This window comes from Labrus mixtus, chromosome 11 (assembly GCF_963584025.1).
Source record: "Labrus mixtus chromosome 11, fLabMix1.1, whole genome shotgun sequence".
Taxonomy (NCBI): domain Eukaryota; kingdom Metazoa; phylum Chordata; class Actinopteri; order Labriformes; family Labridae; genus Labrus; species Labrus mixtus.
The window spans coordinates 3,453,982-3,515,870 of record NC_083622.1 but is presented as its reverse complement, the minus strand read 5'-3'; the positions used below and the strand labels follow the sequence as shown (position 1 = coordinate 3,515,870).

At 41.4% G+C, this 61,889-nt stretch overlaps 2 protein-coding genes across 3 annotated transcripts; one reads left to right on the top strand and one right to left on the bottom strand.

The window, feature by feature from the left end:
- Positions 1 to 8,560: 8,560 nt before the first annotated feature.
- abhd5a (abhydrolase domain containing 5a) lies at positions 8,561 to 20,367 on the bottom strand. Its single transcript, XM_061049604.1, has 9 exons — positions 20,230 to 20,367; positions 19,561 to 19,641; positions 18,361 to 18,446; positions 16,585 to 16,960; positions 12,321 to 12,475; positions 11,883 to 11,994; positions 11,542 to 11,728; positions 9,492 to 9,660; positions 8,561 to 9,454 (listed from the first exon to the last, which is right to left on the bottom strand). Exons 1-8 carry the CDS (start codon positions 20,259 to 20,261, stop codon positions 9,571 to 9,573), a joined length of 1,119 nt encoding a protein of 372 aa, XP_060905587.1. The 5' UTR covers positions 20,262 to 20,367; the 3' UTR covers positions 8,561 to 9,454; positions 9,492 to 9,570.
- Positions 20,368 to 22,626: 2,259 nt separating this feature from the next.
- ano10a (anoctamin 10a) lies at positions 22,627 to 58,247 on the top strand. 2 transcript variants are annotated; one of them, XM_061049596.1, is made up of 15 exons: positions 22,627 to 22,774; positions 23,387 to 23,528; positions 23,606 to 23,800; positions 24,276 to 24,410; positions 26,549 to 26,668; positions 27,152 to 27,336; positions 27,784 to 28,168; positions 31,848 to 31,903; positions 32,020 to 32,094; positions 33,239 to 33,427; positions 33,570 to 33,761; positions 34,830 to 34,958; positions 49,136 to 49,252; positions 51,927 to 51,943; positions 57,310 to 58,247. In XM_061049596.1, the coding sequence occupies exons 2-15, from the start codon at positions 23,393 to 23,395 to the stop codon at positions 57,371 to 57,373; spliced, it is 1,995 nt and encodes a 664-aa protein (XP_060905579.1). In that variant the 5' UTR covers positions 22,627 to 22,774; positions 23,387 to 23,392; the 3' UTR covers positions 57,374 to 58,247. The 2 variants fall into 2 exon arrangements, with proteins under 2 accessions (XP_060905579.1, XP_060905580.1); XM_061049597.1 differs by lacking the exons at positions 22,627 to 22,774; positions 51,927 to 51,943 and having other exon boundaries at positions 23,352 to 23,528.
- Positions 58,248 to 61,889: the final 3,642 nt, after the last annotated feature.

Below are 61,889 nucleotides of genomic sequence, written 5' to 3'. Positions count from 1 at the left end.
AGAAGCGGATTCATGTACTGAGGTATAAAAAGTGCAGCAGATTCACAGCACACGTACACAAACTGTGTGTTAGCATTTCAAATAGCCATATATTACTCACTGTTATCATTTAAAACACAACTTGTAATTTGAACACACACCAATATTTATGCTTAGATTTTATGCTGTCCTGATATGTAATGTGAAAGATCAAGCTTTGTTCATAGGCAGCATGAAACATGGACGTAGTGTTAGTGACACCAGGGGCGTGTCCAGACTTTTTGGACTGGTCGGGGCACTGACTTGTGCAGGGGTGGCCTGAAGGGCATTTATTTACCCCTTTATGTCTGCACTAATCACGTCGACTTTTAAGTTACACAGGATTATGGCAACATATACAGTACATATTCTCAACTTAATTCTTCAAGGGAAAAAAATGTACGTCCAATGTACAGATTTAAAAAAACAAAAACAAACGACTGCACAATTAAAACTATGAGCAGACTTAGTGGTGGATTTCAATGTAAGGGCCACATCTGGCAAGGCAGATGGCCAATCATAGCTAAGAAATCTGGGGTGTGCACCTTGGGTGGCCTATAATATTTCAAGGGGGTCCATGCCACCCCTGGCCACCCCTCTGAAAACGGCCCTGAGTGACATCACCCAAGAGGTGATCTGAAGCTACACGATGGCGGTCACCAAATTGGAACCGCTGCCTTTAACTATCTTTCGATTAGTCTAGTAAGAGACAAAGAGATGGCCTCGCGCATTCTGGCAAAAAAAGCTTCAATGCACACACCCGGCAGTCATATCAGTCTGCCTCTAATTATGCAAAACTCTTACACCTTAATAAAATCAAAATGGACGAGTGTAGAAATTAAGACAGAATGGACAAGTCATGAAAAAAACTCTTCTCTCTGCGGTACACACAAAGTAAGAAATGAGCTTTTCAGAACCTAACTGTTTTAGTACCAGGCTGTAAAAATGTTTATTGATGCTGTAAAAATTGACGTTGTAACATGGGTGTCAATGAGACTTTTTGGCTTTTCGAGTCGAACTACAAGTGCACTTTTTTTGCCCTGCTATGTTGATTTTCTTTTTTTTTTTAACATCGGTTGCTGATCGGCTGTGTTCCTGTGGTTCTCTTCTCAATGCTAAACCTCCTGACTCCATCTCCTGTGCAGTCAAAAATGTTGCCTTGATTCTTACTCTTTCAGGACATCACACCTTTTTTTTTTTTGAGCCAATCATGGTCTAGTTTGCAACAAACACAAGCAAGTGTGTCGGACACATAGTATACGTTTTAAAATTATTCGCTTTTATTGTGTCAAATCTGTCTCTCAACCCAGTGCAATTTCCAGAGCGCCGTGCTGTGCCCGAAAGCGTCGAACGTGCTCATATATATTTGGTGAACGGTGAATTGAACGAGTACATTTACAACTCATAAACAAGAACGGGATTGTAGTTCATTCTGGAGACAGTGAACGACTGCTCACGGCCCAAAGTGCTGATAGTTGCCGATCACTGTGAGAAGAAGTCCGATATGCGGCACCCAGCATACGATCGGCATGGCTCCGTTATGCTTTTCAAAGTAAAAGCCCAATCTGTTTTTTAATGACGAGACCATCCCCGTTTCACTCAATGCTTTTATTCAGAACCTTTTTTTGCGGGACAGTTACTTCGTGATCTAGTCACTTGCCGGTGATTAAACTCTCTCCTTGGGTCACTGCAGAAAGTTTGTATTTTGCCATGAAGTTTTGTCCTTATATATTTTTGTGGAGAGCTTCTTGACAGTAGGGTCGAAGCCACATAATTACTGTGTGAGACAGCTTTGAGACAGAGGCCTGGGATTTTTATAGTAGCACTAATAACTGGAGGATGAATTTAGTTTAGTGGGAAAAGTGCTTTGACTGCAGTCGTCCTCTCCACTAAACTCTTTGATTTGATTATATCATCGGAAACTGCACTTGTGTGCACACGTAAAGAGGTTAAAATGCATCAGAATGCAGGAATAGACATCGACTCTGTCAATCATTTATTTAGGGGACCTCCCACTTTTTGTTATACTTTTGATGCCCATGTACACAAGGACATACCTCTCGTACATCTTAAAGACAGGTGAGAGAGAAAACAAATAATTAAATAATACAAAAATAAATACATTTAGTTAAAATTCATCAAGTTCGACTTAAAGGCCACATTTGATGCTCAAACACGTCACCATGTTTTTCTAACACTAACATGTGTCACTAGCCGGTCTAAAATACCCCCCAATGATGAGATTGTCTTGCCTGCTCCACTTTTCAGAAAATGTGTGCTCAAAGAGGCCGTTTGGAGATTTTCCCTTCATGACATCACAAAGGGCAGTAACCCCTCCCACAGACAGGGGACACTCCCACAGATAGGTGAGTTTGCCTTCTCACCAGAAACTATTGTGCATGGTGTAAGAAAGCCCGAACCACCGAAGCCCTTCCAGAGAGGGGGCGTGGTCAGACACCGCTCATTTACATATTTAAAGGTACAGACACAGAAACAGCCTGTTCTGAGCAGGGCTGAAATAGAGGGGTTTATAGGCATGATCAAATACAGGATCAGAGGGGATTTAGAACAAGACACTTCACAGATATGTTAAGAGGAGCTCTGAGACTTATTGAAACTAGTTGAAAAGGAGGATAATGTGTCATCTTTGATTCTCAAAATCAAACTTTGTTTTAAAACTTTGCTCTTCACATTTGACCTTAAAGATGCTGTTCTTTTTCTTCAGCACGGCCCTTATAATTTAGATTCACTTAAGTTTCTGATAATAATAATAATACATTCATTTTATTTAGCGCTTTTCTAAATACTCAAAAACGCTTTACAGTTGAGTTCATACTTTATTTAGCTTTTCTTAACAAGTAAAAGTTACAGCACTATATAGTTTGAGTATGTTTCCATTTTTAGAGACATGCTCGTTGCTACTTTACAAAGACTCAAGACACAAGACAGGATGAACAGGAGATCTTTTGCAGCTTCTGTGAGACTATAGCCGTTGGCTGATTTTAGAATATTATGCTGCTGGTGGAAAAAAAGGATAGAGCTGCATTTATGTCCATATCAGCTCTGTGTTCCCCTGTGGGAGCTCATGTGAGCAGTGAACCTGCACAGTTGCAGTGAGTAAGAGCACAGCGGGGCAGGCGGAGGCTCGGATGAGAGGGTTAAAGGAGCTGTTTAAAGCCGTCTGCTGGAGAAGCTTCAAAGAATGACGCAGCAAAATAGACAATTTCCAAATGACTGAAAGTGCTACGGCTCTTTTCTCTGCAATGCAAAAAAAAAAGTATTTAAATATATCTGCTGCTCACAGTGGTGCTGCATTATCTGCCCGCTTTTTACCTCAGATACTCCAATTACCTGAGACTGAGGCATCTCCATGTGGAGTCATAAGAGTGCCATAAAAGGATAAATCATTAAGGAATAGATAAGACTTGTTGTTTATAAGTATTAAATACAACTACAGGAATGTAAAAATAAGGGTATCACTTTAAATTAAGGTCACAATATTCACTCTTAACTAGTTGCTTATTAGCATGCTAGTTGATTATTAGTCATTATTAAGTGCTTATTGTGTTCTACATGACCATAGTCTATAGTTTATAGGTCATTAACAAGAGTTTGCCCCCAATACCCTTCTCAGTACTTGATAGTAAGTTACAGAGCATGGGAGATGAAATAAGTATAATATGGGATCATCGAAGACTAAAACATTCCTATTTTAGTCTTTAAACGTTGTTTCCTTTTATGGCGCCACCATCCATCCTGTTCCATACTGTGACAGGATGAGTGTTTGAAAACTCCAGTGTTAAATGCTGTGAATCATCAGTGGGATACTTTCCATCAGTGGACTGACTCACAGGGCCCACCCTGCCATGTTGTGTTTAATGGTGTCATATCAGAGGAAAGATGGCTTTACTGTAGCTTTAAAACATTTACCCTGAGGTGGGCTTCCAGTTAATTGCTTGATATCCAACGAAATCCACTGATGGCTCCAGTGTTGCAGCCTTAGTGGCTGGGGAAGCTTTTTCCAGATAATGTGACCTTGTACAGAGAAATATTCCTGTAAAACGTGCACACTTCCTATAAGGTTTCTGAATAAAGTGAATAAGGTAATTACTGTTTCCAAGGCTAATCAACAGCTAACTGCACCTTCATCAGACCCATATCAATCATTCTCCTAACAGCTGAGTTGGACAAAATGTCCCCACGGGTTCCGTATGACTCGGAAATACTTTCACATGAGTTTGCATATTTCCGCTGTATCGATCTGAGAGCGGGTGGAATAAAAACAGATAGGATGTCTTTGACGATCGATATCCGTGTTAATGTTGAGGCCTAATCTAAGGATGGCAACATCCTAAATCAATCTAACTCGGATTCTTCCCGAGCAGTGAACTTCTTCCCTCGCTGTCCTCAGATACCCTGATGATAAAAGGGAATCATATTTTCATGCAGCATGTTAGAGCCAGACCGCTTTCTCTGCAAATTGCATAAAAAATAATGGAAAAAAAGAAAGAAAATCAGTGCTAGACGAGAGGAGGACATTTCCACAAAGCCTGCCCATTTACATCTGAGTGCCCTCTAGTGGCAGAGGAGGAGAACTACACACACACAAAAGCACACAGGAATCATTTATCTCAGTGGGGCTGACAGCTCTGAAATGATAAGAAGGAGAGCTGGAGGAAAAATATTGATTCATCTGGCAGTATTCAAATGAAAAAGCAAAATAAGGGGAGAGGTTGAATCACGGCAGATTAGACATACGATGCAAACACGTTCCGCCTGCTTTACTCATGTGTGGTGAAGGGCGGGGACGAGAATAAACCATAATCAATCTGTTCAAAGATTTATTTGTATTTGTATTATTTAAAATAAGGAGGGATGCGACATCGGGGGAACATTCTGAGGGAGAAACACTTTTGTTTTGTGCGCGTCTACAACTAATTCAAAGAAATCGACAGAATTACAAAGACAAACAGTTTTTTCCCTGGGACAACTCAGATCCAACATTAATGCGTCTGTGCAGGCACGGCGCTTAGAGCACTCAAACAATTCAGTCATGCATCAAAGTGACTTTCATCCTACAACCTGTTTAAAGTCCCTCCTTTCATATAAAAAAGGCACAGATTTTTACCAGAGCGTTAAAAGTCGGGGAATAAAATATGGAAAAGGGAACAGGCTCAACATATGTATATAATAAAATGGCACTATACGAGTTAGAGAGGGATGAGATTGCATTGATCCTATAGAGGCTTAACAGCTTCCACCAGTTTTTCTTAATAGGTAGATTATTTTTTAATTACATTGAAAAACCCCGGCTACCGACTTTAAGGCACAGGCGGATTATGACACAGTGAGCCCACAGACACGAAACGTTAAAGCTCCCCCCAGCCCGGTGAAAAGATGACAGTGTGTTCAAAACATTTGGTGTCTTTGCTCATCTTTGTGGTGCTTTTGCATTTCTTTGTTGATGATTTGTGTCCTCTGGATTGAGTCTGTTATCTCTCTGGAGCTGTTCGTGCTCTCTGATCATCTTTAGTTTTGCCCTCTATTTGTAGTCGTGTATGATTTTCCCACATGATGGTTTGACAGTCAGATTAAGCCAAAGCTTTGGTAGGGTGGCTGCAAACACAAAATACTTTTAAAAGACCCAAACGAAGAAATATTTATACATTTAGGCACCACATTGCCTTCAGTTCTTTTAGGTTTTCATGTGGGATTCAAAAGGTTTGAGTGCAATTGTTGCAAGTTGAAAAAAAAAAGGTTTTCGCATATCTTGCAAGTCATCTCATTAACATTGTTTCCCCCATCTAACTATTCCCTGTATTTTTCATCTTCAAACCATATCCCCTTGGATGTATTTCCCCTATCTTCTTCCTTTTCTCTCTTCTGTTTGTAGAATGTGTATATAATACCAGCGCCCTAAATGCTTCTGCGATTGTGAATTGTCACATAAAAGAAGCAAATTCACAAAGTTCATCGACACTTTAAAATACTCTTACTCGATATGTCTCTCTCTGTAAATCTGCTGTCTAAAATGTAGAAGCTCCCACTCGTAATGATGAGAATCTAATTACTTTTGAAGGATCTGCAGGGACGCCGTCTGGTCCAGGACTCCTCTGCGCCCTTGTCCTGAACCAGGTCGGCTCTTAAAGTAATCCATTCATGTTTTAATGGACACACAGTGATGTAGAATCATCTAATCTAAAGTTAAAGTACTTACAGGTGACGTATTTACAAAGACATGTTAAGAAACAAAGTGTTGAACAAGCTTCAGAATCATCCTCACTTCTTTATATGCAGCTCGGTTGTGTGTTTCACAAACATGCAATTCATTTCTGTTGTACATTTGCAGAAAAAAAGGATAAAGGTGGATATGTTCAGAGTTCAGTAAGCTGCCCCACAGCTACTGGTACCAGAGAAAAAACAAATAAAACCCATTTTTAAAAACACAGTTTTCTTACATCCAGCCTTAAAACATTTCTCTGCTCAACTGAGGGCTAGTTAGAAAAGGTTTTGCGTGCGTGTGCTTCACTAAAAAACAAAATAGAACAGAAAAAAGGTTTTGTCTGCATCGCTCTGATTTCTTTTTAAAAATGTTCCTGTAAAACGTTTTGGGGAAAATTGTTTTGCAAGGCTCATTTAGATCTCAGGACATGAAAAAATAAATGAAAACGAACGATGATTCATCATTTCAATTGCTCACCTTTCAGCCCCCCTTGCATTAAAGTGCATTAGTGATAAGCACAGGTGCAAAAACATTTTAGACCAGTGAGAAAAACAGAATGAATACTTGCTTTCCATTATTCAAGGCTTTAGTACTTTTGCTGGACAGGGGACACAAATCTTGACATGTAGATGAACAAAGTCTTATATTATGGAAATGCTCATTGTTACAATAATACTGCACTGATTAGAAAATCTACGACACCACATAGTGCTGACACACTGTCACACAAGAACACAGTCTATTGTATTTGAGTCAAACAAAGACTGTTAAAAAAGCAACTATAAATATAGATGTCAGGCCTCTACAAAGAATGAACTCATTAGTTTATATGCTTTTGATATTGACAACAGTTTGACTCTCGCACATGCACAAAACTCCTGAAATGGTCAGGGTGAGCTGCATTTTGACGCCTGAACATCCACTGTGAAGGAGGGCATGGGTGATGATGTTTATATCACACAACCATCGCATGACAGGTGTGATTGTCAAACATGTAATAAATCTGCTTCATACTCTTCTCTGCAAGCGTGTTTTTTTTTTTTTCAATCATATATTGATACTTTCAATGTCCAAACCAGAGGTGCTGCTTGGCAACAGTCAAGCAGACAACTGCTTTGGGGCGCCTGGCCAATAGAGGGCCCCGCCATGAGCAGTGGCATGAGCAGCGTTCCAATATTCCTGTGAAACTTAAAGTCGCTGGTGTCAGGTTATTATTTATCATAATGTTGATGAATGCTGGTTGGAGGGCACAGAGTGAATTTTGCTTGTTAGGGTCCCAACAGACTCGTTGGTCCAAACGCTCGTATAGGTATAAACTGTCTTTATAGAGTCAGCAGTTTTTTTTTTTTTTTTACAACATGGCTTGCCTCCTAGACCCCGACACTGACACACACTCCGGTCTGAGAGGGGAAACTTTCGCTTTGAAGGACAAACTCAGGAAGGTTTCAGGAAATCTTCAGGAGAGCATGTGTGGAAAAACAATCTAAGTTAAAATAGAAACTACAAATAAATATGGATGCAAGGCTCTACAAAGAATTAAGTCATGCATCCATACGCTTGAAGATGTTTTTTTTTTGACAGCAACTGGTGGATTGAAATTCTTTCTTTAACTAGAGCTGATGTTGGGAGTATTTTCAAAATGAATGCATCTGAAATCTTTTTAGTAAAAAATAAAACAGAAAAATACCAACAAGCACAGAGGACAGCCTGTAAAAGAGATGATTGCTGCAGATCAATTTAAAACCGCCTCGTGGTGCTGATTCAGTGATGTCCTAAAGAGTACACGTCCTGTCTGTATCAGAAACCAAATAAAAAACCACAGAAGAGCATAGCACAGGAAATGCTCAACACATGACACTGTAACCAAACCTTCTGACTGCAGCCACACCGACTCTGTTACAGTATGATACTAAGACTAAATATGATAGCAATATCGCATGTCTAAAAATACAACCCTGATTCCAGAAAATGTTGGGACGTCGAATAAAATGTGAAAAAAGAAACAGAGTGTGAGGATTTGCAAAACTTTGAAGTCTAATACTTGACTGAAAATAGCACAAAAACATGTCACAACTGAGAAAATGTAACGCTTTAGGAAAAATCCATTTTCAATTTGATTGAAAATGTCATATGTTGCCTATTTGCTGATTTCAATCAAATGTTGGGTTTTAATCTATACTTCAGGCCCACCTGATGTTTTTACCGGGCTCTTGCTGTGCCTTTCGGGAGCGCTTGCATTAAGCGTTTTGCGCGCTGAGAAGAAAAGCGCTGCACGTCTGTCCTGTTGCTGTATGACCGAGCTGCATGTTTTTTTAAAAATTTTTATTTAGATCATCAGACATAGGAGCGAGGAGGATTTGGGTACAATGCCACGATCTGCAGATGGCAAAACTAAAGGGAACATGATACATTTGGAAAAGTGCGCCGCACAAGTAAACAGAGCCATTCTGAAATTTTTTTTTTTATTTGAGCGCTCGGAGCGGCTGCAGAAAAAAAAAAGGCAGAGCGCTCGGGGGGGGGGGGTGAAAGACGCTGGGTGCTGCGCTTTTACTCCAGGCGACCGCTTTCTGCTGCAACTGTTCTCTCCTCATTGAAAACAAATTTAAAAAGACGCTGATGTTGCAGAAAAATAACACTAGGTGGACACGGGGCCTTACTCAACGTCCCAACTGTTTAGGAATTTGGGTTGTCCTCTAGTGAGTCTAAACACAAAGAGCAAACATGATTAGCAAAAAAACACACGTTTGTTGCTTATTTGGAGCTACTGTAACTCAGGCTGCATATGAACGATGTTGTGCTTTCACTGAACACTGAGGCTTTGTGGTTGTGTGTTCTGCAGAGTATCTGAACTCCTCTTTTCTTGACTGCATTTGAGAGAGGCGATTGTGAGAAAAGCCAGTATAACGAATGCTTCAATCAAGTGTTGAAGAGGCTGCAGTACCATCGACTCTATGTGTGCGCTGCAGCTGTAATGCAAAAGGAGCGTGTGACGCAGGCCCACAGGCACTATTTGATCAAGTTAGAATGAATCACTCAATAGCGTTAAAAAGGGGGCTTATTGATGTCGTCAGCCCAGAGCCCTTATTCTCCGAGTTACACGGAAAATCACTGACTCTGCGGTGACATAACATGTGAACATCAGCGTGTCAGGATGAGCCACGATCACATAATTCTGCTTCTTTCAAAAGTCTTTATGTGCAAATACTTCTCATTCTTGCATGAGGAAGAAGTGGGATCCGGGGGTTTCCACGCTGGCTGCTGCTAAAGTGATGTCTGTAAGTCCTGCTCCCCTTTTTTTTCCTCCTGAGTTCAGCACCCCGGACTCGGGTTCAGTCCAACTTTTGGCACACTTGCAAAACTCTGCGGTTGAAGTCGTCGGGCTGGTCGGCGTACACATAGTGTCCGGCTCCACGGATCGTCTGCAGAACAGGAGACGGAGAAACAGGAAGGGAAGTGGGTGATTAAACCAGGAGGCAATAGACAAAGAGAGGCCATAAAGAGAGAGTATAGATTTTCTCCTGTCTCCTTTCTTTACTGCTTTTTTTTTTTTTTTTTAAAACAAAGTTGGAGAGAAAAGTTTCATTTGAATAAATCTCTTCAACTATTGTGCTATCATAGATCAGGCTGGAGCACGTCTCCAATATGAACTGAATCCTGCAGCTGCTAGAGGATCGTGTTAGTATAATACTTTTTTTTTTTAAATCACTGTTTCCCCTAGAAATTCATCGTTAAGGTGGCTGGCTGAACAACATGCACCCTCCACTTTAACAACAGTCGTAGAAGAAAAACCTGAACGTAACTGCGTCTCTATGTCCAACCGCTCTGTTCAGACTAACCCCCAGTGATCAACAGGTTCAATCACTGTAAAAAGGAAGTGAATTCAATCTTTTAAAATGTATGTTTACTGGAGGGCACCGGTAGCCGAGTGGTTAGTGTGTGCGCCCCATGTACGAATGTATGAATGCTAAAGTCCTACAAGCCGGTAACCCGGGTTTGAACAAGACCTGTTGCTCGTTTTCGCATGTCATTCCCCCACTCTCTCTCTGCCCTGATTTCTGACTCTATCCGTTGTCCTATCTCTCAAATCAAGGCATAAAAAGCCCCAAAATACAATTTTACGCAAGTTTTTTTTTGTAGGCTTTTTACACAAACACAAAACTTGTAGTAAGAAATACTTTATTAATGCTGCGAGGGGAAATTGAATTTTACACTGTGTTTTTGAACACGCTACACACACAAGCTGAAATACACAGACATGCACAAACAGGATCCTGTGGACGTGCGCCAATGGAGAGATACCCACAGCTCCGGTGCAGATACAGGTATCACAAATGTCTCTACTACAGCCTCAAATGTGAAACGAGTACAGGCAAGTTTGCCAGGTTCTGTAAGTCATTAGCACCCCATAGGGCCTCTGTACATACGGCCTGTGTGGGACCGAACCACGAGGCCAACTGGCACCCAAAGCTGGGCATATATTTTGACGTGAAAGTTAAAAAAAAGATCAAGCTAGAATAAAATATGGTGTATAAGATAACGCCTGAAATGTATGCAACAGTTACCTACTACACTACCCGCCATGTTGAATGTATTGAGGGCTGCTGCCGCCAACACGACTTTAAGAGCGTTGAAGAACTGATTCCAGGGGGGGGGGGGGATAAAATGAAGGGAGATTATCAGGTTTGCCAGGTGTTTCGAGCCTAAAGTCAGAGTTTTCTGTTTCACGGTTGGAATTAAAATGTTAAGTTTGTAATGCCACAGAGAGAAGCCTTGCAGTCACAGTAATACAAACGAAGCAGCCCATGTAAACCATTCCCACACCCCAGACTCAAGTCTTTTTTACACTGCCGGTTTTATGACATAAAACACTGAGAATAACACAGATCTGTCATAGGTATTTATCAAATAAAAGAATCATATTGAAACATGAATTTGACTTCGATATGACCAAATACTAAAGTCATTACCACGTATTTTTCATTAAGTAGTACCAGTGTCCAAAAATGGTTCCTTCTTGCGCTGAAGAAGCGTCAAACGACCCGCTCGATGCCCCCCTTTTCTGTGAACGAGCTCAGACGTGAGGCAGAAAGCTTGAGTTAAAGCGACAACCGGTGACTTTTCCACCCAAAACTGTCCTTTCAAAGTCTGATTTAAAAGCACAACTTGGGCTGTCATTAAAAGATCAGTCCACTGCGTTGAATGTGTGGAAAACATGTGTCTTACAGGCACAAGTGACGGACAGGTAAAGAAGCGTTTTAGGGTTAGATTCAGCCCTAAGAAATACAAAATACAGAACCTACTATGATCTCCACTTGGGAGCTGGGCCTCATCTCTTTGATGGTGCTGCCTGAGTTGCTGTCTATGCTGGAGCGCGAGCCGTAGATGATGGCGAGGGGGATGTCTGGATGAAGCTTGTCCATCCTCTGCAGCATCGGCCTTTTGGCCCAGCCGTAGGGGACGCACATATTCTTAAAAGCTGTTTCCCCACTGTAACAGAGGAACAACAAGGTCAAAGAAGAAGACAATTCAGGGGACAGTTTGACCTCTCAAATAACAGCCATGAATGTAATCAACTAAATCATTATAACAAATATGAACCCAATCAGCAGTCAGGAAGCTGGACAGGGAATCAGAGACTGACCTGGGGGTTTGCACGTTCAGGTGGTAGATGTACTCAGATACAGTGTTATCAGTGAACATGGAGGCGAACTTCTTCTTGAAGTCGGGTCTCAGAGTCTGAACCAGGGTGGGACCTGCAGAGAGGAGAGATGCTCTGATGTCAACGCCAAGACTGGAGCCATAAACGTCAAGGTCAAGGTCAAGGTTTCTTTATTCGTCTCCCTAGGAAGAAATTTGTCTAGGATGCTGGGAAATTGCTGCATGGACAATACATCGAAGACAACATAAAAACAGTAATTACAAATGTGCAAAAAAACATCTAACTTCATGTTGTCACCCAGGAGAAGGAGAATGATGATAATTTGCCTTAACATAGAAAATGTGAATGGGCCGAGGTCGAGGGGCACAAAAGGAATCACCAGTAATCATTCTCAATGCAGAGTGATAGGCGGAGTCTTACCGAGCGGTCCGACCAATCTCAGGCCAGCCAGGGGGTTGAAGGGACTGAACATGGCCCCCAGGGCTTTGATCCACACGGGGATGGGACGGTCGGCCTCTTCTGTGTCGGGTCGCTGAGGGAATCCCCAGGGCTCCACCAGCAGTATGAGCTTAACTCTGTGAAGCCAGAAACAAATCAAAAATAAATCAATAAATACAAATTCACCTCCTATCTGATTTATTCAAGTGAAACGGAATACACTGACACACAAACATGACTCAACATTATTACTTTAAATGCGTTTTGCCTTGAAACACTTTTTATGGTTGAGAAAAAAACATTCATCTTAAAAAAAAACAGAGAGAAATGACATGTTGTTTGACACAGTGTTATGTTTGCCACTTTTTCTCTCTAGAGGACTGAATTTCCATCAGATGTTTGTGGTTTTTAAGGACACAGCAGCACATGCTGACGGCCTGCCAGAACAACAAGAACAACAAGTAAGGTGTTTTACCTGCTTTTTGTAACATAGCAATGAGTAAGGTGTTTTTACCTGCTTCTTGTAAAGTGTCTCGAGATAACACTTGTTATGAGTTGACGCTATACAAATAAAAATTGATTGATTGATTGATTGATGCTCCACAGGCACGACTGTCACAGTCGCCGTCTTCACATGTCCTTCTGAGAATTTCTCTAAACTTCAGGAGTTGCTGGTTCACACACGCACCTCAGAGCTGGACACTTTCCCTGTCGGATGGGAGGGGGGCGGAGCCTCCATGATGTAAAAAGAACGACACAGAAATGGTGGACAGAGCAACAGAGTCCGATGCTATAATGACAATTTCTGACTCTATATCAATGCTGCGTGTAGTTTGACAAATATTCATGCGTTCAGAGGAACGTACTGGTAAACAGAAATCATGATGAAGCCCGCCTGCTCGCTCATGGCTTATTTTCCTGAACAGAACTTGTACATTTCCTGCTGTGTTCTCACATAGACTCCATAGACGTTATGCAGGTAAATAACCAGGTAAAGTCAGGTTCAAATATGTGGCTATCAGTGTTCACACCTGCAGCTCAACCCGATTATTTCAGGAAGCTTTGGAGAGTTTTGTGTGTCTGTGAAAGTACCGTTTTCTCTTTCACAGAGACGAATGTGTCCCACATGAAACTGTTACGTGCCGTAGTTTTGTGTGTTTGTTCTCTCTCTCTCCTGTGTGTGTGTGCTCCCCAGGTGTTGCTCCTCAGCCTCAGAGTGCCCAGCCACACCTGTGGCTAATTACTAATCAGGGGCAAACTATAAAGAGCAGGAGAGAGGCGGCTGCCAGTTGCCAGTGGGTCGTTGGGCAGAGTGTGTCTTTGACTAGAAATTTAGTGTGATCCTTCTGTGTAAGCTCTGTGTTCTGATTAAGACCTTATTGTTCATATCTTTAGTGTTAGTTTTGAATTGGCTTCTCTTTTGTTTTGTGTCTTTTAGAAGAAGCTTATTTTGTGTTGCACATTTTGATTTAGTGTGTTAATAAATCATTTTAAACTTTGCTTATATGTAGTTCCTATTTCTTTTCCCTGAGTTTTAATTTATTGTTACTCCCCTCATCCCCTAGCCATCTTGGGGAACGTAACAGAAACCAATATACAAACCATATATACAATATACATCTGATTCACATCATTCATTCATTGACCATATTCAGTAGTTTGCTGCAATTTGTTTTTCCAAGGGTGGTGAAGGGATGACCCTCCCTGCTCCCTACTCTTGTCTGTAATTGGCTAATACACATTCACTAAATATGCACATGTTGTCTTAAATGTCCCTGTTAATATCAGATGTTTTTTATCCTCTGCTGGACAGAACACTTAAAAACAAAAATTTGGGGGGAACAAATAAGAGTATACCCACTTCTTTAGGCAGCACTACACAACTGATTCCTACCATCATTATTTCAGCCAAAGACTGCTTTTGGAGTGTAAACGTCCCCAAACTGGAACCATGGCACAACATGAAGCAGAATTTGGATAGATAGATGCAAAACCAGTAAATTCACATTTTCTATGTTGAGGCAAATTATCGTCATTCTCCTTCTCCTGGGTGACAACATGAAACAGTCCACACGCTGTGCTGACTGCATCACACTGGCTGATATTAAACACAGAACCCAATGATTTTCACCCCCAGAATTATGTAATCTGCCATGCTGAATAATAAACGTTCCCCTCTGGCCACAACATGAACAACGAGCACGGCTCAGCTAAAAGACGGACACACAGTATGTCTCTGATTAACAGCATGCCGTGTTTAAACTTAAAGGCCCGTTGGAACAATGAGATAACAATAATGGGACAAGAGTTTTTTTTTTTAGAATTAGTGATGAAGGAGGCCGATAAGGTATTGAGGACATTTTATCGGACGTCCTTTGGCGAGAGTTGGGCGCCCGCTGGAAGCTCAAAGCTGGAGACGCAGCAGCAGGAGATGTTTGAGGAGAGATAGCGTGGTGGGAGGTGGGAGGAGAGAGGCTTTGAGGACACAGCTGTTATCACACGCTGCCTGCACCTTACAGGCACACTGCTGCAGCTGCATCCTGCACACACGCTGGCATAAAATCATTTTGACATAAAGTCATGCTAACACTTACAGGGGACAATCATTATTCAAAACACCATGACACAAAGAGAGTTCTTTTGTTTTTTTGAGTAACGGCTAAAGAATAACTCCGGCTCATTACAACTCTTTACAAAACAATCTCCATTCATGGTTCACTTACTCTCAGTGCAAGATTTGCACCTTACTGAATGTTCTTCCTCAGCACATTAAGCCTGCAGTCATGTAGTTTTTGCCACATGGGGGATGCAGAAACCGGTTTTTAACACAATATTGACATATTGTCATTTAAATTTTGAAGCTGTTTGCAAACGTATGCTCATTAATGCAAAGTTTTTTTTTCTGTCCAACGGATGAATTAAAGCTGTATCTGGCTCTCTTTTATTTTCTCTTTAAAAATGTGTTTTTGTTTGCCTTATTTGGACAGGACAGCGGAGTAGGAAACCAAAGAAAGAGATTGGAGAATGACATGCGGGTAAGGACTCAAAACTAGGCCACCTACTTGGAGAACCACATCCTTCATACACGGGGTGCGACCTAACCGCCAGGCCATCTGCGCCCGAGTGTTGACTCTTTGTTTGCTCTTTTGTTATGGACACCACCAACCTGTGGCGGACACATTTGTTTCTTCTTCTTCTTCTTCTTCTTTCTTTGTTTGCTCAGGAATTATGTTTTAAACATGTACATGATTGCCACCAACTTGAATCTGAACTGATATATTCTAATTTGAATTCTTTAAAAAAAACGAACTGCCATCATGTATGACCACTACATCTCTTTTAAACATGCTCTGCACTCCTGAAATGAAACCAAATGATCTGGCTGAGATGCATGTTTGAATGCAAACCTACACGACTTTTTCCTGTCTGCAAGACGTTGTGGTGAGCCGACGTATGAACGCAGCTGATATTATTCACGGAAATTCCTGAAAAGTCACAGGGGGGAGGATGTTTATATTCTGTTTTATTTGGTTTTACATTTTGTTGAGTTGTCTGATTTTTTAAATTTGCTTTCATTTATGTTTTATGGTGATTTTGTCCTTGTGTTTCTTGTCTTCTTTGTGCTCCTGCTGCAATGCAAATCTCCCCCTGTGGGTCAATAAAGAATCTGAATCTGGAAGCAGCGACCGGTGGACCTGCATTACATTCTCTTTTCTTCTTCAAGCTTCATTCTCTTTTCGTCCGGACTGCATGTTCTTTTCTGCACGTTTGTTGGTACTTGCGTTACAATACTGCACTGATATAAAGGCAAACATCGGCGTCATCGCGTCGTACTCTGTTGATTCGTCGGCCAACTTGAATATGTTGTAAACGTGACGCTGAAGCTGCGTCTCAATTCAGGGGCTGCATATTTCAAAGGGCACATTTGCAGCATGTTGAGGCCTGCTCAATTCAAAGGCTCCTTCAAATGTGTCCGACACTTTTCCTGTTCAGGATCTAGCTGGTACATTCTCCGTCACCCAACATACCCTGAGATTCATTGTGAGCCGGCTCAAATGAAATGGGGGACTTTCAAGTGGCTGGTGATTACACCTTTCCAATGTAAGTAACTGGCTAGCGGTAAAAACATTCCTTTGCAGCCGTTTGGCGCTTGGTACAACAGCTCCACGATCAGCACCTAACAATAATAAAAACCCATCACATCCATAAACTGTAAGGAAAGACAAAGTGCATAATGTGCACATACCTGTGTGGATATTTGATAGAGTACGACACGGCCAGGTATCCGCCCAGGTTGTGCCCCAGCAGTATCATGGACCCCAGACCCGTTTTAGCCCGCCACTGCTCTATAGACTCCACAAACTGCTCCTCTGCCTCCTGGCTGTCTGTCGAGAACTGAGGCCTGCTGCTCTGTCCGAAGCCCAGCAGGTCCAGGGCGTAGACGGGTCCGCGCTGGGAGAGAGCGTCCAGGTTGTGAGCCCAAAGACCAACGCCCCCTCCAAACCCATGCAGCAGAACTATGGGGGTTCTGTGTTTGACATGGTCACTGCCTACAGTCAGGGTCCACAGCCGGTTAGTGTTTGAGACGGGGACAAACTGTTTGGAGAACGTGCCGTCGACATCTGAACAAAAAAAAGAGAAAGACAAGAAAATGGAGGAATGGAAAGTTCAATAAAGGAATGTCATCACAGTTTTGTGAAAGTCATTTTAGTTCTGTGATTAATTTTTTTTAATTTTTTTTATTTAACCTTTATTTAACCAGGAAAAAGTCTCATTGAGATTAAAAAAATCTCTTTTACAAGAGCGTCCTGGCCAAGACAGGCAGCAGCACAATTACAGGGTTTCAGACATAAAACACTTAACAACAATGAACATAAATACAGGAATCACAAAAACAACCAGTTCATCAGAATCTGTCGTCAGTCATGAGCAACAAAGCGATCAAAAAGGACAATACGAGTTAGCTAAAACATCTACAGTCAGATACTTCTGCCTCCAGATCATTTGTCATCAATCAATCATCAATTTGAGAGCTGAATGGAAAAAAATAATATATTTCAGCTTAGGGCCGAGGTTCGATTCCGAACCCACTGTCACAGCAACGAGGACTATAGCCTCCATACACGGCCGCGGGACATAACCCAATCTGGCACCCCTTGTTTAAGTTATTCCTAAATGTTCCATTTTAGTGTTTCCCTTTGGGCTGCATAGTAGTGCAATTAGCGCTGTGAGGAGGTCCGAATCCCAGTGGGACAGGAGCCTCTCTGTGCGGAGAATAGCCTTTTATAAATAAACTTGACTTGACTCAAAACCTCTCGTGTATTAGGAATTGTCTTGCAGATTTAAAAAAAAATAAATGGATGTGTTCAAAAAACCTGAACCTTTGATTATTAGTCAGGACAAATTGTTTCGTTTAAGTCAGTCATCTCTTTCTTCACGTCAGAGGCCTGAGAAACCTCATGATACTTTCTCTCTATGAGCTACAAAAGCAAACAAGACCATCAGGAAAAGAATTGATCATTTCTATTTAGTTGTTTTTCCTCTCTGAGACCGGTGCAGCGGGCAGCATGCCGCACAGACAGACTTTGTTTACAATTTTAAAAGCAAAGATTCACAGTGAGTGGGAAGCTTGAAGCAGGAGGACATTATCTAACCAAGAAAAGATGAACACATACGTACATTTATTATGACCTTACACTGGCTTTTACTTACTTGATTCCATGCCGTGTGAGTCTACGATTGCTATTTCTAATACAAATGTTTGAGACATATACACTCCTGAAAATGTGCACAGATTTGGGGCAGGCTGTCCCTGAAATCCTCCTGAGATGGTTGTTTACACGTACACCTCACAGCAGGAGGCTACTTCCTACTGCACTAATAAGAAATTAATATTTACCTACATCTATCTGTTGAACTCAGTGTTTGTTCTTATTATGGATCTTTATTTTTTTTTTAAAAAAGCTCCCACTTCCTGAACGTCACATGAGGAAAGTCAAAGTAATGGAAAGCTGATGCTTACATCGCAGCATCTTTATCTCTGCAGTCTGTAGCTGAATCTGAGAGGTGGGGCACCATGACGGCAGCCAGTTAGGGATCCAGCACCACCTGCACGGACAGACGAACCCGACATGAGCGTACTAAAATACAGAAAAGACATGGTGAGGCTGCAGATAGCTAGTATACCTCAGGGAGACATAAACAGAGTAATAAACCTGCATATGTTTCAAGTAAAAAGCTAATTAAACACTATCGTTTGGAGTGCTATGAGAGCATGGGATGACCTTTACATCAGCCTGATTCCTGATTGCAGAGACAGGCTTTGTTCATGCGGCGGGGTGTAGGGCAGTGGTTCCCCCTATTTTACCTTTGTATAAAACTGACGACCCCTGCCGACCCCCCTCCACATACAATTACAAAAAAGATGGAAAGGTAGTCTACTCCTTTTGAAATATCTTTATGTATATAACATTTTATTACGAATATATATATATATAACGAAATATAGGGTAAGAAAATATGCTTTATTTTAATGAATTTTATGTTGCGTTAAAATGAGGTTTTATGTTCTTCCACTTATTTCTCCTCACACAGTCTGTCCCTCTTCAACCAGCTCCGTCTCTCTCCCTCTCTGAGCAAACCTCACAAACCTCCTGAATCACAACAACAACAACAACACAGCTGCATGTATATTTCATTTTATTTAATTGAAAGGTAAGGTGCACATGTTGACCTTGTGCAGCTGGCTCTTAATAACAGTGACTGTGTGACATTTGGCTCATGTGGATTTGACTTTTTTTTTTGTTATTTGTTTACAGATAAAAAAAAATATTGAGATATATATCATGTATCGCCATTCAGCTAAAAAAAAAAAAAAAAAAAAAAGGCTTATATGATTTTTTTGGTTCATATCGCCCAGAGCCCACAGTAGCTCTGTGGTTCCCGACCTTTTTTTGGTTTGACCTCACAAAATTCTGGCGACCCCAAACATCCAAAATCACAAACAGCTTTCTGCTCAAATTATTTTGTGTTTCAATCATGTAATAGTTTTTTTTTTACTATGTTGCTTGTAAACATTAATTTAGGCTTGGATGACATTTCTGCACAATGGATGACGGACAGAGACTCTGCAAGTTCCTTGTTTTGTCATTGTCATAGTAGCCTGTTCAATATATGTTACAATGTATATTTGTACGTGAGGATGGTGAGAAACCAGACTTACTTTATTGTGGTGTCCACGTAGCCCCACACACTGCTGACCACACTGTCAGCACCAACAACAGACAGCAATCTCTGCACCGCCCTGCGCACAAATCAAACCGAAACACAAAAGAGAAGGTGGAAGAAGTTAAAGGGGGGCGAATGACTTTGACAGACAGAAACAAACACTGCTCTGTATTCCAGCTGTCAGTAGGCGGCACATGGAGCACATTGCTTTATAACATTTAGTAGTTTCTAACAGCAACAACATATCGGCACTAAACCATATCTTATCTGGACAATTATCTATGGAAGAAACTAGTTTAACCTTTCGAGTGTAATTTGACAAAAAAAAAAGTTATATTCCTGTGGAAGTATTTCGGTACAGAAAGTCTTTATGACAGCACATTTCTCTCACAGTGTCATGTAGAAAGGCGACATGGAAAGTACTTTATTTATCTAACTTCAGTGTAGTGTGCCTACTTCTTGGAAACTTGTCTACCGGTAACTTGTCTAATGTTTGACAACAACAATGCGCCTCTGTCATGCGGAGTTATCGACTCCTGAATCACACACGCTGACGTTATCATCATGACAATTGCTTTCTGACATTAATAGTCGCTTCCTTAATTGGACACACTTGTATCAAAAAAAAAAAAGGCGAGTGAGGTAGGATAGAGGATTTACTCACCCTCTGTTCCCCGTCGCCGCTTGCTCGGCCATACTGCAACGACACCTTTCAGAAACTACTCCAGTCACGTGGACTGACGGACTCTGACGTCATCGAAGGGGGCACTTCTGTTTTTTTGTTTTTTTTTATTTCAGTGTAGCTCAGTTGAGCGGTGCATCCATGAAGTTTCAGTCCCCGCCTGTCGCATCTAGTCTGAAACTCAAAAACAAGCGCACCCAGCTCCAGGACGAGATGAAATGCGGAAGTGGCTTTTTCTGTTAGGTATCTAAACATTGCTGCTCCCCAGTAGAGGAGAGAGCTTTGGTAAGTAGCCAATTAACAAGACTGCTATCTTTTTACAAATATATTGTGTGTAGCACCAGAAGACACAGGGTTATTTGGTTTGCGCTGACAGTTTCCGGTGTGCACTATAATGTTACATTGTAAACAAAACACCAGTACGAGAGTCATTACCAATGAGTCATTACCAATGTAACAAAACTCAAAATGTTTGCTTAAAAGAATCAAAGTGACTTCATTTATAACATTAAGATGAAAGACATAGTTAACTGTCGACGTTTGTATTTCATATTGTGTGACTTACTATTATTGCTAAGGTAAGTTTAGGAGCACATTTCAGCAGGAAGGTAATTCAAAGTAGCCTACTTCATGTCAATATGAAGAAAGAAACACAATATAAGAGAGCTTTAAAAAAATATATTAAAACAAGCCATTTAAAAAAAAAAAATCAGTAGGCCTATTGAAAATATTTCAAATTAAGATAGTCTTTTTAATATTTAATGTAACATATGTTGACCAATCAGACCAAATTTGCCCTTTTACAGCAGCAAAATGTGATTTGCAGAATGAAAAGCAACAAATCAGGGCTTATTCCTGTCACCGTCTGTTAAAATGAGGAAGTGCCAAACTAATAAGTCTTATCACTTAGTTCAGCTTTTCACTGTAGGCTACTGTAGCCTTCCTGAATTTAGCTATTTACTCTCAAACTAACAGACCCATGTCATCGCTTCCACAGTTCTCAAAAATACTGGAAAAAATATTTTACACAAGACTGGATGAATTCATCACTAAACATAATATAGTGTATGAGCAACAATATGGTTTTAGGGCAAAGAGAACTACTTCATTTGCAATAATAGAATTTATAGAAAAAGTTACTAAGGCAATAGAAAACAAAGAATATGCGGTAGGGATATTTCTGGACTTAAAAAAAAGCTTTCGACACTAAATCATGAGCTATTAATTAAAAAACTACAAAGATATGGTATTAGAGGCATCGCACATGGCATGATGGTTATCCAGCTACCTACAGAACAGGAAACAATATGTCGAAATACAAAAGTATAACTCACAACTGCTGCAGGTTACATGTGGGGTGCCCCAGGGCTCAGTTTTGGGGGCCATTACTATTCATTCTGTATATCAATAATATATGTGAAGTGTCACAAACGGTCAAAACCATTCTTTTCACTGATGACACAAATTTGCTCTGCTGTGGTGACAACTTGGAACAGCTTCTGGATACAACGGAAAAGGAATCGAACAGGATGAAGATCTGGTTTGATGAAAATAAGCTAACATTGAATTTAAGCAAAACAAAATTTATTATTCTTATAAGCTATTTTTTTTTTTGCAGATTCAACAAAAAATATCGTCTTGATCGTCGTATATTAAAGGGGTTCACAAAGTTTTCAGCACATAACCCCCAAAAATGGGCGCTAGAGACTGGGGACCCCCACTATCCCTGGAGGTGGTTAAAACATTTGCTGTTGCGTACAGCCAGGCACACTTATAAGTCTATTCAAACACTGGGATTAGAACAACACTAAAGAACACAACAGCCTCAACACTGTAACAGTATTCTATGTAAGTAATTCATTGTAAGAAATGCTAGATGTAGAACATAAGTCATCTCTTTTTTGTATATATTTTTTTACAATAATGGTTAAAATATGTAAATTTAGGTAGTTTTTCATTTTAATATGTTTTGGAACAATTCTCGCGACCCCTTTCTCAGAGTCTTGCGACCCCCCATGGGGCCCTGACCTGCACTTTGGGAACCACTGGTCTTAGCATATCGTTTAATTTTTTTGTGATTATTATTATTATTATTTTTAATCATTGCACTAATGCGGAAAATTCAACTTTGTTCGAGAGATTTCGGATTATTTGGCTCAATAGACATAAAAAACTTTTTTTTTTTAACGCATAATTTGCATTTATTCTGTACCGCGTCGATCGCTATTTTTACTACTTACAGAAAAAAAAATGTTGTCGGAAGTTTAAGTCAATGAGGGCACGAGTAGGTACTGGTTCATGACGTCCAAGTAGGACTGTCGGTAACGTTGGTGGGTGTGACAGATGAAGTTCACTGCGCCGCTTCGTGACGTGTAACTGAACTAAAGTTCGCCGCTGTGCAGCTCCTGTCAGGCTGCGCAGACATGTCGGTAATTTATCTGATCTGACTGTTCTCAGATCAGCTCCCGCCCCCCCCCTCCACCGGCTGCAGCAGAGACACACGGACACAGATCTGGGTGAGTACCGGGTACACAGAAACCTTCCTCACCCTCAGTTCTGCAGATTAGTTACGGCGATACTTTTCAACTCAAGCCTCTGTTAGTTGTTCGTGTCCCTCCTTTCAAAAGGCCCCTCCCTCTCTCTATGTGTGTGTGTGTGTGTGAGTTGGCTCTGATGGTCGATCAGCTGTTTCTGTCAGTAGACTCTCTGTTCTCCAGGCTGCTTCGCCTACAGTTCGTAGATGTGGAACAGAGTCATCCACCTCGTGCATGAGATCGTTTGAGTAATAAAACATGTACAATCAGCCTGTTGCTGGGTGTACTATGCATACTGTGGTCGAGCAGCTCGTGTAAGCCTATCAGAGCGTTATACTGCGGATTAACTTTTCCCTGATGGCAAAGCCAGACATACAGTAATGTGCAACATTCTTACTCAAAGACAACTAATCATTTTGAAAACCATGCATCCTGCTCGGTCTCTTCATTAAGATTACAACCAAAGAAAACAGGAAATATAAAAAAAGTGCTACGTAAACATAAAAATATCAGCTGTTGAATAAAACCCTGTCTTTCCCTCTGAGGACATTTTCTCTGGCTTTTATTTCTCCCTTCTTGTTTCGGCACAGGAGCCCCCGTGAGAGGAGACGATGCTGCAGGAATCATCAGTCGACGGAAGTGGCTCCGGGTTCACTCCTCTGGTGGTGGTGGAGCTGGCCTCTGACACCAACCAGGAGACCGTTGCATGGCTGCTGAGCAGGATACGAGACAGACAACAGAATGGAGGTGTATGAAAATCAAAGCAGGTTCCTCTTCTCTCTAGCATCATGTTTTGTGTTATTTATCCAAATGCTTTCCGCCAGGTGCTGAGCTGCTGGTGGAGCAGATGGGCCTTGGAGTGGCCGAGGAGAAAGAAAACCCCAACATGTTCCTGATCGGGGCTTCGTGGCAGAGGCTGCTCGCTGGCGCTGAGGAAATCGGACTCTTCAGGGAGTACAAGGACGGATCCATGAGAGGCTTCACCTGCGCCAACAAAGACAACTTCAAAGACTTTGAAGGTAGAGAGTTCAGGATGGGGGGGGTGGGGGGCTGCATGAAGCTGCATTCAAGTGAACATACCCACTTTAGTAAAAAGTCTCATTTAAAGCAGCGAGGAGTGTCTGCCCATCCTGTCCTGGATGTTTTGTTCAACTAATGTACCGCTCACTTTGAAACTTTGCATGTTTAAATGTAGAAAAAGAGCCTTTTCACACATGGCTGCCTGCTCACATGGAAGGGGTCTGGGGTCTTTGTATGCCTTTTACATTTTTTAGAGATAGGAAAGTGGATACCTCTTAAGGATTAAGCCTCAGTACATGGGGCGAGGCTAACGACAACCCCCACTATGCAAGTTTTTACCTTCATATGAATGCCAAATATCTTTAAGAAGTAGACATATTGAGCTGATAAAATGTTATCCAACACACCTTTTTTATTATGAAAATCACGGCGTCTGTGTTTGACGTTTGTGTCCGATGCTCTCTGTCTCTCCAGGGGACGGCGACAGCTTCCTCAGTATGGCCGAGTGTCAGCACATCATCAAGCACGAGCTGGACACTTTGAGAGCCAAAGATGAGACGCACGTACCGGGACACGACTCGGCCAAGCTCTATCCCGGGAAATCTATCGGTGAGACTTTACCCGCCTCTCACTCAGACATTTAGAAATAAAAACAGGCCAATAAATGTAATGACTCAAAGATAAATGGAGCTTTTTACACCTACTACATTATTGTAAAACATTCCACAGAACTGTCCTTCAGACGGGCCACGATTTTCTGCTCTTTTTTTATATATTAAACGTCTTTCGGTTTTGGTCATTTTTTTTGAAAAGCAATTTAAAGATACTGATTTGTAATAGCTATTTTTTCACATTTCCTGGACATACTATAGAACAAACTATACATTGTCAGTTTAGAAAAGAACTAAAAGATTAATTGAGAATGAAAATAGTTGTTGAATCCTGCTCTGAATGAATCATTTTAATATCTGACCCCAGAGCTAATGTTGCAGAGTGAATAGGCACCAATTACTCATGCTAATTATTGGAAGCATTATACAAATGGTAACCAATTAACAAGAACAATAGCTAATCAGGAGTACATTTAACCGGAGGTTAAAATTAATTAATGCAAAAGTCCCTCTCTCGGTTGCAGATGATTTTTTTCTTCATTTTAAGATTGTCAGAAAGTTTGAATATTTCAGGAGATATTTTAACACATTTGGTTGTTTACCTCCAAAGGTATTATTTTTTATTTTACAGTAGGTAAATTCTGAAGTTGCAAGACAGTAACGCAGCACGACTCTTCCTCCCCCTCTCTTTGGGAGCAGCCTGAACACAGCATGTCTCCCCCACCGCTGCCTCTCTACCTCCATCTCTCTCTCTCTCTCTCTCTCTCTCTCTGTGGCTTCAGTATGGAAACAATCAATATGCAAATGCAGAGAAATATTCCCAATGTAAGATAAGGAAGAAATGAAGTCGCAGTCGGAGATAGTGTGCTTCTATTCAGCGCTTGTGTTTGAAAAACCGTGTTAAAGCAGAATGTAATCATTATGGACAAATGATGCACTCAAAAAGAAAAACTGCAGATGAAATGATAGAGCTTTCATGTGATTGTATTTAGTCATTCCGTATTAGACAATAGGGATTATTGCTATAGAAATTGTCCTGAACACAATGGCTGGCTCCCAGCTATTGTTTGCCTGTCCTTGTCTTTAAAAAATGAAGCTGCATGTTTACTCGGTTGGGACTGTTCAGACGAACAACAGTAAGGGATGAAAATGCAGCGAGGATGTTTTCATGTCACTCAAAACTAAGTGAGACATCTTGCAAATAATTCAGACCTCAAGCAGTAAAAGCTTCACCCAGCTCCCTACTGGATCAATATTTTCATTCATCATGGATGGTATGAATATCTCTATGAGAGCGGACATGCAGCCATGGAGTATCTTAGTTTGCATAATCCTGTACAAATTGATCTTAAATATAGCTTAAAATATATAATCTTCTGTCTTTTTGAAGATGAACGCTAAGACTTCCATCTTGTGCTTCATCATGTTGAACCTATATTGATGATGTCATCATATTGTGGTAGGAGCTGTATGATTTTGGATGAGAACCAAGCTGGGCTAAAAATTATACCAATGTTGATGTGCAAAAAAATCTGCAGTTCTTCGACTGTCCACTTGAGGCTGCCTATCCTGGAAGTCCGTTTAACACCCATGTTTAAATGCCCATTTTGATCACCTAATTAAAATATATTTACAGCCTAGTTTAAGAAAACAAAAAGTTGTATCTGTTTGACAGGAAACTAAAGGCCTGCCTCAGCTCCACCTTCTTGCACGTGTCTAGGTTGAAGTCAGTTTTAGACAAATATTTTAATATGGCGACGGCCATTGTCGGGGCCTCAAAGACCTTGAAGTGGATGAACGGCCTCAGGGCCTTCAGGAACGGCTTCTTTGGAAACATCTCAGGAGAGAGCTTCGTACTTGGAGGGGTCTGCGTCATTGGTCAAGGACAGCAGGGAATACTCTGCTTCAGCAATCAATGAGTGATGTCACTATGATTACGTCCATGTTTCATACTGTATACTATACTTCACATGGGAGATTTTTGTGTGCCACACTTTTTAGTTTTGGGCTTTAAAAAAAGGATTATAACGGCAGACCATCATGCGACGTTCTGAAGGTTAACGCTCGGCTGAACTTTAAATTAAGTTTATTAATGGCAGAAAAAAACGTAAGTCAAAATGTTCTGTTACGTTCTAGTCCGCAGACTGCAGTCCAAAGGGATCCTGATCCAAATTTTCCCTCTCCATGAGATGGAGGAACTCAAGAGACTTTCGTTCTCCTGGTACAAAAGGGTGAAGTTGTCCCTGCAGCCGCTAGGTAAGTAGAAGAAGTACTAATTAAGTCTGTGAACTATCGCAAACATGCACTCTTTCATTTTGATTTACCACACTTAACTTTGTTATAGAAAAGTGAACCAAGCACAAGAACTTGCTAATATCATGCAGGCCTAGTATGTACATAAAAAAACTTCTCTGGTTTGGATTTTTGTATCTTTCATCTCGCAATATATGTCGCAGACAGAAAAGATATCCTAATGTCAGTTTTCTTGTTCAAATATCGTGCAGCCCTGTTACCCATGCCTCGTGCACTAATGCACCCGCTAGTCGCTAGGGTTTTCTGTCTTTTTCTGTTGGTCATGTTGTCTTTGTGCTAATTCAAATTAAATGTGGGGTTACAATGTTTGAATCACATTCTGTTTTCATTAACATCTTAAACACTGTCCCAACTTTTTTGGAAATGGTGTTGTGTAATAAAGTTTTCATGTATGCATCATCTACCCACTACTTCCTTCTCCACCAGATGAAATCCGACACTACTACGGGGAGGGTCAGGCCCTCTACTTTGGCTTCCTGGAGTACTTCACCTTCGCCCTGATGCCTATGGCTCTCATCGGAGTGCCTTACTACCTGTTCGACTGGGAGGACTACGATAAATATGTCATCTTCGCTGCGTTCAACTTGGTGTGGTGCACTGTTATCCTGGAGGTATGAACGGTTTCTCGACCTGCTTCCAATTCTTACAAAACACGAGTAAAAAAAAAAGTTTGACCCATGACCCATTATGAAGAATTTATCTGCAGAGGCCTCTGGGTTTTATATCAATATCAAGAATATCTTGTACATGAACATCTGTCTGGCACTGACAAGTAGCTCTAGAAGCTTTACACTCTATGCTTTCCTAAGAACAGACTGCTCATATATTGAGTGGAGGGAGATGTTTTCAGTCCTCCAAATAATCGTCATGGCGATCTGCACTGAACGAGCAAATGATTTCAGATTTTGTTTAACGACGCTGTGTTTTTAGACCATCATAAGTTATGGAGTGTAATCAGTTTCTAACAAATAGTGCAGCAAAGGAGTATGATATATGGTAGCTCCAGTCATACCAAAATAAAAACTCTATTTGAGTACTTGAATCTTTTCCTTCCCCAGTTTTGGAAGCGTTGCAGCGCCTCACTAGCCTACCGATGGGGCACGCTGAGCAGGAAGAAGGCCTTTGAAGAGCCCCGGCCCGGTTTCCACGGCGTCCTGGGGTTCAATCCTGTGACGGGCCGCGAGGAGCCGGTCTACCCAAACGTCAAGAGGCAGCTGAGAGTCTACCTTGTGTCGGTGCCCTTCGTCCTGCTCTGCCTCTACGCCTCCCTCTACATCATGATGATCTACTTTCTGATGGAAGGGTGGGCGCTGTCGGTCCACGCTGAGGAGCCCACATTCTGGACCGAAGTTCTCTTGTATATCCCCAGCATCATCTACGCCGTGGTCATCGAGATTCTGAACCTCATCTACAGATACGCTGCTGAGTTCCTCACCGAGTGGGGTGAGTAGCAGTGATTGTTATATCATAAGAACCTATGCATGAAGACAATCAGAAACATATAACAATCAGCTTAAAGCTTAAAAAAAAAAAGCAGCTTTGGAATTTAACTTCAAGGAATTCAAATGTTATCAAGTGATGGAATTTCTTCATCATAAAGTTTAGTTTTTTTTTGGTGGGATTGCTGCTGTATCATCTGAAATGGAATGTATGTGAAACGACTTTACAGTCATCACAGAGATACCAGACAATTAGACGTTCAACATAGCCTACATGAAAAAAAGGACAATATAAACATATTTAATCATTTAATATGTTTACTCACGTTGTCAACAAAGAAATAAAGTACACATTTAAGGCAGTAAAGCAAGTCAACTGGGACTAATGTACATATGAATTATGGTGGTGGAAGATTGGCGATTCTGGAGTAAAATACAGTATGAGTGGTACATGGCGCTGGCCCCCTGCTGGCAGTGCTGATGCCGCTTAATTTATTGTGCCATGTGTCTCTGTCGCACTGGTCTAGTTTTCTTCTAGAACCCCCTTTACCAAAAAAAAGTTGGGATGATGGGTTAAAATTAAAATGAAAAAAGAACGTGATGAAAGCCCACATATCGGAGTGAAAATAGCACAAAGACAACAAATCATATCCAAAGCTGAAACGGAGACATTTTTTCTGTTTTTGGAAATTGTGTGCTCATTTTGAATTTGAACATGTTTCGCAGAAAGTTGGGACAGGCTCATGTTTACCCCTTCTGTTGCATCACTTCGTCTTCTAACAACACTCTGTAAGCGTGATGATGAGAGTGGAATGTTCTAAAAATCCTTGCTTCATGTAGAATTTCATGTTTCATTTTACCCAACATCCCAACTTTGTTTTTGGTTAAGAGGATTTTAGAAGAAAACTATTTGGACATGTCACCCTTAAGCCCTTGATTTTGATTGTCATGCCTTTAATTGCTAGATGTGAAAGTTTAAGATAACAATGATAATTATCAATGATTTGTTTAAAATGATGAAAACGACGTTAAGTTGCAGACCAGCATCAGTGCAATATTTGAACTAAATGAGAGGGTCAAAGGTGGAGATGTTTGAATGAATGCCGAGCAATCAGCCCTCACCGACGGCGGTCGTGGTCTAGCTGTTTGTCAGGAGGCTTACAACTCGCCTTATCTCCAGCTCTTTGCCTGTAGTTAGGTTGACTCAAAGTTAGGTTGAGACAGCACTGCAAGCATGGCAACCCCCATCGTCGGGCTTCCTAAGCCCCCTGCAGTAATCAACGGGTGACGTCGCTCAGGCTTCGACCACTACTACTTACAGTCTGTGGTAAATTCTAGCTTTTAATTACCAAAGATTTCAGGCAAAATACGCCACACTGACCACATTTGGAAAGGTTGCCAATGTAGTTGTGCAATTTTTATTTTTTTAGCCTGTGGCAGCTTTGGTATAAAACATTTTTTAAAGCAGTATTAGTATTAACCCTAAGTAGTAGTTCAGCACTTTCTGATACTATCGATAAATATATTAACAGAGATTGTATCCTTTTTAAACAAGCGGTACCAAAAAGAGAATAAAGAATAAAGCGACCTCTCCCCAACAGACACTGTGCTAGTCACAGTTTTTTATATCGATATCGAATGTGGCAATCAGACTTAGTGGGAATGGGAATGATTGCTTTCCAATGACATATATATTTTGAAGTCATTCGACTTTTTTCCAGGTCAATGTGTGCATACACGGTCTGTCCTTGACTGATGTATCCTGGATTATCTTGTAAATTATGTAAATTTCGTTGTACCTGTTTGGCGGAGACAACTCTAAATATTTGAATTCACATCTGGTGACTTTTTAAGCCTCCAGCTCAAACTACCCTCAAACTGTGAAGTGCTCTACTAAATGTAAAAACCTGCTTTACAGGACCTTTAGAGTAAACCTTCATCCTCTTAATGCCATCTACAGTGAGCTTCAGGGTGCGAATGCAAAGTAAACCTGGATTTGACTAAAGCTATGTGGTGACTGTGACTGTAGTAATGAGTCCAATCACCTGTCAAAAGAAAAACATACCTTCAGTGACGTAACTTGATTGTAGTGTTGTAGTCAAGACCACACTAACGGAGACCAAGACATAAGACCAGAGTGCTCCGAGACAGAGACAAGACCAAGACATTTAGAGATAGAGACTGAGTTGAGACCAAGACAGGGAAAGACCGAGACAAGACCAAGACCATAAATATCACTGATAAACCATCATGTTGTGTTCAGGAAGTGTGTCACCGTAACACCGGGAAGGTTGTGGTCGTAACCGGGGGATAAAAATCCAACTACAAACCAATTGAAGTTATTCATTCTTTTAGAAAAGGGCATTTTAATTGAATCACAGTAATGACTTGGAAAGTAGCCTATCAGTGGTTGTCTTCGGGGTCTGCCCAGTCTGAGAACGAGACAAAGCCGGTTGAAAATGCTTTAGATTCCGAGACCTTCAAAAAGTGGTCTCGAGACCGGTCTTGAAACCAATACCGATTTCGAGTACTAACACACTACTTGAAAGTTTCAGCCCATAGAGCAAGTGTTTGTCATTTATACATCTCAGTCATTTTACCAGTCACGATGAGAACTGCTCTTCCTGTGAAAACAAGTCTGAGAAAACATCTAACTTTAAGACACCGCGGGGGTCTCAGAGGTACTATACTTCTACAACAGAACTGTGCTACACACTGGATGAGTGGGGATTAAAAGACGTGGCTGTTCAACAGTGAGCTGAAAGAAACGATTGTAAAACAGAAAAGTTGGACCTGTTATCTTTATATATATATATAGGGAATACATTTGTTTTATTCATGTGACGAGCAGATGAGTGCTTATCAGTGAGCACTAAAGAAGCTGGAGCTGTTTATGTGAGTCAGCATGAATCTGTTTATAGAGACTGTAGTCAGCAGTGTTGTTCACACACTTCACACTGATGAACTGACTTACATTAGGACCAACCAGCAAGTGATGTTTTTGTTTCTCCACCCCTATGCGTAAGCTCCCTCTCGCTCGTCTGCATTACCTCTCTCCCGTCTCTCTCTCAGAAGATTTTTTAAAAAGTTTACAATAGAATGATCAACTAAAACTCTTAATGCTAAGGAAACACAGTTTGCTGTTCTGTCTGACAGGATTGTTATGGACTTGAGCTTGTTTAGCGTTTTTCTAGTCTTCTGACTACTCAAAGCACTTTTACAAGTGTCCATTAGAAGTAACTTATGCCATTCATGAACACTCATACTCCACCGACGAAGCAGCGGGAACAATTCGGGGTTAAGTGACTTGCCCAGGGACACGTGGCTTCAGGAGATGGGGATTGAACCCACAACCTTCCTGATGAGAGACAACCGACTCTGCCAACTGAGACACAGCCACCCCTAAACATCTTCAATGACTTTGATTGTGTCAAAACCTCTCTAAAACACTTTGCTCAAGTCTTGATGAAAAAAGGCAACTGGACTTGGTTAGGGGCCTTGAGGACTGCCTTGAGGAGTCAGAATTTTACATGAATGAACTACATGAATACAGAGTTGAATGCAGTTTGCTTGTGTTGGACTGTAGACTTGAATGTATTTTACAAAATGTGGTTAGAATGGAAAACGCTGCAGCTACATTGGTAATATCCTCCTCATCTGTTCTCTCCTCTGTGTTTTTTTAGAGAATCACAGGCTGGAGTCGTCATATCAGAATCACTTGGTCCTAAAAGTTTTAGTAGTGAGTATAAATGTCATTTAAATGTTTCTGTTACAGCAACAATCTCTCCCTTCAATGATCAGAGGGAAGCGTTTCAAGTCATGTGTCATTACTTGTCTCTATTTTTTTACCCACAGTTCAACTTCTTCAACTGTTTCGCCTCGCTGTTCTACATCGCCTTTGTCATGCATGACATGGCGTTGCTCAGACAGGTAGGCCCGTTTGATTTCCCACACTTATTTAAAAAAAGGCAGAATTTATGTATTTTATTAAAGTCTTTGATCCCAAATAAACACTGCAAAAACTCATATCTTAGCAAGTGGATTTGTCCAATTCCAAGTTGAAAATATCTGATTCCACTGAATAGAAGCGACATCCTGTAGACCTGACAAGTCTAGATAAACATCCTGTTTCAAGACAATACGAGCAAAAAAAAAGGCCTTTGAAGGTAGGATTATTATGTCATTTCAAGAAGCTTAAAAAAATGTAACAAGTACTTTTTGCTTGCTGCATTGGCAACATTTCAAAAAAACTCAACACAAGCAATTCAGACCTTTTTCTTTGCTTTTAATGTCTTGAAAAAAAAAAAGTTTTTCTGGACTTTTCAGGTGCATGGGGCTTAATTTAGGTATACTCACATTTGATTCACATTTTACAAATCACTTTGCTAAGATATGGAGTTTTGTAATACATAAACCTTATTGGTCCAAATATAAGACGACCCTGATTATACAGCAACCCCCCCTGCAGTGCGTGGTGTGTGGTCAATAATAAATAATATGCATATCAGGAATAAAATGGCCTCCTGTGTAAACTGTATATGTAGATAAATAGCCCTACAGTACGCTACTGTATTTCAATGTTGGCCATAATGGTTGTATTTAGAGAGTACAAATATTTGATGTGGTAGTACTCATTGTGAAATGTTTGAGAACCACTGGCCTAGTGGTCAAGTCACGCCCCCTATATGGAGGCTATATTATTTCCAAAGTACTTAAGGGAAAACAACCCCTTCTTATAGTTGGACCAATACAAGATATTTTTTAAACCTATTTTTAGGTTAAAAATATTTTGGAATAGTTTCTGTATATTGCTTTAGCCTGCACCCACATGATTGGCCATTCAAACTTTCTTGTGAAGACACACACACACATGTTGTGAGGTAATTTATGAAAAAACAATATTAGGGGGTCAGTGAAAAGTACCTGAATTATTCTATCACCCCTCTTCCTCCATTCCTACCTATCTTTCTTTGTGGATTTTTTTTCTTTCTCTTCTCTTATTCACTGTCATTTTCCATTTAACCAACCTTCTCCCTTGCTTTATTTTTCATCTCTCGTTCCATCCTTTGTCCAGAGTCTGGCCACTCTGTTGATCACCAGTCAGATCTTGAATCAGTTCATGGAGGCCTTCCTGCCCTACTGGCTCCAGAGGAGGCGCAACAAGAAGATGACCCGCAAAGCCCAGAAGAGAAACACTCTGGACGAGAAACAGCTGCCTCTGATCGAGCAGGTCCGACTGGAGGCCGACATGAGCACATACCTGGTGGGTGCTGGGGGTCTCTTCACTTCGATAAGGACAAACAAAAATCTGTTCAGGATTTTGCCAAACGAGACTTTCTTACTTACACAGGAGTGTCATGTCTCCATTTGTGTGTGTTTTGATCTGTCGCCTCTTCTTCTCTCAGGGCACATTCGATGATTACTTGGAGCTGTTCCTGCTGTTTGGTTACGTCAGTCTGTTCTCCTGCGTCTACCCTCTGGCTGCCGTCCTGGTGGTGTTGAACAACATCACAGAGGTTTACTCCGATGCCTTCAAGATGTGCTCTGTGTTCAAACGACCCTTCGCTGACCCGGCAGCAAATATAGGAGTCTGGCAGGTGAGACAAACAAAGGTCTCGTCCCGTTTTTATCAATTTGTAGTTTCTAAATGAATGAACCTCCCGCACCTGTGACTCAGTCCGGCCAAGCTGAGACGTGAGTGAAGGAGGCAAGGAGGCAAGAAGGACGCACAAGGAAGAAGGAGGAGTTAAAGGAAACGGTGTGTCATCTTAAGATGCTTAAAGATGATCACAGAGGGGAAGAGTAGATTTATTTGGATTATATGTTCCTGGTCAAATTTAAATGACATCGATACCACAGCGATAAAAATAGAAGGCATCCAATATGGGTTATTTTATTTTTCTTATAAATAAAAATTGCACGCAAACTCCTTCACACTGTCTAACTTGCAAAAGTACTTTAGCAACAATTAGATTCCAATGTATTTTGATAAGTGTCGACAATATGATTGTGCAATTAAGACAGCGCAAGAACAGAAGAGAGAAAAAAGAGCATGTTGACTTCCTCTGGCCAATTTTATGGATAAAACAAGTTTTTACCGATAAATCCTACCCATGTGGTAGGGGAGGTCACATCGGCATTGTCACTACCCGGAGCTCGCATCAACACAGCCTGTGTCTGTTGAAGGTGTCGATGTTTTGGTGGCAACTGAGGGCCATAGGTTGGGTTATGTAACTTATCAGTAGGGCATGGGGCATGATTGGGATGAGGGATGTCTTCACTGAGGGCTTCATTAGGGCACAAGTACATTGACACAAACACAGACACAAAGGTTGCAGTAATTTGTTTTTTTTTTTTTACATAAAGGTTTGAAAAATGATCAGTGACTTTAAAAGTGCAGACCAAAGCAAACTTTAAAATGTAATAGAACAACTTAAGATAAAAAAAAATGACGCGCATATCATCTGTTGTTACCAACTCCATCTTATTTGTCATCAGAGTACACTGTTAATAACATCCAGAGGTCCAAAATCCTCTTTCTCGTATCTATACTCTGGTTCTTTACTTTTATTATTAGTGACATTCGATTAAGATCAAGGATCGATAACTCTATAAAAAAAAAAAAAAGTCACTGACCGCTACGTCTCTTTGTGTCCCCTGTCCAGCTCGCCTTTGAGGCCATGAGTATGATCGCCGTGGTCACCAACTGTTCGCTGATCGGCATGTCTCCACAAGTCAAGGCCTACTTCCAGGATTCAGATCAGCAGCTTATATTCTGGACAGTCGCTGTTGAGGTAATCGATGCATACACACATACACAAACACACTCTCATGCGTGAGCCCAATAGTTTCATTCTATGCACATCACAGTGGAGGTTTGGCTGTATATCAGTAATACTTCAATGTTGCGTACTGCAGGATCGTTACAGGAGGCAATCAAGGACCAAAAAACGTACTGTTTTTGATTGTTATCTACTCGTATTGCACTTTGTCTTCCCTTTTATTGTGCTGCATTACAACCACTGGATCAACAATGATACAAGGGTATACAGCCACATGGGGAAACATATGGTCCCTAGTCAGACAGGATTTATTCACACAACTGTTCAACACTGACACTTATCTCTGTAGGGATATTATAGTGTTGTAGTCAAGACCAAACTAACCGAGGCCAGAGTGTTCCGAGACCGAGACAAGACCAAGGCCATAAATATCTCTGAAAAATCATCAACTTGAGTGCTGGGGGCGTGTCACTCCCTTAGACAGCGACACGGGGAAATTTGTGATCGTAATCGGAGGATAAAAATCAAATAATGAATGAGTTAGTTGTTCTTTTATAGAGGGCGTTTTTTTCTTCTAATCACAGTAATGACATGGAACAATAGCCTGTCAGTGATCAGTGGTCTTGATTTAAAATCTGGAGTCCGCCCAGCCTGAGACCGAGACAAGACTGGGTAAAAATGCAGAGAGTGATGCAGATTAGCTACAGTATAGCAGAGTGAACCATTATTTACCAGTGTTACATGGTGATCGCTGCATTGTCTGCCGCGGTTTCTGCTCTACTCGGCTAGTCTTGTGCACGCGAGTTTGGAGTGGTGAACGGTTGAATGTGACATGTAGTGCTTTGAGGAGTCATAAGTCTACAAAAGCACTTTACAAGTCCATCTACATTTGTTCAATTTAAAAGCTTTGGTAAAAGTCGTCCTGTCTGAACAGATGCAGCATGACATCGAAACATGTTAGACCCTGAGTGTGAAGGTGTGAATACATCTCAGTCCGCTCCTCAGTGAAATGGACAAAATGTGACTACACCTTGAGAGGACAGTGTGAATGAGGGAGAATGAAACGTCTGTAGAAGTGTTGTAGTATTCAAAATCAGTCTTGGTCTCAAGACCGGTCTCGGGACCTCTTTTTTGAAGGTCTCAGTCTGGTCTTGGACTAAAAAGCATTTTTACTCAGCCTGGGCAGACTCCAGATTTTAAATCAAGTCCGGTCAAGACCACCACTGATCGGCTATTTTCCCCACGTCATCACTGTCATAAGAAGGAAAATGGCTCTTTCTAAATGAACGAATATCTTCAATTCATATAGTTTGGTTTTTGTCCCCCGGTTGCGTCCGCAGCCTTTCTGGTGTTACGGTCTAAGCGAGGGACACGCCTGCTGAACACAAGACGATGATTTTCAGTTATATTTATGTTCTTGGAGCACTCTGGTCTCGGGTATGTCTTGGTCTTGATTAGTGTGGTCTTGACTTCAACACTAGTCTGTAGGCGTACCATTGGTACACAGGGCCTTATAGATAAAACCCGGAGGTGCAGCCCTGCTTCTTGATGTACAGTGGCTAGTTTCCAATTTCCACACTCACAGACTCGAGCTCTGTTCACATACAGTACGCACAAAACTCCTGAAACTGCACTTTTCCCTGCCAGCCCCTTCATAAATGTTACGATGTGAAAACACAGCAGGAAAATATTCACCTCAAGTGGGCTGGCACGCTTCATTATGTTTTATGTTTTGCTGCTTTGCTCTTTCCTTCACACTGTGAATATGTTGCGCTGCTCATAGCATTGATATAAAGGCTGAATTGTCATCATATTGTCTTGTCCACCATTTCCACGTTTTTCTTTTGATGTCTTGTCCTTTCCTCATGAGAACCCTCCACCTCCCGTCACACAGAAGCAGCCTCGCTCTTTGAGGTGCATACATGTGAATAAACAACTCCAGAGCCGCCTGTCTGAAAAGTTTACTTTTTTTAGTCGTGTAAATGTGACGACGGCTTTGCAGATTTTTGGGACACGTGAGTGCTTAGTGCCGTCTCAATGTTAAGTCATCAAAAGTGTGATTTGTGTGAGAGCTTTGATGCAGAGTTTACAACAGCAAATTAAGAGTGAGTCAGCATTAGTGCCGCATTTCCCGTGGGAGATAGCCGGGAGTTTATTGCCAGCTTGGTGTTGTGAAGGACATCATTGTTCAGCTTCGCTAAATGTTAACAAAAAGTGATTAATTAAAAAATGATTTTGCCTAAAAAAATAAATGAAAACAAAACAAGCATGCATGTGATTTGTTAATCTTTAAAATATGTTTAAGTGACAAAATATGTAGTTTATCACTTTAAATGTCATTAAGGGCATTGCCTTTGGGATGGCGCCAAAGTTCTCAGGGGGGGTGCGGTCATGATAAAACACTTATTGGATCATTTATACAAAGGTCTTTTGGTAAGAACAAATGTGTGTAGACCTATTCTGTTTGGGTTTTATCAGTGAAAACTATTGAAAAGTGGTCTGGATTTTTGCCAGCCATGCATCTTTATGTTCCCGATTAGGTCCTTTCGGGTCCACGCTTTAATTATATTCAAGAATGGCAGGGGGGCACGAAGTAAAATGGGTCGGCAACAACTGGTTTAGAGCCCATTTGAAGAGTTGCTTGTGTTTTTCAAAAGTATATATATTTTTTTCTGATTTAATAGTTTGCGTGAATAGATAAACTCTGTGATGAAGGAAATACAAATGCACACTGGAGGTTGCCCTTTTTTTTTAATTGTTTTTTTTTAATGTCTCATCTTGTTTCATGGCAACGTGTGATGTCCTGATAGTGTTTCCCATTCTTCTTTTCTTTTCTTTTTTATACCAATCTCGAGTCCACACAGATTCACGCACTGCATGCCTGATGCCCTTAAAGTGTGGGGGTTCAGTACTTCGGCCTTGGGGGTGGGGGGGGGGCATTGGGATAGGGATCCTGAATCACACACTCGAAGGGGCTGATGAGGATTTTTACTCACTAGATGGAGCTAGAGTCCAAACTAGATTCACAGAGAACAGCGACTAATGGAGATGGACTGAGAGGCAAGGGGGAAAGAGAGAGAGAGAGAGAGACTATGGGAGGGTGTGAGAGATTTTGTGTGCATAAGTGAGTGTGCGAGAGTGATTTCTTTATTTTTTTTTGCTGTGTGTACATGTCAGCACATCATTGTTTGAGCTTTTGTGTCTGCGTTAAATCCAACAATTCCCCTCCAGATTCTTCCTCTCCCCGAGTACACACACCTCTATTAACATTAGCGTCATCCTTTCCTCTGTGTTCTATTCACCCGGAATGAACGCAGACAAAAACACTGCAAACAAACACACACACATATACGCATCATGCCTCCAGAGAAAAAGCTCAAAATAACAGCAGGAGGAGAAGCTGTGCTGAATACAGGGGGGGTGATGCTGTGCAGAGAGGCTTCTTTAGGACATTCATGGAGAAAAAAAAAAAACACTCGAGCATGTTTGTGTTGCTTTAACAAGCTCCTGAGGGATGACTGCTCTAACCATCCAGTTATTGTCTCAGACTGTAAAACATGCTCCATAAAGCTGTACTGTACCTCTCTGTGTGCGGTGGGTCTCTGCTGATGCTGAGGCAGAAACTGGGTCATATTGATCGTCTGCATGGCTGATTGAACGTGCGGTCTGCTCACACACAGCTGAATGATAAAACTCCTGTTCCGATCGTGGGAAAGATGCTCACAGTGTGATATTTCTTTTTGCTTCAGCAGCCAACAGGATCATCTGATTAAACCTCCCTTCGGTGGGAGTGTTAGGTGAGAGATATAGACGGTTCTTTATTTTGTCCCTGGTTCCTCCGTCCTACAAACATTTATTATTATGAGCGTTTAATTACCGACTGTTTGCGCTGTAAGGCAGAGAGATGAATGGTTATTAAAGGAGTAATTATAATCAACAAAGTGAGTTTAAGCTGATCCTCATTTAGTAGCAGACTCCCTGAAGGCCTTAATAAAAGACCGTCAACAGACTCCCCTGTGACAGCCACAGGTTTGATGACAGTGAACTGGTGTTTTATCCACAGCAGCTCACCGCTTGTGTCGTCACTGGTGGCTTTTTGGGGATTGGTGGACAATCTCAGCAACATAATAAGAGAAACCCCATATAGTTTTTTTTCATGGTGATCTGGTGTTTCTTCAACAAACTTACAGATTGTTTTACATTTTGATGGAATAGCAACCGAACCTCATAGTTACAGCCCAAGAAAAACATGCAATATCTTTGAATGGGCATATTTTTTTTTTTTTACAAGCACAGTCCTCTGTCACTCATTTACACTCTAAAAGTAATGGAGCTCATTTACACCTTGATTTGCTGATCATTTAGGCTCAAGTCATTCAGCCCACAGACCACCAATTTTTACAATTCTACAATTCACTTATCAGACGCTTTTATCCAAAGCGACGTGCATCAGAGAGTAAAAACAACACAAGCAAGGATCTAGAAGAAATTAAACAATAAGTAAGAGTAAGAGCAAACGATCAGCTTTGAGTCTGATTGGACACACAGGTGCTGACAGGAAGTGACCAGAGGCAAAGCACAACATTGACGTCTGTTCTTCAGAGCTCCAATCAGTATAGAAACCATCTCATAAGTCGTCGTTATCAAACAAAAACCATCGTCATCATCATCGTTAAGGTCGTGGGTGTTCATGAAAGAGCTGGGTCTTTAGCTTTTTCTTAAAGGTGCAAAGTGACTCTGCAGATTGAATGGAGTTTAGAAGTTCCTGTTGTGAAGGTTCAACCAGTGATTCAGTTGTAGCGATGCAGAGAAATTAACACAGTATCTTTGAACTTAAGAAACTATATTTAAACTTGAATTTAAAATGATCCTGATGCTAATTCTGTTAGCATGTTAATGGTATTTTCCATTATGTGTTTTCTTTAAGCTAACAAACTCAGATGTACATCCTGGTGTCGCTGATGACAATATATGTAGTGTGTTCAGTATAAAGTAGTAGAATAGATAGTTTGCGATTAATCTACATTTTAACCCTTTTTTGGTACGCTTTTATTTTGTATTTTATACTGTCTTAAGCTGAGATTGTTTTGGATAAAAACCTGCTTTTATTTTTGAAAGAGTATTAGGAACTTCTTCCAGTAGATCAAAAGTTGCAACATTAACTTAACCGTGAATAAAGGGGACCTCACTACAGATCCAAAGCTTAGGGGAATGTTAAAAGAGTGAAATGTTTGATGTCACCAGGTGAATATTACTTTGGACTCATTAACTGAGCTGTTGGAGTTTTTTTTTTTTTTTAAAGTGTAATGAGCCGTTTAAAGGTGCTGTGGTGTCGTTTATTTCCATCACTCTGGCTGCAGGAAGATGGGACGAATCGGCTCACGATTCATTCAATTAAAAATAATGAATGAATTTTGCGATGGACTTTGACAGCCCCAACTTATATACATTCATATTAATACCAATAAGGACGTATGTACAGGACTTGGAATTATATAAGATGGATAAGGCTCTAGAAATATGTAGAAATGTAAAGTCATAATAATAGTAGTAGTAGTATTTTTGGATATGTTACAACAGGAAAAAGGATGTAATAAAAAGGCCAAGTTAGTCGTACTGAAGACATTTAGCCCAGCTCTGTGTCTGTTAGGTTTGCATGTGTTATACGTTTGATTGCAGCAGGTAAGAAAGACCTCCTGTGTCTTTCTTTTGACAGCGGAGGTGGATTAGTATTTTGATGACGACTCTGCTCTTCAGACCGTGCAGCACGTTTGTGTAGGTGAAAAGCTTCTCTGTGTACATGTGGATGTTGTTGAAGATTAACACATGTACACACACACTCCTTCCAATGGGGCTTTTAATGTTCGGTGTAAGTTTCATGTCCACACTGTTAGGAGCCGCGAGCAGAGCTTTTGAGTCTTGTTGATTTAAACCTCAGCTAAGTAGACGTAGGAGAGTCCTGCACTCTGGTGCTAACAGGGAGCCTGCCACCTCTCATCCATCCTCGCCTCCTTCAGACTGTCTCCTGGGCGGAGTAGAAATGAACATGACTTTTTATAGCCATAGTCTGCGCACAGGCCCTGGGGATGATTTTTCTCTGAGTGACTTATACTCTGCCCCCCCCCCTTCACCTGAATAAGGAGAAGGGGAGAGGTTGCAGCTCTGGTGAGCGGAGAGAAAAATGAGGGCAGCTCAGCATGTGTTTGGATATTACCCTCTCTCTATGTGTGTGGCTGTGTGTGTGATCCGTCCTGCTGTGGCCTGGGACGTGAAGACACTCCTTATAACTCAGTGCATACCAACGTATGCGTGGACATGTCTAAGTTAAAGTTTAAAGTGTAAATAGGAGGAGTGATAAAGAGTATGCAATACATGGACGAAACCAACACTAAAGTGCCTCAGACCTGCATTCTTTAAAATGACTACAGGCAGCAATGTAGTTATATGTCAAAAAAACTATTACACATGCAATATGCTGTTTGTTTGTGTGGGTTCATTGGTGATGCGCTTCTCTGTTTTCATGTGGACTCATGTGGTTTTATTGAAACGACCGTGGATGCAGCTAAATGTATGCAGCACTTGGAGTCCAGGACAAATTTCGTCAAGAGGACTATAAAGTAGGGATGGATCATGATTTTCAAATATAGGATAGTCCACAATTTATGTTACACCGACGTGTTCGTGTGACTTTTATCTCATCCTAAAAAATTTAGTCAGTTTATAGAATTAGTTTTTCCCTCCATTATTGTAACCAGTGGCTGGTTTTAATGAGGTACTAACACCAGGCGGGGAATGTAGAGTGAAGCTAAGAATGATCTGTTTAACTTAACGTTGTTACAGGTGAGCTATCATGCTGTTCCCAATTATGATGCGCTCAACGTGGGCAACGTCTCAGATGATGAGGCAAACATATGTTGGAGTAATCCCAGGATAAGTCTGAAGAGGGCGCTAAACAGCTTGATCTGCTAATCACACGAGAGTTTTAACCAGGCGGTTTCGAGCCACTGGAAGTTTTACACAGAGCTGGCCAATCGGAAAGAAAGTGGGCAGTGCAAGCTGGGCCTTAAAGAGACAACAGCTGACACGACCGAGGCTGAAATTAGTGTTAGAGTAGAAGATAAATAATGAGTTTTTTGAGCTGCAAATCATGCAAAGCTACTGTATATATGTTTTTACAGCCTGACAACATGAAAGTTGAAGATGAGTATAACATGGGATCTATAAATAAATGATCAATTAAATATACTGTAGTCAACAGTACCGTGATAGAGAGGCTATTGGCCAGTTAATGACATATTCCTTTCTGCAAACTTCAGATGCCTCTCCCCCTCATGCGTTTATAAAACCTCTGTCTTTATAGTTGATTTAATCTGAAACAGTCACCATTACAGATGAGGCCTTGTTCTCCGTCTGCTGTATCTACCCAGACTCATCCATCACCTTGGTCAAATTTGTATTTCCTGTAGGTGACTTTAACAGACTCTATACTACTGCGTGCTAAATCAATCAATCAATCAATCATTATTTGTAAAACACCAATTCATATCAAGTGTTATCTCGAGACACTTTACAAAAGAGCATATGGGATAATATGCAGGAAGGACTTCTCCTTTTTTTATTCCTCGAGTTCCTGTTGTCCACACTTTCTTGCCGCTGAGGTGGAGGTGGGAGCAGGCCGTGCACTATGAGGACGGCGATGGTTTTGGGGACGACACAGTCCGATGGTGGTGTCTGGGCGTCAGACGGTGGGTGGTGGTAGTGCCAGATCGCCTCGCTGAAGATTGGGGGAGCTCCGTCTACTCGAGAGCCTGACTTCTGCTGCCAAGCCTCCTGGGCTTCTGCCGTGGAAGGGGGGGGGGGGGGGGGGGGTGTTCCATAGCAGCGAGCCGTCCTCACCAAGAATCCCGAGCAACCTACAAGACCTCAGGGTCTCCCAGGAAAATCTGTGGTTGTCTGAAGGGACAACACCACACACTCTGGGTACCTGGTTCTCCGGACTTTAGATGAGATGAAAAAGGCTGAAAGGCTTCCTGTATGACTTTCAGAGCAGATTTCCAGACCAAATCAAAAATCCTCTTTTCAGACATTCCTCCTTAATGCCTCAGCCCCCCCCCTCCTGCCTCCACACTTAATTATCATACCAAAACTGTGCCAACTTATTAGTGTTATCAAGAATGTGTGCTTATGTTTGCTTGTAATTGTTGGTAATTAAAAACAAGATATTGTCCAGCATTGGACGCCTTGGACTTCAATATTGTAACCTTGGTATCGAGATTGTTGGATTTTTTTTTTTTACTAGAATCAGATGGAAGTTTAACATTCTGGTATCATGAAAACCCTTACTGAGGAGAGGCAGAGACAGAAGGTGGACTGAAAGACGTAGAGAAAAGCAGTGCAGGTCACAGGCTGATTGTACATCTGAGCACGTTCCTCCTTGCTGCCATCCTGCACATTTCCTAGAATAGGGCAAGCAGGGCTTTAAAAAGAGGGGACAACGAGAATAATGAGAGCGGCGTTGTATAAGGTTTACTGTGCCAAAGGGGACACACAATACACACAGATGTTGCTTATTGACACGGCGTGCTATTTTATTGCCGTCTGAGGGGAATCTTTTTGTTTTTCAATCTAAAGCCTTTAATAGCCTAGCGAGTGCATGCATATTAAAGTCCAGGCTCCTCCGCTGGGAATCGAACCCCTAACTCTGACTCTGTTAGTGTTGGGGGGGGGGCTTCAGGAGAAACACATGTCACCAAACTTCAGTCTTAATATCTGCAGTTGTTTTAATCTCAATTATTTAAAGAGAGAAAGCCGATTCAAATAGTTGAATGTTTTAATCAAATCACTCTGCCCCTCTTCTTATCTCGGATACGGGGTTGGGGTTGTGGCGGGCGGGCGGGCGGGAGAGAGAGGGAGGGCAGCGCCTCGTCACTTTCCAGCAGCGGTGCTATGATACCTGGGTAATTACTGTACAGGGCTTACACACATCAGTGAGCAGTAACCAGGCAACTGGCCAGCCTGCTGCAGAAACAGACAGAGACTTTCTTTCAGAGTCACGGGGGTCTGTCTGCTATAATCTACTCTATTTCATTACGGCAGAACAACAGAGCAGGCACGTTGAACGGGATCTGCTCACACAGCCCCAAAATGAACGCGGGCATCATCACGCGCCTTACAGCAAACGCAGCGCAGTGAGGGATTTGTCTGTTTGATTGTGGATGAATTGTAAGGAAAGAGTGTTTTTCCATTTGATAAACCCTGAACAACACAGGTCCTGAGCTGAATGATGCATTTGTTGTCTGTGTGGTAACATTTCATCTTTTAGAGACAATTTGTTGACCAGTCTTAAAAACACAAAGCAGTATTTCTCATTCTCGTTTGTCCATCCAAACATCTTAAGATCTGCACATGACACAAGTCTTAAGTTTTCACATGTGCACTCCTGAAAATATCTACGTCTTTTCAGGACTATTATTATTATTAAGATTATTTTCATCAGTGTTTCAGGCTATTTGACCCTTATAAAGACACATTCTGTTACCCCGTAAACACAACACAGACACATCATAGCTTGACACAATATTCATTTGACTGATTCTCAAATATACTAAAGATTTTTAAATGGTCGGCAGGGTTTTATATTGTCTTGTGTTTAAAACCACTACATAATAGTGCGGTCAGATAGCTGGAGAGGCGTCAGGTCCCGAAGTGTCGAAGTGCCCTTGAGCAAGGCGCTGAAGGCCCCAAAAGCTCTGGTGTGCTCCCTTTGTAGCAGCCCCACTCTGACATCTCTCCACTAATGCATGTCCATGTCCTGTTTGTGCATGGGTGTGATTCATGTCCCTGAACAACAGAGTGTAAAACCAGAATTTCCCTCAGGGATTAATAAAGAATGTAAAATTAAATCAAAAGGATGTAAAAAAAAATGACACAACGAACAAAGATGAAAAGTACCATTCGCTTCACCAGCTGGTGTCTTTGTTGAGACGGGCCTGGTGCTCCTATGAATGAGGTTAATGAAAGTGCTGACACTGAACCAAGCAAAATTGTGGGCCAGACAAAAAAAAAAGGTGTTGAAGAAAACAGAAGTGCTGATTTTGAAAACTGATCAGTAGAGCTGAGAGAAACCGCGCAGTAGATGATTGACAATTTTCCGGGCATGATTCACAAAAAAACGATTCGCAGCTTTTGCGCCCTAATCCTGTGAAAATCAGACGCATCATAATACCGTTTAATTTCAGTATTTATTATCTGTTAGTGGAGCTGTACTTAAGCAGCCTGCTACCATGTGGATTTGTAAAATTGTGTGTTTCTCCAATGTGCAAGGCCGCCCAAAAAGTGGGAGCGAAGGGAAAGCTCTTGGGTTCCCAGAAACATGGGGAGGGCCCACGGAGATTAGAGAAATATAAACCCCTTCCTCTCCGAAAGTAGGCCCAGTGAACTTAAAGGCAGGGTTGGTCATTTCCTCCAGATTCACTTTTTAAGATTTTGGTTGAAGTTGTCTTTAAGTCCTGACAGAAATTAATAACTCATGTTCTCTGAAAAAGGAACAAATAAATCCATCATCTGTAGCAGTTTGTAAGCCTGTAAAAACTTTGACCAATGTCTGCCACGAGGTACCAATCCGATGAACCAATCAGACGCCTCCCTGTCTCCCTGCTCGTTTATTCACTAGCTCACACTCAAGTGTGTCTTCCATGACGCTGAATGAGACATGAGACGACGTAGTTTCGACACAATGCGAGCGATAAGCTGAGGTTCGCTTCTGGACCAATGGCGCTTGTGCCATGTAAGTGAGGGGGCGTGGCTTTCAGGGAGTTCAGAGGGGAGGTATAGGGTGCAGACGGAGCACTGAAGGGAATGCTACTTTCAAAATCATGCTAGTTGTCGATAAATGACCAACCCTGCCTTTAACTGTCAGATAGCTGCCATCTTTAAACCATTGAATGTATAAAACATGGCGGTAGTCTCAGTAACGCCCCCCCATTGGTTTATGAAGTACTGTTGTGAAGCACAAAGATGGCAGCTACGAGACGTCGGCCTGTCAGTCAACTCAGCCATGTCCGATGATGCATAACTCTTCAACTTAATGAAATCAAAACTGACAAGTTATTAACCCCTTGCACAGTTTAACCAATAAATGAATGAGCTATTAATAACCTTTTTTTCTGGAACCAGGCTGTAAACATATTTATCTTTTATTTTAAAATGGTCATTTAGACATTGGACATAATCAATCAATCAATCAATCAATCAATCAAACGTTATTTATAAAGCACCTTTCAGACAAATTAAATTGCAGTTCAAAGTGCTTTACAAGAGTGCAGAAAAGTTATTGACGAAAAGTAGTTTATAAAATCATTGAGACTAATGCACACCAATAAGAATTAAAAATAAAATATATGTATAAAAATAAAATACGATAAAATACGACACATAAAAGCAACAAGATATTAAAATAATTATATAAGAGGAAAATATTTAAAATTGTAGTAGGATAAAAAGACAATACAGTAATGTTAAGATTTGAATTGATATGAAACACTATATAAAAGCCAGACTGAATAAATGAGTTTTAAGACTGCGTTTAAAATTCTCGATAATGGGGATTGTCCATCTTTTGCAGCCAGTCTCAAGTGGACACTCAGGGAACTGTAAACTTTTGGCTCTTCTGCGTCGGTTTCACTTTTCTACGTCCGAGGTCGCCGGTTGCTTTCAACCTGACACGCTGGTTTGCAGTTACTCAGATCAGCTGTGTGATCAGTATTGTGATGTAAAGTGAAGACCTTAGTTTTAAAGCAAAGGTTTTAAATGCAGCAGAGTGTCTCGGTTATAATGAAACATTCTGCTCATGTCAAATCACATAAAAGGCCGAATTAGCAGTTCCTCATCAGTTGGACTGACATGCTAATTTCCCAATTAACAGTGAAGGGGTGCTATGGTAACAGCATTAAGAGCTGAATACTGAATAGTGTGTTGCAGCAGCATCATTCTTGATTTGTGCTCGTCTTATCATTGATGCTCTCATGTTTTAAGGAAATGGTCTTGAGGTAAGGACACCAGTTGGGTCATTATTCCTGTTACAATGTCTGAAATAACATTTGGGATGGTTAACTTTTGCCGCAATTAGAAGCTTGATGTTTTTGTCCAGAGGAGTATACTCCTGTCACATCCGTCGTTGTAAAACCATTTTGAACACAGCAGACAGAAGGGCATCATACGTCAAGATCACGGTGCTCTCAGTGTAATGAAGACAACGAGCATTTGAAGTTTGATCACATTCAGTTTGTCAGCCAGAAAATAATTTATAGTGAGACCTTGAAGAGAAGAAAAAAAAACACTCCAGAAGTCACTTTGTCCCTCCAGTCTTAACGGGGCGTCCTCTCTCTCTCAGTCTAACCTTGTGCTGGCCAACACTCAGAAATATAAATGATCCGAGAATTGCATTAGCAATCAACTAAGGGCTGGCGAGTTTATTGTGCACTTTCAATCAATATGTCACGAAGATCGGAGATTTCTTAGCTTTTTAATTAGGAGGAGCTTCTGTCCTGAAGGGAATGAAAATGTTTTTTTCTTGGTGCTTCTTTAAAGGAGAGCTCTGGTGTTTTAAATTGTAGGACCTTGACCTATTTTTTTCCCCCACTCTTTTCTTTGTATCCGAGCAAATAATAAACTACTTTAGTTAAATGTAACTTTCTCCTGAGTGTGAAACTTAAAAAAATCTGTATGAAAAAAAAGGTTAGGCACTTTTTGTGATTTTAAGATTGAAACTTGTCTCAAAAAACAGGCAGAAATTGAGAAGTAGGGATGTAAAGATTCAGTTCAAAGGTATCCAGGTTCACATCGGTACTCTAAAAAATGAATTGCGATACTTTTTGGTGGGATATCTGACGTCGGCAGCTGTAGAGCAGAGGCGGGTTGGTTGCAAAAAGCAGGTGTTATAATGGCAGCTGAAAAGGGTAAATAGGTTGAAAGTGAGTTTGGGACAGCATTTCCAATATGGCGACCGCATTGAGTGGCTTCAAAAGTCAGAAGCTTCAGAAACCAATGGGTGACTTTGTTAAGGTTGATGTACTTTCTTTTTTGTTTAAATAAAGAAATCTAAGGTAATACAAAGAATAAGAAAAAAACTCACATTGTGACCAGTAAGACCCCGTGAGCCGCTGAATGTGAGTGTGCACATCACCGTCCATCTCTGCTCTACACACTGAAGTTCTGAAACTGAAACAAGGTCAATAACTGACCAGTGTCTCACTTTTATTGGCTGTAAAACGCTGCAGTGGAAACCAGGAATAAATTACTTTAAAACTCAGTTTTTTTATTCATACATGTTACAGTGTGGATGTAGTTTACGATGACCATTTTAGATGGGAGCTAATAATAACATATATTATTATAGACATATATTTGACCTATTACCACTTGAACGTTGTTATAATTCATCTTACCCAAATGAGTTAGTTCAATAAGCCTGAAGCTCATTTCTATGGAGCAGCGTGCCCTCACACCATTTGTTCCATCCATCTAGCATACCCCAGACTCAATTACTATGATGAGGAAAAGGTACTGAATCAAAGGAGTGGATGGCAGTTGGCCGTCCTCCAGATGGACTGGCACAGGTGTGTGTGTGTGTGTGTGTGTGTGTGTGTGTGTGTGTGTGTGTGTGCATGGCAGGCCATTTGTAAGTGTGTTTGTGTGGGTTCATATGTTTGTGTATGTGTGAGCTCTGCATACATGCATGTGAATGTGTTCCATCATCTTCATGGGGGGAATAAAACACCCTGATGTGTGCAGGTCGTCTGTTCGACCTGAGCTCTGAGTTCCTGAAAGTTTTGGGGTCAACTGAATGTGTGAACACTAATGAATGGTTTATTCACCAGACTTTACCCGTAGTGTTTCCCCACATAATAAAACTGCTTCCTCAGTTTTTCTTCATGCCAGTGTGTTCTTCTCTACCCTTCAATGATACTGCATGCAGGCAAAAACTGTCATCATAGCCTCTGACTCAGTTGCTTTTGTCTGGCACTTCCAAGTGGTTCTATTTATGTTGTGTCCTGTTGTCTGAGACCCCCACCCCCACTCCACTGCATCTTCCCCATTCCACGTTTTCAAAGAAAAAAGATTCAAACTTCATATGAAGGATTTAATCCCTGTTCTTGTTTTTGTTTCGTGTGTTTGTTGTGTGATTTCAGCATACTCTGTTGGCCGTCAAGTTCATCCTGGCCTTCCTCATCCCAGATGTTCCCAAACACATCCAGATCCAACTGGCACGCCTGGAGTACGAATCGTTGGAGGCGCTCAAGAAGAGGGTAAAACACATTTTTTCATTCTATGGGTGGAGCCAAGATTCAACCAACCCTTTTTTTTTCTTTTTAGCTCAACAAAATAGTGGTAACAGCACAAACAACAGCTACAACAACAGGACAATCAGAAAATCAGAAAATAATGCAGACTGCTCATGTTTACAGTCCGTTCACATATTCTGATAAAAGGACACTTTATTGGGCATCTTTAACTTTGAGGTATCACAAAGGTTAACTCTTATTTAGACCACATTAACACCAACACAATCCACTGAAAATGTTCTTTTTTGGTTTGTATTTTTCAAAAAAGCTCCGCATTCAGACGACAACATTATGAAACCAACAACTAGACGCTGTAGTATACATGCCAGGCCAGTAGTTGGCAGTGTGACTTTGTAATGAAACAACACACTCATGCACACTTCCTTCTACATAGCGTTGAGGTGTAAACATAGAAAAATGACAAACACACAAACGTTTGTGTGTACGGATGATGAGGTGGGGGTTACTACTCATAGTGACCCTGAACTACAGAGCGAGAAACTTTTAAGAAATTGTCGACTCAGAGTTAAGTCCTTCGGCATTTTCTCAGACAGATCTTGGGAGTCTGCCATTGTTGTAGTCAACGGCTATTGACTTGAAACACAAAATGTCTCCGTTTTCAGAGGAACTGCATATTTCCAGTTTCCAAGACGATGGAGGCGGTGCAGTTTTCAAAAGTTAGTAGTCTGGCCTTTGTAGTATAAACGAACTGCTTTGTGCACACATGGTTTATGTGCACGTCTTTGTGCTTTTTTGAATTAAAAGCATTAATTCTGACTATTAGCTCTAGACTCAAATATACCCCATGCAAGGAGTGAATGAAGTTATGACTTCTTAAAAAGAGTTAAAGAGCCCATATTCTGCCCTTTTTGGGGTTGGTATATTTAATCTATGTACCTACTTTTGTACGTTCACAATAGCTAAAGTCCGAAAAAAGTGTCTGTTTTCATGTACTGCTCCTCCTTGCTCCCTCTACGCTCTGAGTCCGTCAGCTGCACTCTGCTGAGCCCCCACTGTTAGACCCCACGTGGGCCAAGTCTGCTCTGATTGGTCTGCCGATCCGCTCTGTCGTTATTGGTCAGTTGCTCAGCACGTGTCTCGGAAATTTCAACATGAGCTTCAGGGCTTGCCACAACGAGCCAATGGGCTTAGATCAGTGATCTCACACTGACAATGACGCCGCACTGACACATTTTTTTCGAGGGGGGCTAGAACCGAGCGTTACATGCAGCTAATGCTACAGCTAACAGGAGGAGGTAGGAGAAGCCGCGTTTCTGCGGACTTTGAGTTTTTGCACATAGATGTGCCTAAACATGCACAGGACACATGGAAAACACACTAAAGAGCATATAAAACCAGAAAAAGCAGAATATGGGACCTTTCAGTCAAACTCCCTCTAGGTTAACTTTTCTTAGCTCTGTGTTCACGTGGACGGGACGGCGCTTCCTCCAGCTTGTTAATGTTTCACTCAGAGGCTCAGACTTGTTTTATGTACTACATCATAGTACTGGGTTTCAATGTTTTTCAAATCATCACACTCTGTTTTTATTCACATTATAGCCAATGTCCTGCAGCTCTGGCACAACATCCATAAAGTTTCACATTTATATTTTATATAAAATGGAGCTTCTTGCTAGTTTAAATATATTTTTTACCTCATTGCTTTGCCACATCTTTGCATTTAAATGCTGTTTGGGTTGCTAGGGGTTACCAAAGTTACCATCTCCAAACAATCCGGGACACTCAGGAAATGATGCAACAATAAATACTAAATAGTGGCTGTCGATTCCATTGGCTGTAGAATGTTACACGTAATAGTTTTTACTTGGTTAATAAGGTTTTTCCTAAATGTCTTTAATGAGTCAAATCATCTTCCCAACTTGGGAGATTCAAATCCAGCCCTAGATGATGTCATGAAATGGATTTTACAGTTTTATTAGGAATTTATTTTGACGATTTTCTCAAACATTATGACATATAGTATCTCTCACTCTCACTCTCACACAAACAAACATTCATATATGCATGTATGTACACACAACTTGTGGGCTTGTTGATGCTGTAACTCTCCAAACTACCATCCTCCCCACACAATGTACACAGAGGGCAGATCTCATGTATGTGGCCATTACTTATGCTTTTCCATAGCTTCCCATTTAGCATCGAGAGTGAGCTCTTGATGTCCGTCCCAGACCACTTTGCAGAAGATAAATGGTGTGCGTTATGTTAATAGTATTGATATGGCTCCACAGTAAAGCATTAGCTCTCTCAGCACCGCAGCCATTTGTTTGATGTGGGCTGACGGGCCTGAGTGCTTCTCTGATGAGCTGTTGGGCTTTCAGTTCATCATTTGTCTCTCGTGCTCTTTCTTTTTTTTTTTGTTGTTGTCAGACTTCTATTGCTGCACAGTATGTGGACATTTTGAGGAAACATTACATTACAGTTTCTCCTTCCACCAAAAGACCCTGCAATGTTTACATCGATATATGTGACAAACTGCAGCTTGCATACAGTCAGCTGATGGTGTTCATTTTCAGACGTGATGAAACCCTGCTGCCTGCTTTAGCTCTCTCTCTCTTTGAACAGCCAGTGTTGTTTGGTTTGATCAGTGTTGTTCTGTGGTCTCTTGGTTCTGCAGAGAGAGCACCGAGGAGGGTGAGTAGCTCTTTGGACACTGGAGTGCAAATCATTCAAAAGTTGACACCTCATCTTTTACCCTAACTCTGTTGGTTTGATCTCTAATCTAACATGGCTTCATTTTGAAAGTTAGGGACCCCTTTTTGTCAACTGTCATAACCGAGATTAGGACAAGTTCCTTCGGGATTTAACCATCAGCATGATCTAAAACTTAACCATCAACGACACAGGGATTGTTCTGCAAAGCTAAGCTCTGGCCTGATTCAAACTGCCTTTTCAAGGAGCGATGTGTACGTCCCCTGTGACGTCTGGCCTGCACTCTGGAAGTCACAGAGGCGTAATGGGGGGGACTACGTGATCCCACTTCTGTGGCGGCATCCAATGTAGTAACATAGGCGTTACAGGGGCAAGATGGGATCAGCGGAGCCAGCAGGGGAGAACAGCGCTGTGTGTGTGTGTGTGTGTGTGTGTGTGTGTGTGTGTGTGTGCATGCATAAGTGTGTGTGTGTTTGGAGTTCCCGCTGTTTCTCTACAGGTTGTGCTTCCTCAATGCCGTGACGCAATGTGAATTAACAGACCAAGACACCACTTCTACACCCTTGCAGGATCAATAGGAACGTGCAAAGACTGCGTTTCAGAATTGCAATCTGAAGAGGCTTTTGTTGGAGTTGGCCTGACAGAACTACCTTCGATCGTCTGTGCTAATGTAACTCGGTTTACAATGGGAGGAGGTTGAGGCTCTTTGTCGATCGTTATTTCCCCACAATCATGGGAACAACGCATCATAATGCAGAACGTACTCAGACAGAAGATTCATGTTGTCAACAGGTCTGTATAGTGACATTTCTTATATATATGTGTGTGTTCCTTTGGGCCATTTTTGCCTTTCTTGGATAGGACAGCTGAAGAGAGAAGGGAACCGTTGGGAGAGTATGAGTACGGGGATGACATGCGACAAAGGGCCAAGATCGGACTCACATCCGCTGTGACTAGGATCATAACCTCTATACATGAGGCGTGCGACAAAACCGCTAGGCTATCCGGCGCCCTCTATATACTAAAATTCCATTGTCCACCAGACTCCATTGATGACAACCATGAACCATGCGTAACTCTTCAGTTTCCTTTTTACTGTTGCCTTGATGAGTTAGTTACACAAGTATTTTGGTGCATCAGAACTAACCATTTGACCATCACTGAAGTCAAACATTAGCCCGTTTTCACAAACACCTTGGCCCTGTGATTGACTGGCAAACAGTCCAGGGTGTGTCCTGCCCCTCACCCAGTGGCAGCTGGGATCGGCTCCAGCCAACCACGACCCCGAACGGGAAACAGCGGTGTAGATAGCTGATGGACTTCTTAATGTTTCTCTAAAAAATAGGATATAAATGCAAATTTTCCTGAGTATTTATTACTGCGTTCTTACATTGTTGACCTTAACTTAATGTGTCAACTTCACTAGGGGGCTGGCAGGAACATTTCAGGGTAGCGTTGTAGTTTTGTGCATATGTGAAAACCACCAATTAACACAAACAAACTCAGCCTTTGTGGTCTTTACTACAGCTACAGTTGAAGTTTCTGGAGATATTTCAAAACATTCATGTAGATATTAGTCAATTAGATCCTTAAATACTTAAAAGTTCAGCAGGTTGACTGAAACAGAGGGGTGATGGATTCAGCCAGGAGAGCTGTTTAACGTGCATAAGGTAAAGAACCACCTATGTAACGATGCTGTGTGTTATCATCGCTTAATTACGTTTGTGAATTAGTCAGAAGTGTTTGATTGAAATTCAACAAGTTGCCCTTTACCCCCCCTGCGGTGCTCGAGAGAATATGAATGTAGCTGAATGAAATCTGCACCAACATGCAGACACAGGCGGTCGCAGCAGAGTGTGCAGGATTAAAATGGTGAGAGGGGGAAACTTGTGCAGAGATCTCACGTTTCCCTCAGGAGACACTCGATCAGACGGACAGGTGACCTTCTTGGCTGAACTCGTGCAGCTTACAAGTCCCCTTCCTTCCCCTGCAGAGCCATCTGATCAGATCAGTCACAGCACAACAGCACAAATTCACTTCATACCGTAACACTGACTTCATCAGACGGGGGAAACAGAAGAACAGATGAGAACTTTCAGAGGTCACCCCAACGCATGGAAAAGAAAAGAAGGGCATTGTCGTTAACACAGGAAACTATACAGATACATAAATCAGCATCATAAGAGTGATGGATTTCTTCTCTAAACGTTGCTAGCAGGAAAAGATTGTCACAGTTAAGTCTTCTTTGTGTCTAGCTGATGTTCTGTGTTTAAGGATGTATAAAAGGTTTTGGTATTTGAGCAGATCAGACAAGTTTTCAGAACTTAGATCTCTGTTCTGGCACCTTGACAGCGAAGGACTTTTTTTCCTAACAGGGCTGTTTGAGGGGGGGGGGGGGGGGGGGGCAGGGGAGGCTGACAAATCCATTTTGATGTATGTAGCCCAATATAACTAATTACAATATGTGTCTCAATAGGATGTACAATCATCATACACCACTCTCTGGAAGGTTTATTTACAACCAAGAGCGGAGCAAAATATCCATATCACATGAGAACTACGAGACCACGCGGGAACAAAGAGGAAAAACATGTAAACAAAATGTTGCCTTTTTTTTCTGAGGTTGATTTGTTGCTCACTTGGTGCCTGTTGTGACGTAATTTTTGATGAAGTGATGTAAAATACGATCATCATTCCGGTCAATTTCAAAATAAAACACAATATAGGGACACTGTGCGTTTCATTGACTTCAAGTTCTGTTCCATTCAGCTTGACCCGTGCGTCTAGCGGGCGCCGCCGAAAAATCGACTCGCAGCGTCTTTGAAACTGAGCAGAGTGGCTCTGCTGGCACGCTCTGGATATGGACCGCGGCGCTCGCCGTGGAAACAGGAGCAGTGATCAGAGTGGTAGTGGGCGGCGTAGGCGTAGTTACAGACCGCGGCGCATGGAGTGTGTGGAGTGAATTCTGAGAAGTAATTAGAAGGACTGATCTGACTATAAGCGGGTGTATTGCAGCTGTTTGCCACGAGGCTTTAAGTCGACCTCAGCTCCAACTCTCTGCATGTTTTTGGATTGATCAAATTTGAATTGGAGATTTTATTTCCAATATGTCACCCATTGTTGGGCTCTTCAGAAGTGAACTGGGTGACATGACTGAGACTACGTCCATGCTTTATATGAAGTCTGTTGTGACTACAGAGCTGCATAAAGTCTGAATGTCAAACTTTGTGGACTCCAGAGACGAGCCTCTGAGGACAGCGGGGTGAGATCTCTAATTGGTCCGTCTCTTTTCTTGCGTCTTTGCATCTTCTTTTTTCTCTCTCGTGTTAACCGTCTTGACATTTAAACTCATTAATTCTCTGGATTCTGCTCTGGAGGATGTTTCCCATCCTTCTGCCTCCAGTTGAAATAAATTAATTGCCCCCTTGTGTTCCTGGGGGGAGTGGGGTTTGTGTGTAGCCCCTCTGCTGCCCCCTGAAGAGTCCGCTCTGAAGCTGAAAAAGCTGCATCAGCACAACCCCCCCCCCTCTGAATCAGTCTGCAGATCAGAAACTTAAATAACTTCCAATTTGCCTGCTTTGCCAGAAGCATGAAGGAACTAATTGATTAAAAAGTGACTCTGCCAAGATCAGCATCCAGGGAGGAGGGGCGTCTTCAAAGTCGTCTGCTGTCATTTATTAACCAGAGAGCAGCATGGTGAACACACAGAGAGCACGCTGTGTAGAGACACACACACACACACACACACACACACACACACACACACACACACACACACACACACACACACACACACACTCTTTGCTCCTGTCTGACCTTGTGGAAAAATCCCAGTGCACACAGCTCTGCTGTTTTGACAGCTGTGAAAAGATCTGATCTGGGTTTCAGGATCATGTTTTTGCTTACACAGTAACTCCCGCCCGCATCCAAGGCGTTGAGCTGTGCCGTCGTGCTCCTGATGACCCATGATCCTCTCCGAGCCGCGTGCTGTCAGCAGAGAGACCTACAAACAATACCTGCCTGCTTCTTGTCCCTGTCCTCCTCAGTCCCCGACTAGAGACTGTCCAGAGCCTCTTCTCACACAATGAACACCGTCTGTGCAGATTCAGCTCAGGACTTCATGTCCTTTTAGGAAACAGTAAGAGACACACAGAACGGGTAACACACAGCCAGAGAGGAGCTGTTCGCCTCTGTGGTATCTTCAGGAGAAGATTGTACAGCCTTTGACTAACGAACCATGTTTACCTACTGCAGGTCTTAGCTGTGAACTGAATCTAAAGACAGCACCAGCAATGCTTTGATAGGTTGGTAGTTTTGAAGTAGGGTTTGAAAAGGAACTTGTCAACAGTAAGTATATTAGCCACAGGAGATGCCAGTCAGCACGGCTCCTTAAAAGGAGAGACCGGCTGGAGGTGCCTGCACTGAAGCGAAGTTCTACATCTCTGCAGACGAGGTGCTTTGTCATCATGTCATTTAGCTCATTTTCAGAAAAGCAGAGCTAAACAAAACGTCAGGGTAAACGTACTCTTTAGATATCTGAAGAAACCTCCAAAACGTTATCCTTCCCAGATTATTCTGGCTCTGGTCCTCACTTACAGGAAAGTCTGTTTTCAAACCAAAGGAGCTGAGGGAAGCGGCGTTTGCCTCGTAATTTAACGAGCAAAGTTAAAGAGAGGACCGAGGTTTACTGTTTACTAAACAATAAATACAAGGTGTATGATAGCGGACATGTGTAGTTTACCTCAAAATAATAATAAGAGGGTAAAAGAAAATCTCTCAGTGAAAGAGAGAAAAGTGAAAAATGAATCTTCCACACTCCAAAAGTGCTCTTATTATCATGTTATTGTTGAAAGCAATAAAACAGAAATGTTTAATGAAACACAGCACTACAAGAAAATGACTCTTGGATCATCTAGGTTTAAGAAGCCATGAATAAACATTTTCAATTCTGCTGTTGTTGTTGGATTTCAGCTCTGATAAGATGAGCGTTGTTGTGATTCTATCCGGCCTTATTCCAGTACGATGATAAACTTTAAAGCAGGATGATTGCAGCCAATGTAAAACCTCTGATGGTGGAAAAAGGAGCCAACGATTAAGTGGCAAAAACTTCTGTTCCTCGAGTGTCTAGGATTGCTGCAAAAGCCGATGAACCCTCCCATTAGATCCCATATTAAACCTCACAGTTCTACATGAGAAATCAACATGTTTACAGCCGGCTTCTGGTGGATCGTTGGAGCTGCTTAAGGCTCACCTCAACAACCAGCATTGTGACACACACACACACACACACACACACAAAAAGTGAAATTAATCATGACTCTCTCTCTCTGTCTCTCTCTGTGTTTCAGAAAATGCTGGAAGCCTCGGAGCTCAGTAAGGAGTGAGGAGGAGAGGAAGCTGTACAGATACTGACGGACCGCTACATCATTTTGTTGTTTACACCCCTGTGCTGATACGCAATCACATGTATGTATTAAGGCAAAACCACGTGTTATTTTTTTTTTTTTGGGGGGGGGGGATTTATGTGGCTGATGTCCATGGTGTTCAAATGCAATATCTCCCCCGCATCACTAAAGAGGGAAGCGACGGTAAACTGTTGGGATGTTAGGATTGGACCGCTGTGTCAGATACACGGCTGTGATAACTGGTGTGTTGAGTTTGTATTTAAAGGAGGTGTACTGTAATGAAGTGTTATTTCAGGGGATCCTCGGTGGGATTAAACGGGATAAATGATCTTTAGAGTCACGCAAGAATGCTGAATTATGATCGACGATACTTTACCAAATATAGATGTTATATCAGAGACTGTAGATGGAGGGGGTTTGTTGTGTAGTCACTTAGGGTTGGGTTCTTTGAGTACTGTGGTGGTCTGGGATTATGCAACTGTAAAGGTTTGTTCACCTAAAATGACGAGTTCTGAGTTCTCACTCCACAGGATGGTGGTGTGCACGACATAAACGTACCTCTCCAAAGCTTCCATGCAACAACACACTGACTCAAACTGACTCAAACTGACTTAAAATGAATGATGCTGATTATCCTTCAGTACTAAAGCTGCTTTTAATTACAACACATTCTGTATGCTTGACTCCAGTTCTGCACTCCAAGTGTGGAAAAATGACGGCCTTAACATTTCACCTCTAGGAAACCTGATTTGAATCACGACTAAAAGCAAACAATCCGATATTTGACCTTGAAAACCATTTTTATTTAACTATCTGCAGAGGTATACGCCTCTCATGAACAGTCAGACCTGCTAGTAAAAACTGTTTGAACACTGAATAAAGCAGTTTGATTTCTGGTTTGGTAATGAAAGGTCAGTTTGGTTTGGCCCTGAATTTCAACATTGTAATACTTTGATGCTTTCAGTACCATGCGTTGTAAAACTAAACAACCTCAATGCGATAGCTTTAAAGGTCACATATTACGCCAAATACACGTCACCATGTTGTTCTAACACTAATATGTGTCCCTAGCCGGTCTACAAACCCCTCAATTGGGAGAAAGGTCCACCCTCTCCGTCTTTTCCCTGCTCTACTTTTCAGAAAATGTGGCCTCAAACAGGCCGTTTTGGAGATTTTCCCTTCATGACATCACAAAGGGCAGTAGCCCCTCCCCCCAGGTGGGTGACACTCCCACATCTAGGTGTTAGTTCTGCCCTCTGAGTCTGCCTTCTCACCGTAAAAAAAAAATTGGGAATGGTGTAAGAAAGCCCAAGCTAGCGAAGCCCTTCCAGAGAGGGGGGCGTGGTCAGACACAGCTCATTTACATATTTAAAGGTACAGACACTGAAACAGCCTGTTGTGAGCAGGGCTGAAATAGAGGGGTTTATAGACATGATCGAATACAAGATCAGAGTGGATTAGAACAAGAAACTTCACACACATGTTTTGTGGAGGTCTGAGACTTTATTTAAATTTGTCCAAAATGAGTATAATATGTGACCTTTAAATAAAAATCTGATCTTCAGTAATTTATTCAACCAAAAGCTGCCACCAAAGAAAGAGAGAAACTTGTTATTAATTGCACAAGTGAGTTTTCTTGCAATCTTTTTGAATTAAAATTAAGAAATTACCCAATTCATCACGTTCAAACACGTGGTACTGAGAGGTATGGAACATTTAGACATTAACATCTTGATAAATGGTTTTTCAAAGTGCTGATATGTGATTGAATTTCACGATGAGGTATTCAGCTGACTTTTTTTCTGCACTTCTATAGAACAGAGACGATGACACGTGCTGATTCTGTTTGGCTGTCTTATCATAGCATGTGACCTACACAGGGTATTATCATATAACTAGTAATATAATCTGTAGCTCCTTCAGTTTGACTCGAGGTTAAAACTGTGCACTCCTGTTACGACCCCCGTGCCTTTAAGTGAAAAGTCTATCAGAATATTTGTTTTTATATGCTCTACAAAAACAGTCCTGTGTGTTTACATGACTTATCGTACTGAAACTGTTCTGGAGAATAAAGTCGAATGGAACCAACGAGGCTCTCTGTATCTTAAATAAATATAGAAGGAAATTAAATGTGTGTCCACTGTGTGTTTTTTTTTAATGAATGTTTATATGTTTACACAGTGTCAAGAGACAACTTTCAGTTCCTGGTTGAAGCTCTGCAGTGTTTGTGGAAATTCAGTTCATAGAAAGATCAACTCTAAGAGATTCAAGCTTGTGGAGCTGCTGCCCAGAGTGTCGTATAACCTGTAAATCACCACAGACTGCGTTTCAACACCTTTTAAAAGACCTGGATCCCAGCCTCATGTGTCCGAGCCACACGGCTCACCGTTTTATCACACAGCTCTGGGCTGGACTTAAAGCTGCAGGAAACAATATTTTATTCATTTATAAAGCCTTGATTGGAAAAATCCCACCATCCCACCATATAACTACTTCATCAAACCACTCTCATAGTCAAATCTCAACTCGTCCTAGTTACTCATGTCCAAACACTCCTCTGCTGCAATCACATGGAACACTTCAGACCCTCACACATTTCTACCTGTGGGTCAATTTAAAACTCTGATTAAAGTACTCATCCTTTAGGTAACAGCTTCTAATTGTGTTGCCACCATTTCTGCACTTTTTCTGTTTGTTTCTCTTTTGTTGTTCTCTTAACATCATTGAAAATGAGGGCATGACATCACTGATTCTTCTAGAAAGGTTGAATGACTGCATGAATATTTATGTGGCAGCTCAGTCAAATGGCTGTAAATTTAAAGGGATTGAAAAGCCGGGTACCAGAGCTGTACTCACTTTTGAATCGTGTCTTAAATCTGTCATTTAAATGAGTTTAGAGCATGTTTCATTGTCATATTGTTGTTCATTTATTTGAATGTATCCTCATATAGTGCTATGGGGTTTTATGAGATCCAATGTTGTTTACCCAAAGAGTTGGACGTTAGCAATAGCTGTATACTCTTTATACAGAACATCAGTTTCATGCTCTGTATTCAAACAATGTTAAATTGAATTGTCTCTATTAAATAAATACATTCAAAAAAATCTAATATTAGTGAAGACACCAGCTGGAAATTACCTTTTTTTTTTAAGTTATTAGACAATCTTAAAGTGCTTTTGAGAGAATAATAAAATATCACTACCACTCAGTCTGTAATGTGAAATATCACAGTTACAATTGCATGACTCGTGTTAAAGTAGCAATATGTAACCCCTAGTTATTAAAACGGGTACTACAGTCTACATTCCAAACATTGGAGAGAGCTGTCTGACCCCGCCCCCTCCTCTCTAGAGTCCATGTGCACACAGGTTGCCATGTCTTGGACACTGAAGCTTCAGTGTTTACCCAGCTCTGCATCGGTCTTGAAACCTTTCCTGCGTTGTAACCTCTCCTGCGTTGTAACCTCTCCATTTTTCAAAAGAATCTCCAATATTGATCCTAGATTTAACATGTTTCTGCTCGTTGAGCTCATTAGAAACAAACAAAAAAAAACAACCTAAAAGTTTTTTTAGTTTGTTTAGAATCGGTTCTATCTGAACCAGTTTGCTTGCCTACTTTCATCGCTGCCTGGCAAACTGAGGGGCGTCCAAAACGGCCGTGTAGAGGTGCTGCCTACTTCTCTGGTCAAAACAGACCAGTCTGGCTGCTGGGTTGTTGACAGAGAAGCCAGCACTTCAACATGGCATGCTTCCTAAATGTCTGACGATATAGCACGGTCGCTTTTTCATTTCATTCAGTAAATATCTTACATATTGGACCTTTAAGCGACAACATGAATGCAAAAGTACAAAGACCTGCAGTTCCTCAAGTGTCCACTTGAGACTGGCTGCAGAGGAATTAGGCCAGAATAGATCGCGTCTTTATCGGCATACACTGTAGGGAGGTTGAATTTTTGCATCCATCATCTGTTTTGATTTTATGAAGGATAAGAGCTCATTGACCTCCAGCGATGGGCTTCAAAAGTGCGCTTTGGAAACCAGTGGTTGATGTCACTGAGACTACATCCTTTTTTATACAGTCCACCGGGGCTAGTCAATTAACACTGCACAAAAGCATCCATATTTAGCAGATGGCGGGTGATAATTTCAAACCCTAAGACACCCATTGGCATCCTCCTCGTAGTTCTCCTTAGCATTATGTAACATTTTAACATTGTGTATAATTTTAGCATGATTCCACTCATTACTTCCCAACAGCTTTCCTGCGTTGTTTCACTTTCACTGTGTTGTTTCTAGCAGCAGCATTAAGCAAATATTTTCATAAAGTCTTTTAAATCTTTACTCTACACTTACTGCTCAGCAGAAAGTACAAGACAAAGATGTCATAGCTCGTGAAAGCGACGGCACATTCAGCAGCTAAATCCATAAATACAAGCTTAAAGGATGTTGTGTTTGTTGTTGATTTATGCATTTAAAGGCCCATCTAGGGAAGGAATTGTGAATACGCTTAGGCAATAGGTGCT

Bases quoted from the DNA above. Each gene is read 5' to 3' on its own strand.
- ano10a (XM_061049596.1), top strand. From the start codon at position 23,393: ATGCTGCAGGAATCATCAGTCGACGGAAGTGGCTCCGGGTTCACTCCT. The intron at 26,669-27,151 runs GTAAGTAGAAGA...CTTCTCCACCAG, and splicing joins GTTGTCCCTGCAGCCGCTAG to ATGAAATCCGACACTACTAC. The intron at 27,337-27,783 runs GTATGAACGGTT...TTCCTTCCCCAG, and splicing joins GGTGCACTGTTATCCTGGAG to TTTTGGAAGCGTTGCAGCGC.
- abhd5a (XM_061049604.1), bottom strand. From the start codon at position 20,261: ATGGCCGAGCAAGCGGCGACGGGGAACAGAGG. The intron at 18,447-19,560 runs GTAAGTCTGGTT...CTGTCCGTGCAG, and splicing joins TACGTGGACACCACAATAAA to GTGGTGCTGGATCCCTAACT. The intron at 11,729-11,882 runs GTCAGTCTCTGA...CCTCTGTTACAG, and splicing joins CTGAACGTGCAAACCCCCAG to TGGGGAAACAGCTTTTAAGA.